This window comes from Canis aureus, chromosome 13 (assembly GCF_053574225.1).
Source record: "Canis aureus isolate CA01 chromosome 13, VMU_Caureus_v.1.0, whole genome shotgun sequence".
Taxonomy (NCBI): Eukaryota; Metazoa; Chordata; class Mammalia; order Carnivora; family Canidae; genus Canis; species Canis aureus.
The window spans coordinates 38,286,265-38,358,353 of record NC_135623.1 but is presented as its reverse complement, the minus strand read 5'-3'; the positions used below and the strand labels follow the sequence as shown (position 1 = coordinate 38,358,353).

Below are 72,089 nucleotides of genomic sequence, written 5' to 3'. Positions count from 1 at the left end.
GTGTATTTCTTAATGTGTAATTGCTTAGTGATTGTTTTGTCATCCATTTGTAGCTTCTTCCTTTGGTCAGAGATTTTATCCCACTGACTTTAGTCCTTGGGATACGTTGAGTCATGCCTTATAGCTCAGCATATCATCAATTTTTATGAACATTCTCTTGGAAAAGTGAAGTGTGTTCTGAAGTTCAAGGGGGCCAAGTGGTGCACTTGCTGACTTGTGTTTGTGGCATATTCTGTGATTAGCTTCAATTCTTTGCCTTTCTTTTCATCTAGATTTTTGCCACTTACGGCAATCTGAAGTAGAGCTGCCTCACTCAAACTCAGATCCAGAAGGATAAATGATATTTTAAGCTGCCAAAGTCTGGAATGTTTTTTTTTTAGTTTGTTTCTTAAGTGAAAACCATAAATGTTTTTCAAAGAAATGTATTCCAAATAGTGAATTTTACTAAAGAAGTGAACTTGTTTTATTTATTTTTTTAAGAAGATTTTATTTATTTATTCATGAGAGACACAGAGAGAGGGAGGCAGAGACACAGGCAGAGGGAGAAGCAGGCTCCATGCGGGAAACCGATGTGGGACTGGATCCCCGGACTCCAGGATGATGCCCTGGGCTGAAGGCAGGTGCCAAACCGCTGAGTCACCCAGGGATCCCCGTGAATTTGTTTTAAATAATAATTTAAAAGACCCTCCTCTCTGAAAGAGCAAAGACTCTTACAGATAACTTATACTGCATTAATGATTTCATTAACACTGTACAAACAAGGGACATAGATTTTATTTTAATTAAGACTGAAAGATCAATATAAGTAGTGATGGTGGGAGGGTAGGGGAATGTTTTATACCCCAAACTCCCATATTCCAGCTCTGCTTCCTATTTTGCTATTATTATTTGTAAAAATCTGTGTGTGTGTGTGTGTGTGTGTGTATGTGTTTAAGATTTTACTTATTTGACAGGGAGCAGGGAAGAGAGCAGGAGCCAGGGGGAGAAGCAGACTCCTCACTGAGCAGAAAGCTGGATGTAGGGCTCCATCCAGGAACCCTGTGATCATGACCTGAGCCGAAGGCAGATGCTTAATTGACTGAGCCACCCAGCATCCCTACTTGTAAAACTTTTAACAACCCAGTGATTTGAGTTTTTGTAACTTCAGTAATGTGCTAGGGAACAATGAGTCTTGGTTTGAAGTAGTTGTAACAAAAAGCCAGAATAGTACTTGGCCATGATGATTAAATATATAAAATGATGCATGATTCTTATTTTTTAGTATCTTATTTTTTAGTTCTAAAGTGGCATCTGGGCCTTTAAACTCCCCTGCAATATGAACCGAACCAGAACAGGTAACTAAAGGCCAGAAGTGCCTAAATAACTACATCTTTTGGCAATGATTGATCTCTTTTAAATCATTTCTTTATTTTCATAATGCAAAGCCCATTTATTTGCATGTACAACACTGAAGATTATGATACTAGGAAAAAAGGAAAGTAGGAGAAGATCAAGACTTTGAGGTATCTGATTCTGGAAACTACCACAGTGGGAAGACTTGCTGTGCTGCCTTCAGCAGCTAAGTCTCTTGACCTGATGCCTCAGCAGGCTTTTCAATAGGCCTTCCTGCTGGAAGGAAGTCAAAAGAGTTTTACATTGAATACTCATATACTCATTACCATGATTCCACAATTAGTACTTACTCTAATCGAATGTATTTGTGGAATATTTATGGAATATTTATCATATATAAATACTTCTAGCCCCCCATCATCCATTTATTATTTGGCACTTCTCAAAATAAATTGCAGCTATCAGTATACTTCTTCCTCAAGACTATATGAATACGTATAGGCTTTCTCTATATTATAGTGGTATATATATTGTATATATATATATAATGGAATATTATTAAATGTTATATAATATCATTAAATGGTATATATAGTGGTATATATTAAGTGATATATATTTTTTATCCATGTATATATAATATTATATACATAATGGAATATTACTAGGCCACAAAAAGAATGAAATCTTGCCATTTGCAACAACATGGATAGAACTAGAGTATAATGCTAAGCAATATAAGTCAGTCAGAGAAAGGCCAATATCATACGATCTCACTCCTGTGTGGAATTTAGGAAACAAAACAAATGAGCAAAGGAAGACAAGAGAGAGAAAAACAAATCAAGAAACAGACTCTTAACTACAGAGAACAAACTGATGGTTACCAGAGGGGTGGGGCATTGGGGAAGTAGGGGATAGGTTTTAAAGAGTACATTTATGATGAAAAAAAAATTACATGAAACAAGAGAAATATGTAAATGTTCAGTGTATATTTGCTGAATTTTAACAAACAAAGACCATTCTTACCAGGATATAGAACATCAGTATCAGTCCAGAAAGTCAACTATTGACCTCACCCTCCTGAAAACATCCACTGTTCTAATTTTTTTCCATTATAGATTCATCTGTCTGCCCTAGATTTTGATATCAAAGAAATCAGAGTATGTATCCTTTGTAGACTATTTCTTTTAATATTACTATGTAGCATTCTTTTTCTTATTAATCTATTTTGGTGACTTTTGCCTTTTTCATTTAGTTTACTAACACTTAATGTAATTATTAATATTCATAGTTAATATGAATGAATACTTATAGTTCTAGATCTGTCGCTTAACAATTTGTTTTCTGTTTATACTGTTTTGACTTCTATTCCCTTTTCCTCTTTTTTAAAAAGTGTTTTTATCGAAATATAATTCACACATAACATTGTGTAAGCTTAAGTTGTACAACATGTTGATTTCATACATTTACATTTTACAAAGTGACTACTGCTGCCATAGAATTAGCTAATACCTGTTCTTTTCATTTAAGCTAGTGATATGCAATATTATATTAGTTTCAGGTATATAACACAATAAGTCGAATTAATACACATTATGAAATTCCCACCACAGTTAGTGTAATAATCTGTTTTTGTTTTTATTACTCTAAAATTATTAAGTATTTTTACCTAATCTTTAAAATTATTAAGCAAGTATACTTAAAAGTATTAAGTATTTTTATGACTTGAGAATCTCTTAGAACTCTAACATATATTTGTTAGTTGTGTATCTCTTTTTGTTATATTTTTAGGGATTAATCTAGGGATTAGAATATGCATGCCGGAGTTTTCTCGGTCTGCTTAAATTTTATATCATAGCTAGTTCCATTCTGACAACCGATGTTTGAATAAAATGATTTTTCCTAACCTAATTATTTGAATGAAGTCTTCCTGAAGGATAGGCCTGTAGCATGTTCCAAGATGGTAAGAAATGTGTTTATGCCCTATGTTGATGTGTGTGAGGACTTTATTAGCTTTTATTTATCCCCAAAATATTGAGGTTAGCAACTGGCAGGCAGCTCCCAAAGGCACGAAGGACCTCTCTCCTGTCTTTGAACTAAACTACAGGGAGGTTGTCTGTGTGATTTTTCCTTCAAACAAGAGCCAGGCCCAAGGAAGCTACTACCCCCACCAGTCCAGGCAGCCTGTTGGCATTTTTGCAAACAAAAAATTGGCTTCTGAGTCTCAGGATTGCAAAGCAGTGTTTATGGACTTTTAATTGAGTTCTGCAACCACAAAGATCCTCTTTCTATACCCTGTTGGTCTTCACTGTTTGGACAATCCTCTCTCCTATTTGATAATTCAGGGTTGCTTGCTGTTATTGCCGAGATTTTATTCGTTTATTTTTATTTATTTTATGATGAACTTTACGTATCTGTTTCTTATCCTCTTTATTGCCTTGGGATGATTGCCAAGAAAAAGAAGGGGATACTGATGATACTTAGCCACAGTGAAATAAAAACTTCACCCTTGCAGTAACTTCCTTTCCTTTTAATCTGTTTTGTTGTCTTTGTAGCATGTGTCATTATTTAAACTGTGTTTTTTTTTCATTTGTCTGACATCCCCACTTGAAAGTAAATTCAATGATGAACTGCCTCAATTATTTCTGCATTTGCAATGCATAGAACAGCTCCTGACATTATAATTGACAAACATTTGTTAAAACAATAAGGGCTCAGAATCTGTTTAAAACCTAGATTTTTGGGGGTGGCTGGTTGGCTCACACAGTTAAGCATCTCTTGATTTTGGCTTAGGTCATGATCTCTGGGATATGAGATGATTGAGCCCCACGTGGACCCTCAGTGGAGAGTCTGCCTGAAATTCCACCTCTCTCCCTGCCCCTCCCCTGACTCACACACCCTCTCATGATACACTTCCAAGTGGTTGTATGAGACGCAGATTTCAGCAGTTTGTTTAGATAGTTTTAAATTTTATTTTTAATGTGATACACAAGACAATAAAGCACTCATGATTTCTGTGAAATTTCTGTGACATTCTGAAATTTTACAGAAATCAGGAGATAATATGGGCCTAAACGTTTAAAGGAATCAAGTTGCATTTGATTTAAAAAAAAAAAACATTAAGGAGTGCAAGGAGTTTGTAAGGATATGATGAAACTCATTAAAGTGGCCTGGTAATGATGGAAGTTTGAAGAATACTGCATTGATTCATATATCTAAACAAGACAATTGATTACCAGGCCATGCCAGCCTGGGACTAGAAATCAAGTGACTTTTCTTTTCTTTCTTTTTTTTTTTTTTAAAGAGATTTTATTTATTTATTCATGAGATACATACAGAGAGAGACAGAGACAGAGGCAGAGGGAGAAGCAGGCTCCCTGGGGGGACCTTGATGCAGGACTTGATCCCAGGACCCTGGGATGATGCCCTCAGCCAAAGGTAGACGCTCAACCACTGAGCTACCCAAGTGCCCTGGGTGACTTTTTGTTAATTATTCAAATTGCAATGACTTCAGTCTCCTACCTGTCCCGGCAGCTTCTTCCCATGGCTCTACAAAGATCCCAGATGAGTCCCTGTCTTGCTGTCGCTTACCCACTGCCCCCCACCAGGAGAATGGGCGCACACAGGGGTTGCTCCTGGGCAGCTCCATGCTGGTGACCTAAAAATGATATGCAGGAGAAAGCTGGCAGGTGTTATGTTTGCTTTAATTGGGTTGAATTTCTTTTTAAAGGAGTGGCAGGGTTAAAAAGGCCGACAGAGCTGACTTGGATTGTGAATGTGTTTCTAATGTTTTTTTTTTTTTTTTCCGGTGCTTTCACTTCAGGCACGATTCTTTCTCCTGATGAGACCTGCTCTCATATACCTCTGCTGAGGACATGCACCTGACACTTCTCACACACTTTATTTCACACCTTCTACCTTTCTCCACAGAGGATATGTTATTTATCTAAATAGTCACATTTTAGGATAATGACTGGAATTACCTAAAAGGCTTAGCAAAGGATTTTGCCTTAAGGTGTCTGAAAGAGGACTGGTTAAAAGTAAAATTGTACTTTTTTTTTTTAACTTCTTGATTTACGTGGTATGTGGAGTGCCCTTAGAAAATCTACTAGGGGGATGCCTGGGTGGCTCAGCAGTTGAGCATCTGCCTTCAGCCCAGGGCGTGATCCTGGAGTCCTAGGATCGAGTCCCACATCAGGCTCTCTGCATGGAGCCTGCTCCTTCCTCTGCCTATGTCTCTGCCTCTCTCTGTGTCTCTCATAAATAAATAAAATCTTAAAAAAAAAAAAAAAAAGAAAAGAAAATCTACTAGGAAGAGGAATAGTAGTCAAGGCAAAATGTCAATCTAGCTAAGTAATCCAGAGAACAACATGAATTCAAATAAAATCATAGTACATTATGAAATAATTATAATAGCTATCAGTATAAACAAAAATTACTATTTACTGAATGCTTCCAGTACATTGGAAATTGTGCTATACACTTTTACATGCAATAGATTATTTAAATATACAGTCCTCAGGTCAATCCCAAAAGGGTATTGTTTTTCTTGTTTTACATGACAATAATCTGAGGTAAAGAAAGAATAAATGAGTTTTTTTTTTAAAGATGTTATTTATTTATTCATGACAGACAGAGAGAGAGAGAGAGAGAGGCAGAGACACAGGCAGAGGGAGAAGCAGGCTCCATGCAGGGAGCCTGACGTGGGACTCAATCCCGGGTCTCCAGGATCACACCCCATGCTGAAGGCGGTGCTAAACCGCTGAGCCACCGGGGCTGCCCAATAAATGAGTTTTTCAAGGGTACATTGCCAGTAAATGTTGAACTTATAGGCCATCTAAGTCCAAAGCCAAGATTCTTCATGCTAGGTTAGGAATGAAATGTTTTGAACCTTTAAGTGTGTATCAGTTATAAGGAGTGTGGTAGTTAATTTTATGTGTCAAGTTGATTAGCCTATGGTGCCCAGTTGTCTGGTCAAACACTAATCTAGACGCTACTGTACAGATATTTTGTAGATGTGATTAATATCTATAGTCAGCTGACTTTAAGTGAAAGAGATTATCCTTGATAATAAGAATGAGGCTCATCCAATCAATTGAAGGTCTCTAGAGGGAAAACTGAGATTTCCAAAAGAAGAAGAAATTAAGCCTCAAGACTGTAATATAGAGATCTCCTATGAGTTTTACCATCCTGCCCTATACATTTCAGACTCAAGGTTACTACATTAACTACCGCCTGAATTTCCAGCTTGATGTCTGGCCCTAGGAATTTTGGACCTACCAGCCCCTACAAGTGTGTGAGCTAATTCTTTAAGATAAATCTCCATGGCATATATACATGTATTCTATTGGTTCTGTTTTTCTGGAGAACCTTGACTAATATTGGGGGTACTGACACCTACCCTAACTTACATCATGCACATATCTAAAAATTCAGGTAAGGTGTTGATCAAAAACTTGCTTAAAATAGACTGCTGAAAAAAAAAAAAAGACTGCTGAAACAGAACCTATATATGGCATCTTCTTATGTTACATGCTGACTCATGCTGACCATTGGAAACCATGCATACTTTCAGAAATCCTAGCTCTGCTGTGAAACTACACACACCTTTAAGATTTCGGGAACTTCAAGGATATCGCCTTACATATCAAAGGATAAATAAACTTCCCCTGGTCTATTGCCACTGCCCCAGGCTCCACACACATGCTCCCAAATGCTTAAGTGAGATGGAATCCGTTGCCTTCAGTGAAACCTCATCAGAATACCCTGTGAGAGGTACCTAAGTTTTGCACATTTTACTTTCCTACCTGACCTGTAAGTTCCCTGCCATTCTAGAGATTCAGAGGTTCTATGAGGAATCTTTGCAATGACTTATTGGAGTTTGAAGAGATCCATTCTTCCTTTTCTGGCTCAAATTTTAAACTAATTAGGATTGACTACAAAATACAAGACATGCTATTAATCCTAATTTTAGGCAAGGAATGAGTAATTTTTTGGTATAAATCTGTCCTAAATATTACATGAGACATACTTGTACCCTAAAAAATTGTCATTCATTGAAATTGAAATTTCACTGTGGTGTTATATATTTTTTAAAGATTTTATTTGTTTATTTGAGAAAGAGAGAGCACAAGAAAGGGTGGGGAGGGGCAGAGCGAGAGAGAGAATCAGACAGATGAGGGAGCCAGGACCATAGGACCATGACCTGGGCAGAAGGCAGATGCTTAACCAACTGAGCTGCTCAGGTGCCCCTGTGTTGCTGTATTTTTATTTCCTAAATCTGACAATACTTATCAGTAATTGAGAGATATAATTACAGAGTAAATCAAACAAAAGAGTAAAATTACACACTTGCTATTGACATAATAATAATATTGATAAAATTATTCATAATTTAGCAATTTTAGTTTAATTTTGATAAGAATTCTATAATAAATTATAATTATAAAAGCTGATTTAAAGAGATTTGGTGTTTCCACGTAGCATAGTTCAAAATGCATCTTACCCTGAGACGGTGAGAGTTGATAAGAGAAAACACTTTTTATCTTAAGAAATAATAATTCTGAAAAATAAAAATTGTCTTAAAAGTAAGGAAAAAGGGTACAAGCTTCCAGTTATAAAATAAATAAGTCACAGGGATGCAATTTACATCACTGGGAATGTAGTTAATAATATTGACCTTTGTATGGTGACAGATGATAGCTAGATTTATCAGGGTGATCACTTTGTAATGTATGTAATTGTAGAATCACTCTATTGTATATGATATTAAGTAGGAGACTAACATGATATTGTATGTCCACCACACTCTAATAAAAAACTAAATAAAAACAAAAAAACTTCCCTGCCTGAAAGAAAAGAAAGGAAATATTGTATTATCTGTAATTTTTAACACAGGTAGTTAAACCTTATCATGATGTATTTCCCTCTGGTAGTGTGTGTGTGTGTGCGTGTGTGCATCGATATGATAAGCAGAGTGGAGAATTGGTGTTATATTCTCTCTGCTGCCTTCTGTCAACCTCTTCAGCTCTGAAGTTTATCATGTTTATTACTTTGTATTCCCTATGCCATGAGTGATGCATATCAGGACTGAATAAAGACTTCCTGAATCTTCATTCATAATTCATTCATTCAGCAGGCTCTTATGAAATGCCAAGTAAGAGAAAAGTTGGGAAAACTCAACTAACAGTTACCCACTGAGTGGCTAGGACTATGTATCAGACAACAGACAACCTGGTGGTCAGTAAGGGATACCAGCTCCAGAGCTGACACAAGGCATACTAAAAAATCGACAATACCAACTACTATTTCCACCAGTAGACACTTTGGTCATGTGAGGCAACAATCATCCCAGTGGTCTTCCTGTATTTACTTGGTTTTAATGTATTTCTAGACTAATTTGACCCAATGAATGGCCTCACAATATAAATTTTAAAACTCGATTTTCTCTATTCAAACATTGATTTGGAGCCTTCTTTTGTTCCAGAGACAGAACTAGATAATGGACATCCAAAGACAGGAAAATAAAATGTGATTTTTGCCCTTCTGGAATTTAGCTTTGTGGAAATTAAATTTGATAATAAATAAGCTCAAAATATTCAATGAGAAAAAATATGGAAAAATAAAACAAGAGGCCATGGGGAAAAATAACAATATGACTTCTAGTTTGCAGGACTCAGGAAGGTCTCTCCGAGACATAGATGATTTGTTGTGGTGTTTTGAGAGGATGAAAGTACATATGAGACAAAAGGAAACCACAGAGGTGAAGAACTTGAAATGGAAAGAAATTGGTACAGTGGGGGCAGTAAAACACTAATGTGACTGAATCTTTCGTGAGTAAAGAACATGACAGGATAAGGTGAGGTTGGAAAGGTGCTAAGCCACAACAGAAAACATATTTCAGCTATGTTATTGATTTTTTATTTAATTCCAAGCATAAGAAGGCATCGGTCATTGCTCTGTTGTCACTATACACAATGTTATCAGAGGATTTTTAAAAATAAGAACAGTATAAAATGATGCATTATAGACAATTTTAAAGAAACGCAGACCATTTCCTTAAATAGAAAGATAAATTCCATAGTCACTTAAATGGAAAAAGTCTCTAGTTGTCATTAACAGATTGTCTATGTTTTCTCTTGTGGAAGAGAAACATCTCTGATTCCTTGAGGCATTTACTTAGTAGTTTAAATAATAATTAAAAAAGACTAGGAAATGCAAATCAAAACTACAATGTGATATCACATCTGTTGAATGGCTAAAATCAATAACACAAGAAACAACAGGTTTTGGGAGAATGTGGAGAGAAAGAAACCCCCTTACATTGTTTGTGGGAATACAACTGGTGCGGTGGTCACTGTGGAACAGTATGGAAGTTCCTCAAAAAGTTAACAATAGGACTACTGTATGATCCAGCAATCTCACTACTGGGTATTTACCCCTAAAATACAAAAACACTAATTCAAAAAGATACGTGCACACCCATGTTTATAGCAGCCTTATTTACAATAGCTTCCAATTATGGAAGCAGCTCAAGTGTCCATCCACTGATGAATGGATAAAGAAGATGTGGTCTGTATACACAATGGAATATTATTCAGCATAAAAAAGAATGAAATCTTGCCATTTGCAATGACATGGATGGAGCTAGAGAGTAAAATGCTAAATAAAGTAAATCAGTCAGAGGAAGACAAATATGATTTCACAAATATGATTTCACTCCTATGTGGAATTAAAAAAAAAACAAAAACAAAAAAACAAATGAGCAGAGGAGGTGGGGGGGAGACAGAGAGGCAAACCAAGAAACAGATTTTTAACTCTAGAGAACAAACTGGTGGTTACCAAAGGGAAGGAGGGGGGATGGGTGAAATGAGTGATGGGGATTAAGGAGTGCACTTGTGATGGGCCCTGGGTGCTGTATGGAAGTGTTAAATCACTCTAATGTGCATCTGAAACTAATATAACACTATATATTAATTATACTGGAATTAAAGTCAGAACTTTACACAAATAATTATAAAAGGCTAAATAGAATTAAATCTTCAGGTTTAGAATCCATATTACCCATTATATCATATAGTTGCTTTTACAAATATTTCACTGGTTATTAATAAACTTATTAAAATTCCATTTTAACTCTTAGGTGTATATTTTTATTTTATCATCTATCGTTTTGTTAATGGCTTTGGCACTGGCATATTAAAAAACCTGGAGTCTAAAATATGATTGTAACTGGGGAAACCTATAAAGAGGGAAAAACAGTAGCAAGTTTTAAAAGCTATATTGAATGCCATCTCAAGCTACACACATGAGAGTCCAATTAATGTTTGAAACATAGAAAGAGTGAAAATTGGATGATGTTCTGGGATGGAAATCAAGTTTGGAGCAAAAAGCCAATTCACCTACACCAGCTGTGAAGGCCAAGATGAAAAAAACATATCATCTTGTAAACAAGTACATGAATTAACTTATTCAGCTCAGGACGAGTGATTTAACCAAGTTAGACAACATAAAGGAACTTCAGCCAGGGGAAGACTAGATGTTAACTGTAACGGAGCCAACAAACATCAGAGTCAGAAAACGAGGGAGCAAAGTGTTAAGACTGTTGGCATTTATATCCATGTGTAGACACAAAGTTAGAAGTGAGGCAATATTCTGTAGTAAGAACACCATAAACATACTGTGGGCTACAGTTCTCAGCTCTGATAAAGGCCTCTTTTGATTAAATGTTTTTCTTTAGAAGAAAATATTTGCTGAAGGAGTAAATTTCTCAAATATATATAATACATATATTATATACACATTTGTATAAAACATATATACACACACTTATATAGACCTGCCCCATATATATATGTGTGTGTGTATATATATGTATTATTCATATTTCTTTTACAGTGTATGTATATGAATAATATAATGTACTCAGTATGTGGGTTATCCCTGCAGATTAATCCAGGGATCCATCTGTAACTAAAGGTAGTAGCAGTAGGAGTGATTGAAGTCATATAATACAAGTCATTTTAAAATATAGTCTATCCTTAACCTAATATGATACTGTATTTTTAGTTTAGGTTCTCACTACATCAGGAGAATTCCATAAAAGTGTATGTGTCAAGTACAGTGCCTGGGATACACAGGTATACCTCATTTTATTGTCCATTGCTTTATTGAACTTCACAGATACTGTCCCCTCCATCCCCAAATTAAAGGTCTGTGGCCACCCTGCATTGAGCAACTCTATTGGCACCATTTTTTCCCACAGCATATTTTCTCGCTTAGTGTCTCTGCGTCACATTTTGGTAGTTCTCACGATATTTCAAGCTTCTTCATTATTGTATTTGTTATGATGATCTGTGATCATCAATGACTAGTCCCTGAAAACTCAGATGATGGTTAGCACTTTTTAGCAATAAAGTGTTTCTTTGATTAAAGTATGTACATTGTTTTTTTAAATATAATGCTACTGCACAACTTAGTAGACCACAGTATAGTGGAAACATAACTTTTACATGCACTGGGAAACAAAAAAAATTTGTTTGGCTTACTCTATTGCAGTGGTCTGGAATCAACTCTGCAATATGTCTGAGGTATGTCTGTAGTAAGTACACCCAAACTAAGGCAAATTCATGAGTAAATTAATGTATTAATCTTTGTGTGTGTGTGTGTGTGTGTGTGTGTGAAATGAAAACGTTAGATTTTTTTAAAATTAATTTTTGAAGAATAGGTTTAGATTTATAGGAAAATTGAGCAGATGGAGCAGAGATTTGTAGATTATCACCTCTTGTGCCCCATATACTTTTCCTTTATTATTAATTTCTTGCATTAGTATGGGGCATTTGTCATAATTAATGAACCAATATTAACTAAAGTCCATGGTTGACATTAAGGTTCACTATTGGTGCTGTAGAGTTCTGTGTGTTTTGACACATGCATAACATCATGTATCAACCATAGTATCATACAGAATGGTTTCCATGCCTAAAAAACTCCCTTTGCTTCACCTACTAACTCCTATAAAAAAAAAAAAAAATCATGTTCTTTAAACACCTGGCACCACTGATTTTTTTTTAACTCTTTTCATAGTTTTGCCTTTTCCAGAATGTCATATGTTTGGAATCATGCAATATGTCTAATTTAAAGATTAGCTTCTTTCATCTAGCAACTATGTATTCAATTTTAATCCATGTTCTCTTATGGCTTGATAACTCATTAAAATTTTTTTTGAATAATATTGCATTCTATAGGGGTACCGCAGTTTATCCACTCACCTTTGAAGGGTATTTTGAATGCTTCCTGTTTTGGGCAAGTATGAATGAAACCCCTATCACCAGAATGTTCCCCAACTCCTTTCTCCCATCCTTTACAACATCACTGTCATTCATTTTACTTGTCCATACACCACATTATCCATTGCCTTTGCAAGTTGTCTACTTTTTCCAATAAAGTCATGAACACATTAAGCATATTTATTTTAAATTCTCTCTCTGATCATTTCAAAATCTATGTCATATCTAAGTCATGTTCTGATACTTGCTTTGTCTCTTCAGACTGTTTTTCTTGTCTTTTAGTATGTCTTGTAATTTTTTATTGAAATCTGGACATGATATATGGAGTGTTAGACACTGAGGTTATTAGACTTTTAGTGTGAGGTTTCATGTTATCTGGCTAAGAGTTGAGTTGTGTTCAGTGTTTGCCACAGATGTAGGTGCCAGAAGGTATAGTTTTCTCTAGTTTCCTTGCTGGATGTCTCCCCCAGTCTCTGTTGCCTTTGGGTTTCCCTTAAGAACTCTTTCTTCAGCAGAGTCTGTGTCTTGAAGCTTTCTCAGGTCTAATCTGTTGTTTTTATGTTGAAGCCCTGTTGATGTGCTGATAAAGTGTTGGGGAGGATAAGCATTATGTATTTTTATAGTTAAATCTCAGATTTTTAGTAGACCTTAGTCCCTGGGAAATATGCCTTAGTGCTCTTTCTCTCTCTTACTTTATTGAGACAAAGAGGCTATTGGGAGCTGGAGTTGGCTGATGGCCTTTCCATCAAGTCAGAGGGGCCTCTGGTAGGGTAGCTTCCCACGAAGAAAAAGCCTCTGTTAATATTCCCTTGGGCATATTTCAAAATATTTACTAAAAACAATAGAAGAAAAAATAAAAACAATAAAAACAATAGAAGAGTAGCCAGTTTAAGGACATATACAGGAAAGAGAAAAATAATAACATTGACTAGAGTGAAAAGAGATGGCAATAGAAAAAAAAAAACAAAATGAGTTTCAATATGATGTAATTGTTATTTCCGAAAAAAAAAGATTACAATGAACTAAACAGAAATCAAAATTCAAAGGTAAGCTAGAAGAGATTTGTGCTGAAATGAAGAATAGTAACTGATCTCAAGTGAAAAGGCACATTCTTCTCTTGGAAAGATTGATACAGAACCATAAATGTCAAGCCATCACTTAGTGATGTTACCAAGGTTCAAGGTGTAGAAAACATAAGCCTCCAGAGGAGAAAAGAAAATGACCAAAACAGTGGAAAATAATTAGGCTGGTTTCAGACTTTTCCACTGCAACCTTTAGAGCCAAAAGACAATGAAGCAATGTCTCAATGTCCTAAGAAAAATGTGACCTAAGAATATCCTACCAAACAATTTGTCCTCAGAGTAAAAAATTCAGACATTTTCAAACATGCAAGACCTCAGGGAATTTGGCACATATGAAATGTTTTTGGAAAAAACAAAATCTGGAAGCAAATACAGCTAAAAGCATTGTTGTCTGTAGATACACAGAGATAACAACATTTTGGGTGGTGAGCATTCAGATGATTTATTTTCCCTTTTTCTCAAAACGTAGTCTTGGAATTTTTATAATGACGGAAACGTATAATTTATACCAAAATGATAAACTTCTTAAAAAGACGCAACATAAAACAGGCAAATAAAATGTAATAATTCAAAGACTAAGTGATGATTAAACAGAACTAACAGTGTCTATAATTGTTATTATAATTACTATTGATTAAGCATGAGTAATGTGAAAATGATACGGAAAACACAGTATTCCATAAACTCTGCATGAAGCAGAGATCAAGTGGCACTACTCTAACATCTTATTCATTGATACCTGATGTCTATTCTTTGGGAAGACAGATAAAAATAATAAATTTTACGGAAAACCACTCAGTTCACACAAAACAGTTTTCAGAAAATCTATGTGCTAAAGCTCAAAGACGTTTGCAACTCATGATTCATTTGCTCTTCTTTTACTAGTGCCTGCTGGAAACCACTCCTTTCTCAGTTCACTGCAGGCTCAGGGGTAAAGCATTCAGCCAGAGACCTAAGTTGGTTCATCAACATATTCAACAAATATTTATTGACTGCTTACTGTGTGCTTACAGAAAAGAAATGCAACAATAAACAAAGGAGATATATCACATTTTTGTGAATATCACATTTTGGCGAAGAAAATAAAGTAGGTGGGGTGCCTGGGTGGCTCAGTGGTTGAGCATCTGCCTTTGCTTCAGGTCATGATCCCGAGGTCCTGGGATTGAGTCCTGCATCAGGATCCCTTCAGGGACCCTGCTTCTCTCTCTACCCATGTCTCTGACTCTCTCTCTCTCTGTGTCTCATGAATAAATAAAATCTTAAAAAGACAAAAACCAGAAAGATGCAATTCCAAAAAAAAAGGAAATGGAAAGAAAGGCCAAAAACCACTTCTCATGAATGCAAGTAATCCTATATATTTTAGAGTAGCCCAAACAAATCATATTAGTTATTTAAGTATTTAGTAATAAATATTTATTACTTTGAATTGCTATGCATTTGATTTAAGTCATCATTATTTGATTGATTCATTTAAATAACATTGGGCATGAATCTTGGGCCAAGGACTATTTTAGACGCTATTTTAGACTGTGAATATGACCAGTAAATGTTATGCATCATGGTGTTTATATACACCTGGGGGAGATATATAAAAGACAGAAAAATAGAATAACAGATTGCAGCAAGTGACATGAAAAAACCCCACAACTGTAGTGCAGTCATTAGTGTGATGCAAAGGAAGAGGGTCTACTCTGATGGAGAGGGGGCTAAGCAGGAAAGCTCCTTCGAGGTGGTATTTATGTAAAAACATGAACAGTTTCAAAAGCTAGCCAGTCATTCTAACATAAGGGGTAACAACGTTAAGTGCAACACTGAGGAAGCCGGATCGGGCATGATTCAAGAACAGAAAGGTCATTCGTATACCTGTAGCAAGTGACAGAGGGCATGGTGCTTGATCTAAGCCTGGAGAAGTAAGTAAGCTGTAGCTGATGGGGAGCTTTTTGGGACATGGCATAAGAGTTAATTTTATCTGAAGAGAAATAGGAAGCTACTGAATGTCTCAATGAAAAACCGAGGAGTTTCATATATTCACATTTTAGATGACCTCTGGCTGGGGTTTGGAAAATGAATGATAGAAGCACAGAAGAGGAAGAAGGAGACCTGGTAACAGGCTTTTTTGATAGTCCAGATGAGAGAGGATGGTGCAATGAAATACACAGGAAATAGAGCCAACATCATTTTGGTGGATTAGATGGGGGGAAGTAGGGAAATGGAAGAAATCTACAATACTTTTATGGCTTCAGATTGTAGCCATCTGAGAGGGATGTGATATTGTTTAATTGAGCACAAAGAGCAAAAGAACAAAATTTAAGATGGGTCCAGAGTCATTATCTCAGGCACACCGTGATGGCCCAATGACCGATGAACTAAATGACGATGTCACGTTCAATGTAGTCAACAGCACTGAAGAATCTGCAGCTCAGAATGAATGGTGAGGGCTGGGATGGGAGGTAAAGCTAGAAGATTTCAACATAAAGTGGTGGTTTAGTGTTGTGGTTAAGAAGTTGGACTTCGCTGCCAGACTGCTTCAGCTTTGATTTTGGCTCTGCCTCTTACTGGTTGAAGTCACTTAACCTCCCTGGACCTTAGCAAGTGAGGATAATAAACAATTCCAGGTGTAGAGTGAGCATTCAAAATGTTAGTTAGTATTGACATTATTCTTGTTTTGTTGTAATTATAGCATGGAAATAGTTGAAGGCACTCCAGAGAAAAGGATAAATGGAAAAAAGATGACTCACTGGACTAAAAACCAGAGGCTCTCCAGGATGTAAAGGCCGGGTAGAGAAAGAGGTGGCTGACAAAAGAACGGAAAAGGTATAGCCAGTGGGGTAAGAGGAAAACCACAGGGAAACCAAAGTTGGCTGCTAGGACAGCAGTTAAGACAAAGCCAGAAAATTACCCCAAAAGAGCCCAAACTACAGGGTAATGGAGACTGAACAGGAACAGAGCAAAGGGAAACAGCCAATGAACACCATTTGTCTGGGAATTTTTTTTTTCTGTAAAAGGGGTCATAAAAACAGGATTGTAGTAAGATGAAAATGTATTTTATAAAGTTGAGACATAATTTCAGATGTAGAGTGAATCAAGTCTGCAGAAATAGCTTTGGACTCAGCAGTGTTTGAAAATAATTTGACTTTTTCATGTCTTTGGACTTACACATGTGTTCTCAATGATATTGCTGAAGCCACCATCTTTGACCTTCATTCAGTTCACTTGTGTCAGAGGGAATTCCTGCCTCAGTTTTGTCCAGAGCATATGTGTCTATGCAGAGAACTGACCTAGCAGAAAGGGAGATGCTGGGAGGGAGGACATAATTAGAGAAACAGATCTTAAAAAAGAGGAAAGGGACTAAGATCCTGGTCATCCTTTAAGGAATTTACTTTAACGTCTTACTCGGTCACAGAAGGAGAAAGCAGAGAGGATGCATATAGGTGCAGGTGGTTTGGATGGCAAAAGTGTAGAGAGTATATTTGTGATGACTTCGACCATCACTCTAATGACTTTCTGCGAAGAGAAAAGGAATAGGGAAGGTTTGATAAGAGAAGAAATGTTATAAAACAGCCATCTTAAAATAGTCTGTTGGCCAGGGTTGAAGATCAGTTTAAAGAATTTAGAGTGACACCAATCATTGTTGTGTATGATTTTCACTAGTAAAATACAGCTGCTCAGATACAGGGGAGAAGAAAGTTGGGAGCTGTATTCACCTAAAGTTGAGGTTTTTCCAGGTGAGTAGGGTGGAAGGAGAAAGAACAAAAAAGAGCAGAAAGTGCTTGAAAAGGTATAAATATATGATAACGGCACATCAAATCCAAAGGTAAGGAGAAAGGTCAAGATGGAAGATGTAACGAATTGTGGAAAAGTGATGGAGGCTATGGCAAGAAGGTCTCATTAGGCAGAGGGAAAAATGATACTAGTGGCCCATTAGTAGGGTTATGTAAGACCTGGTGATGGTGAGTTAGAAGGTGTGACAGTGATGGTGAGTGGCTGGCTCGGAATGCTGTGACTTTACTATACATGTGAAGATAAAGGAGTCACCGTGATAGATGGATCATGCACATGGAGGTTGGAATCCCTGAAATGATGACAGGGCATGAGTGGAGGGCATGAGCGAGCCACGAGCCACAGTCATCAACAACAACAACAGGTTTGGCTGGGAGACCAACCAGTTGATGACTGGGGAGAGGTTAGAGAGAGTTAAACCAAATGCCATGAGTTTCAGAATGAGCAAGGTTTTTTCTTGAAAGATAAAGATGACAAATCATTTGGAAGGGAAAATATAGAACAAGAGAAAATGCTCCATCTTTGAGTTATATGAGTGAAGTAGAAAAAAAAAAACACAAAAACCCATCACTGTAAAGGACAGTAGGACAAAACTTGGTCAGGGGACAGCCAGATTCTTTTAAGATAAAAGAAGCAAAGGGAAATGTTCCAAAAAGAAACTGAGGGCAAAGGAGAGTTTGCAGATTGCAGGTCAGCCTTGCAAGATGCTGGAGGAGGTGATGAGATCAGAGTAGGGGGTACAGGTATGCATGCATTTACGGTCTGAAACTGCAGGACTTGCACTGATGAGCATAGAGTCCCTAAGGCAACATAGGGGTTCTTTGTAAGAAGGTAGCTAATCATTTCAGGTAATGGTTTTCTTCCTTATAAGCAGTGGGGTAGGATGTTGACACCCACCTGTAGCTCCCACCGATGTGGCTTTTGGGGGCTGAGGACAAGGACGGGCAGCCGTGTGCGGTCCTCAGAGTGCTCCTCTCTGATCACCACTGCCACAGAACCAAGAGAATCATTAAGAGAAGACCTTAAAATTAATTCCACTTAAGCAAGCAGGCTGACATTGAGTTAATTGTGTTAAGAATCGTAGCCAAAAGGATTTGCAAAATGTTTGGGGGCTTACAGAGAGAAAGCCAGAAAGCCTCAGTTGCTAGATAATGCAAGATCCCCAGAGGGTTTCTAATAACCAAGCTCAGGCTCTATTAAGAAAATTATCATGAAGCTAAAAGATATTTACTAAGGATAAGAAAGACTGGAAGTGGTAATTAATCCTTCCACTATTAAATAGAGATTAGGTCCTCATGAGATTGTTACAAATTTGAGCTCCCACAGTTCAAAATAGATCTTGAAATATTGGAGAGAGTCCAAGTAAGACCAAGAGAAGTGACTGAAAAATTATCCATATTTTATAAGTAAAAGTGAAAGATTTACCTAATTTGGAAAAAAGAGCAGACTCGGGAATGATCATTTCTGCTATCAATCCTATATTAGGACAAGTAATTTAGTTATTAAATTGTCACGAAACAACTACATTAGTGGACAGTGTTCTGAAGCTGAAGAACAATGACACTTAAACGAACAGGTCACTAAAGGATAGTGTGAAAATGTTATTTTTGGAAATAGAGTCTTAGAGGTTTAGCCAGAGAGCCTTTCAGAAAAGAAGGGACTACCTAGATGCCATCTTTTTCACTTGACAATGTGGGCAGAGTATTAGATTAAATAATAGAGGAAGAAGAAGAAATATCAGGTATTTTCATGGATATTCTATTCATCTAGTTTTATCCTCAAACACCTAAAAAAGCCTAACACCCAGGGACAGGTAAACAGCCTTAGAATCTAAGATGAGAGACACCCTGCCTTTTTACCTTTACCTGCATCCCTCAGATGGTCTCAGTAACATCTGGGAACCTGACTCAATTTGATTTTCTCCTTGTTTGCATCACACATGACACTGGATAATTTAATGCTTGTGTGTCACCCATCTGATTGAAAATGTGTTGAGAGTTAACAATATCTAAACTCATCTAACCGGTGAACTCATATCCAGTCCTCTTTCCAGAAGTGCTTCTGGAAGTAGCCTCCATAGGATGTGAAACTTCAAGGAGGCAGGAAGGGAGTCCCCACCCCCAGAATGGCCTCTCTGCTGTTGGAGAGGTCTTGGTAGGTTCTGGACTTCACCCAGAATCAGTGCTTCCATTACAAATAAAACTGGTCCTCAGAAAAATAAGGCACACGGAGAGCAAATCATGTAGAAGTGTGGAAGCAGGTGTGGGTGATGAGGAGGATGGCTGGCAGCGCCCTGAATCCATATAAGCAAAGAAGTTGGGGTGGGGGGGATGGCTGGGAAGGTGGAAGGAGGAGTGAGAGTCCTGAAGACAGATATTCTCCTCCGTCAGTTTGCCCTAACGCACTTGCAAACTTCAACACAGCTATTCCCTTCTGGTCAAGGAACAAGGATTCCTGATGCACAATTTAGAACCAGACTCCGGGACTTATGTAAAGCCTGCCAACGTACATGACACAAGTTCCGTCTTCCTCTAGAATTTTGCAGTGTGAGTGGAGGTGAAAATGGAAGTTAACACAAATGTGTTTTCTCTCCAAACCTATCATAATTCTGAGTTTCACAAACCATGTCAGGTAGCAGGAGCCTACAACAAATCTTGTATTCTGTGGGAAAATGTTTTTATGTAATTTGATTTGTTTGGCTCTGATAGATAAAAGAGAGAAAAAGGAGCCTCTTTTTCAAACCACTCAGATCATATTTATGCATTGTTTCAGGACAACTTTTTTTTTTTTTTTTGTACATGGGCATGCAGAGGGTTTATTGTTTCATTGCTCTCAGAGCATTCTAAGCAATCAAAATAATTTGGATTTTTTTTCTTGTTACTTATCCAACATTAAAACAGGTAAGGCTTTTGCAACATTACTGAATTTCTTCTAACATTAATGAAAAGTGAAGAAAATAATTCAAGACATGCAAGGAAAACTATTTCTTATTAGAATAATTCTAACATATTCATCTATAGTATCACTGTATACATTAACTTTTCCTTAATTGGTGAAGTTTTTATAGATGAAATATATTAAAACCAACTTTTTCCATTTAAAATATTGAAGGTGGCACATTGGCAATTATAACTCCTTTAATATAATTTCAAGAGCTCTATACACTATGTCATTTGGATTCTATTGCTTATTTTGAGTGACTATAAAGTAATTTGGGGGTTTTAAAGACTGAGAAGCATTTCTCAAGGTTAGCTTTTCCAAACAGAAAATTGAGTGTTATAAATTCCACCTCCCACAGACCAGAATTCACAACCATTGGTCAGGGGCAAATACTACTGGCTCTGCGTCTTCAGTCACTTCATGCCATTTCACCAAGTGGGAGCCAAAGGTAAGTTTTTACACTTGCTTTCTTCTTAGGTTTAGAGACTTTTTTTTTTCTACTATAGTAACCTTTTAAAAAATAATTCAACTTGCTTTAATATCTCATGGTGAATTTGATTCAATGGACTAGGCTTAACTTCGCTATTTGATATTTTTATTATTCTTGGAAAATCCAAAATTTGAATTAGCTCAGGAATTAATAACATACAGTAAAACAGTTGATCTTAATAGTCAGGATAGATGCCAATAAAATTATAGTAGTTTCCAATATATTCCTTAAATCGAGTGCCCTGACATAGACCATGTTTCTTGACAGTATAGACCGGCACTATTGATTAGTATTGATTGAAATATTATGCAAAAGAAGAAAAAGGGGAGAGTTCAGGTGTTTTAAAAATATACTAATGATCACATGGGAATTATGCATTTGACCTGTCTTATTAAGATATATGTTTTAAAGTTTTATATAAGCATAATTTTCAAAATATGACATGGAGTGAAGTGCACACCAAATTCAAAGTTTCAACAAACACACTTATTAAATGTTAGGATAGTTACTTGAAGAAGAAAAATCCTTTTTAAACTACACATACATAGGGGTTCTTCATAGTTTTAGAGTTTGCACAGACTTTCTTACTGCTGATAGCTCTAAGGGATGATCACAATGCAAATAAACTCTAAGAATGTAGACACTTATAATCAGATACAGAGCATGAAGTGAGAAAAATAATCAGCAAGTGCATAATTACTTTGAACAATGAAAGTTGCCAGAAATGGAGAAGGAAAATATTTTTTCTAGGTTAGTGGTGGCCACTGTGAATGCCTCCCACTTGAAAATGGAAGAATGGTTCCTAGAAGATTTGTAAATCACATGTTTGATTAAGTAGGACTTTTTGTTGTTGACTGGTCACAGCAGTTCCAAATCTGCAGTCCTGCAGAGAGCCCTGCAAAGGCAGGTAAAATAGAAGCCTAGTTTACCCAGTGTGAATGAAAAAAATGATTTAAAGAAAGCATAGGAGGGAAGAAAAAGGAGCTCCTTGTACTGTGTCTTATTCTCAGAGGGATTTCATATCCTTCTGCCTAAACCTGCTTCATAAAGACTTTCTTTCAAGTAACTGAAGGTCAGTTTGTCTGCCGGTGCATTCAAGTTTAAAAGTAATATTTATCATGAATTCCCTTTTACATGTGTGCATAGGTACCAAGACCGTAGTTACTGTTCTTGAAGTAAGCCTAAGAAGTGTTTCCAAAATACAAAACCTTTAAAATTAGACATGCTTGTTAAAAACTTTTACAAATGCTTTGCTTCCTCAATAAATGATCACCAGGTAACATTTTTGATGGGCCCAACTTAGATGTTTAAAATTAAACATGAGAGACTTCTTTTTCTAAACGAAACTGTATTCAAAGGAGTACATGGAGAACTAAAATAATTAAAATTACAAATATTATTATACATATATACATGTATATGTATAACATATTATATATACTATAAATAAAATTATAAGATTTTGATTGAATCTCTCCCAAAACCAGGATTATAATCATGGAAAATAAGAATTAGAAATCAAAAGACTTTTTAATCCAAGTGTGTAGAAATCCTCCTGTAAGGAAATCTTACCAAATAGTGTCTTTTAGACATGGATTCCTATTGATTCTGAGTTCAAAGCTCAGATGGCTATTAAGAATTGAAATAAAACACTGAGCACTAAAGGAAAAATAATTGTCTTTTCTGCTCCATTTAGCTAAGAATAAGTTTTGAAAAATATTGCATGAAATATTGATTTATACATACATTAAATTATATATACATTAATGATACCCAGAGACAACAAGGAAGTAATAGGAAAAAAAAAACTTTCATTATTTTGTCTGTAAAAAGCCATTGGCTTGAATGTACAAAAAAACAGTTGAGTCCAGTTAGATCACTAGCCAAACCTGTTTTGGTTTCCTCATCTGTAAAATGGAGTGACAGTTCCAGTCTTCCTTCTCCTTCTCCTTCCTACATCCCAGAGTTGATGAAAGAAACTTAATGTTTAGTAAAAGGTAAAACTCTAATGAATGCAAAGTTTTTGTCAATAAGTGTATCACAATATTTCCACATCCCATTTTCTCTGTGTTTCTCTATGAAATAAACTTAATTTCACTGTAATTACAGTATCTACTATAAAAACGTAGATAGGTTTCTGAATTAATTTGAGCATCGGTATCAATAATCTTCAGAATCTACACAATTTCATGTGTTATGCTTATAAATGATCCGTGTAAGCTTGAGCTCTAAGCACTCATATTGATTTATCATTCCTGTTTAGTGAAAAGTCTTCATGAGTTACTATCAATTAAATATTTATACATTTTAGTATTTTTTGATTAGGAAAGCTTGAAAAATGAAAATGCTAGCAAGGCTCATTCTGGGACTTGTCATCTTTGATGCTGCTGTGACTGCTCCAACTCTGGAACCCATCAACTATGACTCAGAAACGTATGATGCCACTTTGGAAGACCTGGATAATTTGTACAACTATGAAAACATACCTATTGGTCAAGCTGAGGTAACTGATTGGTCCCACTCTTGAGACTTAAAAGCATGCATATGGGGAATTACTGAGTTTGTTCCTTTCAAATAGATTTTTATTTGTAAATAGAGATGTTCTAGCTTAATAATTTCATATGAATCTTTTCTCCAGAATCTGTTCAATCTGTTGTTGAAAGTTAACATTGGGACACTCTTTTGCTTTCTCAAGGTTCACTTCATTTCCTTTACATCTTCTTGTAAAATTAAAACAACAACAACAAAAGAGTTTCTAGCAAGTTAGAAGAGAAAATTAGAAGAAAATGCAGTCAATAAGGAAGAGTGGAGTTAATATACATGCAATGATGAGAAAGTTGGGGAAGTTTGGAGCAAAGGAAAAAGATGTGAGATTAAAATAAATTAAGAGAAAATAAAAAGAATGCAAAGAAAGGATGATGATTTGGAACTCCACTGCATTCCAAGAGTGAATGTGCTTTCTGAAATGACTGATTATCTCTCAGCAGTAATGTAGGCATTGGCAAGGTTACAGCCCATTACATAAATCTGATATGACATATTTCTAATTAAATGTTAGACTTTTTACATAACTAAAGGATACAGACTAATTTTTTCTGAATCAGAAAACAAACAGACCTTGAAATGTTAGAGTGTAATTAATGTACAACATTGACAAAAACTAATTAAGTAGAAATCAACCAAAAGGGAAATTACATCACCTTTACAGGATCATAACATATTTTGGGCAGTCATTCAAGTGTAAATCTTCCTAGAATATTACTTTTGATAACTAGGGAAATAAAATATTTAGACAAAAGCATATATTCAAATGGAACTTAGTTCTATATTAAGAGGATAAACCTTCTTGTTGCTTATGTTGCTTGATGAAATTCAAGAATCAAATTTTCACAATACGATAGTTTTCACATCTTCTCCCAGACTCCATTTTCCTTTCCATCTTCCTCTATTTTGTCTTCACTCTCCCCTGCCTGGCCTCCACTCCTTCTTTGTCTCCCTTTTTCTCGTTCTGTCTTGTTAGTAAAGTCTTAGGTTTATCAGAAGACCATTTTTTTTTCTGCCATGTTGTGATTCTATTTTTCAGGTCTTTTTTCACTGTTTGATTCATTATGCTGTACATCTTCTGTTACGTTAATGGCATGTTCTGTTGAGTGTATGCTCATTAATACCAGACTTGCTGTACGTGACCTCCATACCTTCAACCTAATGCATCAGCGGAGAATATAAGGAGAAACTTTTTCAGGGCTGAACTCATCTGCCCTGCTCCTTTTCCCATTGAATAAATATTTTTTTAAAAAAGACCAAGTATGTATCTGCAGTTATCTACAGAACTAAATATTGTAGTTTAAATTTACTTGTCATTTCTTCAAAAGATATTTCATAGGATCAAGAGGCTTGGCAAGTACGGTAAGTGAATCTTCTGTTTTGGGTAGGCCTGGGAGTGGATGCTAGGAAGTGCTCAAGGCTGCCCCAGATAAATTGTGAAAGCGACCAGCTTTATCTGAAGACTTCTTTAAAGCTGTTGCTTGCTGTCAGAAGCCCTTTTTTAATTGGAGTTTGATTTGCCAACATATAGTATAACACCCAGTGCTCATCCCATCAAGTGCCCCCCTCAGTGCCCATCACCCAGTCACCCCATCCCCCTGCCCACCTCCCCTTCCACTAACCCTTGTTTGTTTCCCAGAGTTAGGAGTCATGTTTTGTCACCCTCTCTGATCTTTCCCACTCATCTTCTCTCCTTTATCCTATAATCCCTTTCACTATTTTTTATATATACCCCGTATGAATGAAACCCCTTGATTGTCCTTCTCCGATTGACTTACTTCACTCAGCATAATACCCTCCAGTTCCATCCCTGTCGAAGCAAATGATAGGTATTCGTGGTTTCTAATGGCTGAGTAATATTCTGTTGTACATATAGACCACATCTTTATCCATTCATCTTTTGATGGATACCAAAGCTCCTTCCACAGTTTGGCTATTGTGGACACTGCTGCTATGAACATTGGGGTGCAGGTGTCCTGGCATTTCACTGCATCAGTATCTTTGGGGTAAATCCCCAGTAGTGCAACTGCTGAGTCATACGGTAGCTCTATTTTTAACTCTTTGAGGAACCTCCACACAGTTTTCCTTTTTGATGAACAGATATTCTCATGAGATTGTGAAGTTCTTTCTGCCATCAAGAAATTTAAGCTAGTAAGTGTATAGAGAGAAATATAATTTAGTATTATATTTAGTATTTCCTCAGTATTTGCTTATTCTGATAGCAAACTTCTTGCAAGGTACCAAATACGTGGCATTGTACCCACTTACCTCATTCAGGCTTCCTTAATTTTCACACTGGCCTAGCCAAACCCAGTATTCTTAACAACTGAGAGGTCCAGGGAGCTACTAAATAATCTCTTGTTGCTAATGGAAATACGTAAGTTATCCCGGGTTTCATAATCTTTTGTGATGAAGTCAACATCAGAAAACCAGTGTATAGATACATGATACACATATATATATATATACCCGTGCTATAATGAAAACATAGTACATTTAAAAACTATGCATATTTTTAACCAAACTGGCACAGTAGCAAAATTCAATTAGCCAACCTACTCACCCACCACCTATAAAAAAAAGAGATAAAAACAATATGATATAATAAATAAAATAACATGAGGAACAAAATTCAGAACATCATCTCAGATCTTAACAAATCATTAATGTGAATTCCTTTATAAACAAAGAACTAATAAACAATTCCTTATGGAAAAATGTAAAATAAAGCCAATGAATCCAGCCATGTGAATGGACTCTAGAATGCAATTACTTATGATATGAATTTCTTGAATTTAGTCCTGGAAATTCAGATTCTGATAACTCCTGATAACCTTATTTATCTCACCTTTAGAAATTAAGAGCAAGTGTTTAATACATTCTCGATCTTAAGTGATACTTTTTGCATGAACACTGGTAACATATTGGTGTGGTTGATGAAAAAATTCATGGTAAACAAAGCACATGGAGAGTACTGAAACTAGGCTCCTTTATTTTTTGTTCTCAAAGCCAAGAGTATGGTTCTGCCTATCTTAGCCTAGAGTTTATCATCTATAGAAAAGACAGCTTTAATAGTTTAAAATTACAAATTTATAGAAAAATTGAACAATGCTTCTAAAATATATGACAGTCTCTTTCTTCTATATTTTAAGGCTTGGCATTGTAGGCCAATATAGTAGACCCTCTAGACTAAATAATTAATCCTTAAGGTCTCTGACATATGAGGTAGGCAGAATTTTAAGATGTACCTGAAATGTCCCATCCCCTAGTATGTCCACACCCTCTATAATCCTTAACAACATGGATATATTGGGATATCACTCCTATAATTAGGTTATTTTATATGGCACAACTGAAATTTAAAAAGGGAAGTTCTCTTGCTTGGCTTGACCTATATTTATGCTCCCTTTCTGTTTTAAATTCTTTTTAAATTTGAATTCAGTTAGCCAACATATAGTACATCATTAATTTCAGATGGAGTGTTCCATAACCCCCCCAGCTGCATATAACACCCAGTGTTTATCACATCCTGTGCATTCCTTCATGCCCATCACCCAGTTACCCCATTCCCTGACCCACTTCTCTTCCAGCAACCCTTAATTTGTTTACTATAGTGGGTCTCTCATGGTTTGTCTCCCTCTCTGATGACTTCCCATTCAGTTTTCCCTCCCTTTCTCTATGATCCTCTGCATTGTTTCTTATATTCCACATATAAGTCAAACCATATGATAATTGTCTTTCTCTGATTGACTTATTTCGCTCAGCATAATACCCTCCAGTTCTATCCATGTTGATGTAAATGGTAAGTATTCATCCTTTCTGATGGCTGAGGAATATTCCATTGTATACTCATGCCCCCTTTAAAATGGTGTCTTGAGGTCAGGGTCAAGTTTTGCAGCATGAGAGAAATTCAAGGCGAGGGAAATTATCTGTTGCTGGCTTTGAAGATGGATGGGTCCGCATAGCAAGGAGTGCAGGAAGTCTCTAAATTTTGAGAGAAGCAACAGCCAGTGAGCACATGAAAACCACATACTATAGATCCAAGGAACACAGAGCACCACATGAGCTCACAGCCCTGGCCATTACCTTGATTTTGGCCTTGTGAGAGCCTGAGTAGAGAACCTAGTCAGGCCATCTCTGGACTTCTGACCCACAGAAACTGTTAAAAAAATGAATATAGTTTAAAGCTGCTAAATGTATGGCAATTTGTCAGGCAGCCATAGCAAACTAATACAATATGCCATAATTATGTTTTTTTCCTGAAAACCAAATTTGAATTACACTGCTGCAAGGCTTGCATTTATGAATCCAGTGATTTATTTAACAATGAGCCAAATTACTACCCCCCCCCCCCACCAGCCCTGGAGTTAGAATCGCAACAGAGCTTTGTTGATTTCTACTGCTGATAGGATATTCATTACCTCCTTAGTGATTGGAAAGGGTCATGAAAGAATTTCTGGGTTTGAAAATCTTATGTAATAATAGTACTCCAGATTGCTGACTTAAACAATGATTTCTGGTGATTTAGAATATCCAAGCTCTGCTAGATTTGATGTTAAGAGCAGATCTTAGGCCCAGCAATTCCATCATGATACTCTATGTTACCCAGTGAATAATGGATAAATTTGCTGGTATAACATAAAATTTCTGAGTTTTTTTACTTAGCTTTTATTTTACTTTAATGATATAAGAAGGAATGGATATAACCCATAAGACCAAAATAGGAACTTTTTGCTTTCTGATGAATATTAGTTGAGCATGTATTATATGCCAAATATTATTCTAGGCTTTCATGTGCATTATTTCATTTCTGACAACAAAACTAGGAAATGCTATTGTCATTTTCATTGAATAGATGAGAATATTGAGGTAAAGAGAAAGTAAGTGACTAAGATTATAGTTACTAATGACATATAATTATAGTGAAACTATCTTCTCATATCAGAAAATAATTTCCAGCAGATGAATAAAAAATTCTATTATCTCCCCTCCATTCTCTACCAGGTTCCAAATTGTTCTTTTAACTTGGCATCTGTTTTAGTTGAACTGAACCCTGGTGCTCCCACACTACTAAAGGAGAAAGAAAGCATTGTTCTATGGGTGAATAATGTAAACTGGAAGTAACCTTTATAGATAGACTTACCTAATTACTGTAATACAGAATGGCTTAAGACTAACTACTTCAAAGAATAAATGTAGATAGTCATTCTCCAACATAGTATATGTATGTCATGGGCTATCTATCTAATCTGTATATAGATTTATAAAAATCATACTTATTGGGTGGTTTGGAATGCAGGGAAACATTTCGCTATTTTCCTTGAAGATTTCATAAGTTCAAAATTTGGTATCCTTTGAGTGACTTAAATTGAGACTGTGTCTTGAATAAGGTAGGTATTTGGTGTTTTCAGTTTCATAGTAGTTTTGGGGTTATTGATTTTTCATTTCTCTGAAATCTAAGAGAAACACCTCCTGCCCATGAGTTATTTCTTTTCCCCAGAAAAGTGACCATATTAATATTTATGGAGGATATGAACCTACCATTCCTGCAGGAAATTCTCCTTTGCTCCACCCAGTCAGACTTATCCTGTCCTACACTATCTTACTTATATGTAGTTAATTTTACTTACTTGAATCTGCAGTGTCCCTGCATCTTCAATAGACAACATGAATAGTTTTACTTCAGAACCCTGTGGAACACTTGTTTGTATTTAATGTAGGACAGTGTGAAGGGCATTTGCAATGATCCCATACAATGCTCTTCAAGAGGATATGGATTAGGAATTGTCCAAATGGGTTGCAAGTTTTAAGAAAGTTGCTTATTTTCTGGGCCCTACATCTTGGAACTAATTGTGCTAGTCATTTTGCTCAGAAATCTGGAGCCAGAATTTTTGTCTTATTCTTTCTTCTTTCTTTCTTTTCTTTCCTTCTTCTTTCTTTTCTTTTTCCCTTTCTTTCTTTCTTTCTTTCTTTCTTTCTTTCTTTCTTTTTCTTTTTCTTTCTGTCTTTTTTCTTTCAAGTTGTATTTATTATGTAGAGAGAGTAAGTGTGAGTAGAGAAAAGGGGGGAGGGAGAGAATCTTCAAGCAGTCTCCTTGCTGACCAAGAAACCCCAGGCAGGGTTTTATCTCAGGACCCATGAGACCATGACCTGAGCTGAACCAAGAGTTGGATGCTTAACTGAGCCACCCAGGAGCCTCTCCTCATTTTATATTACTTCCCTATCATCCTAATGTCCTTGTATAGACTGAAGCATTACCACAAATGCTTTTAAAAATGCCTTATAAATTTCTGGAATGAGGTGGGGTATACATTCATAAATAAACAGCAATAACAACTGAAAAGGGATATCAATAATAATTGACCAACAGGAAATTTTTTGAAGAGACATGCTTTCCTTGCTATTACTCTCCATTGATCTTAAAATTAGCCTGTTTTTTTCTCTTTCATAAAGAGAATAAGTAGCTAAATTGTTTAAAATCATCCTTATAAAGAAAACTGCCATGGAAACAAATTAATTAAACTTAAAAAATAGCTTTCAGAGATGAAGAACCGGATTCATTAAAGGAATGAAAATTAAATTTAGTGGAGTTGTAGAAATGGACAAAAACTCAGTGAAGGCAGTTGTATTCAGTAACTGTTGAACTTTGGTTTCTTTTCAGTTGTCATCATGGTAATATGGTGCCATGCAAATAATTTTAGAATAAATGTTGATGCCTCTAACACTAGAAATTGCTTAAGTAGAATCAAATTAATTTTGGGTGACTTATAGAAATAATGTTCACTTTGGAAATGATACGTAAAGATATTTTTAATTAGGTTACCTAAATGTAATAGATTGGTAATGCTAACAGGTAGCTTATTTCAAAAACCATCTCTGTAGTTTCTAAACAAAAAGTAATTAAATTAGTAATATTTCTACTATTTATTTCCTCTGATGATGAAGGCATGGAATAATTTTATCCTTATATTTGAAATGATGTCTCTCTTTGGCCAGTTTATACAATACATTTTAAGGTTTCAAACTTATGGTTTGCATATAAAACACTTTTTATTGGAAGAAGTAACTTAGGCTCAACCTGAATTAAATGTTCTTTTCAGAATTTGGCAACAAATAAAAGCTAATCTTCTTCATGGAAGACACTCTGGAGGAAGGGAGGGAAGAATTTTGCTGATGAGCTTTTAATATGGCTGTCTGATTAACTTTCCATATGCTCCTCTCAAAACAGTGTTACACTATTTGAATATTATTTTAAAACTATTAGAAAACTTGAAAAAAATGTAGCAACAAACATACAATCATATAGGCTCATCATATGCAACCATATAGGCTCATATAGGAAATGAAAGAACATTGATGGTCTTTGTCAGTGACTTGTTTGTGTTTGAATTATACCTCATTTATGAGACCACAAACACAAGTTAATTCTCATAACTGTCCCTTGAAATGAGAAATTATTCTATTATTATTATTATTATTATTATTATTATTATTATTAAGAACAACTGAGGATCAGAATTTTGCCCAAGGTTATTCAGCTAGTAAATTTCAGAGTAAAATTTAAACCAGATTGTTTTAATGCCAAACCAGAGAGACTTTGGCATTAAAAACTCCCATTATTTTCCTTCTTCTCTTTAATCTTTACTTCTTTTAGCTGTGTCCAATATTGAGGTTTCTTTCCTCTGAAATTAAGTAATTTGATTGTTAGGAATCAGAAAAGCAAGAAATTTCAAGTGATTATAATGAACACAATATCTAAGCATCTGTGTTAGCTGTCAAAGTATTTAAGGGATCGAGAGGTAACACAATACTGAACTGAAAGCTGCTTTGTGAGAAATGTGGGGATTGAGCAGTCTTTGCCAAGCACATTTCTTCCTTTTCCATTTTCAAGATAAAATAGAAAATAAGATAGAGCTTTCATTGCCAGTCTTCATGGTCGCATTCTTTTAGATAATTAATATGGATCACTTAAATCAGTTTGAGCACCAGGCTCATGTTCAGAGAAAAATTCCATTGCACTTTAAGATAACCACACACCATCCTATGAAATCCTTAAGAATACATCTTTAGTAACCCAGGCTGAATGTCTCACTCCTTTTAAAACCTTCAGAAGCCAATTGTTGACATAATCATAATGACAAGCAATAGCTTCAAGATTTATTATCAACTGTGTGGGACAATTTTGGAAAAAGATAAATGTAAAATTCCATTCTGTTTAACAAAAACTTTAGTCTGTGCTAGAGTGAAAATCCAAATAACATTCTGGATTTCCATTTTCTTTTTTTAATGAGAAGCAGACCTATAATTTAAATATTATCTTTTGAAGGCCTGGCCTTATTGGTTCAGAACTGACTGGCACAGTGAGGATCCTAATTGAAGTGAATATATCGATGAGGACATTTGTTTACCTAACTTGAATTTGCCTGGCATTTAAACAATCAACCCACACACTGCAAAGAATAATGAAAGAAACCACTGGCTTTGGGTGTTTCTCATGTGTACATTTGTTTCATCCTTAAGAAGCACTTTGTCATGGTGTTGATTGACGTGGGTTTTGGATCCAGACTTACTGTGTGTGACTCCTAGGTCTGTACACCAACTGTACAGCCTTGGAAGATCATACAATCCTTCTGAGCTTCAGCTTCCTGCTTATAAGCTACCTTATGATGATTAGGTAAGATAATGCTTGTTAACTGCCTAACTTAGAGCTTGGCACATGGTAAATGTTTAATAAATGTTAGCTTTATCATCAAATCACTCATTCAGTCAATAGCCACTGAAGCTTGGGCACTGTGGTCATGGAAACCTTCAGGAAAGGGATGGAATTTCAGCTATAATTCAGGTTGACTGCATCGGGCATGAGTTCACTTTACATCTGACATCCCATCTTCTCTTGAGAGCCAAGGATATTGGGGCAGGGAAATCATACCTGTTCTTCTCTGACCCTCAGTACCTACTTATCTACTCATCTTATAAATTTGCATCTTCAACACAATACAGAAAGTGAAATACACACACACACACACACACACACACATATATCTGTAGTTACCTGTGAGACATAAGGCTTCTATGAATTCTGTTACAAAATATATATGCTGAGAAATTGTCCCCAAATATGTCCTCAGTTGAGAATCTCAGACATGTTATTTTAGTTGTGTGTTTATCCATCACAGTATTTAAGGCTACTTACATGAATAAGTATAATAAGCTATAATGTGTACAGCAACAGATAAAGATATATACAGTGAATATTACTATAGAGATAAAATACCCGTTTACATCAACATCTCACAAAAGAATTTCTAAAATTACATAATATAGTCTATATTATAGACTGTAGATATAGTCTGTAGATATCTACAATATCACATCTTATACTATATTTGATTGATTATGTATTCTTTTACATTATGACACAAAAAATATGAATTAGGAAAGTAAGGTAAAGAGAAAACAAGAGTTAGGAACATAATATGAAGCCAAGAGTCAGGTACATATATAAAATGCATATTATTTTGTATTATAATACATATAGATACATAAAATACTGATTTTTTTCTGGACAATAAGTGTTAGGTTTTAAGGGACCCCATATAAGCTCCTCCTATTGCACTACCTAACTTCAGACCTAGTAGAGTAACAGGAATGAGATTCAGACAAATGAAGTCCAAAATATCTCCTTTACTACCAATAAAGGCTGGGTTGAAATGTATGACTTAGGTATGAAGCAATTATGAGCATCCTAATATAAAATTCCAGAAGTAGATATGCCATCAGTTTTCAGCAACAGTGGTTAACCACCATCCTCAGATTAGTGCCTGATCCAGTAAATCTTAGTGCAGGAAGGGACAAAACAATCTATGCTCTTGACAGGCAGGAAATTCCCCCGAAAAGAGAGGGTGAACACTCAGCCCTAGTATTTTCTCCCACCCACCAATTAGCCTAGTCATTCTTCCTCAGGAAGAGTGAGTAAAGAGGCCAACAGGGGATGTATCCACCCCACCCCCACCCCCGCCCCAAGGATGGTGGCCTTCCAGCCATTAGGCTTAACTACTAAATTCAATATAGCTCTTCCCTTCAACAGAAAAACCCCGATTTTTAGGACAATTGTGGTCCTGCCTTTATGAGACCTACCACCATGCCAACAATCACTCTTAGGTGGCTTCTGGCAGAATGTAGATTTTGATCCCAGAAGCTCTAAAATCGATCCAAGAGCATCAATGAATTTATCTCAAAAGCCTTCCTGTACCTGAAATTGAAATTTCACTCTCACTTCTATGTTCTACCTCAAATTGTATCAAAGCCACCTTAATAATAGAGCTTAGAAAAGACTCTGAAATGAAATTAAATGCTAAGTAAATACACTCCAATAAAACAATACCAGAAACATAAACGTAACACAAATATGTATGTATTTCCTCCACTTCTATGAAGTTTTGGAGGAAAAATAGAAACTATAGATTAACCTCTCCTGCAAATTAAGTCTGAACTTGTTTAAATCCAAAATGATTATAGTATAAAATCAGAGTTGCTTGACTTTGATTTAAAAATCCAAAAAATTTAAATCTAAATAGTCCTTCTCCTAATTCCTTTTGCTTTATCTTCATCTTACCTGGGTCAAGCTGGACTCTTCCAGTAATGACAACATAAGTGAATTCTTCTAGATACAGGTGTAGTTCCTTCAAGAAGATCCTTTGTTATTAGTTCATTACCAAGTCTCCCATGGCCTTAATATGAAAAAGAATGAGGGATTAAGTGCACATACAGTATTATCACAAAACTAACTCTATTTTAAAGACAAGTTGATCCTGAGTCTCCAAAATAATTAATCTGAGCAAAAGCAGATTCCCCAGAACCAATACATGGTATGGGCAGACCCATACCAAGAAAAGACATGGGGTACCTAAGAAAAATTAGGAGGTGGAAAAAAATCTTGGTTTAGCCTCACCCAGATGTTGGTCAGTTCATGTTTAGTGTCCCTAGTTTGCAAATTTTGAGCTCAAACACTTGGAGAAATCTTCCATCAGGAGTTAAATTATTGCACTGTTTTATTGTTCTTAGAGTAGCTGTTCTTAGAATGTAGTTCCTGAACTGACAATATCAGCATCGCCTGGGAGTTGGTCAGGAATGCACATTTTCAGGTCCCACCACAGACCTAACGAATCAGAAGCCCCAGAGGGCTAGTGATCAGGGACATCACTCCTCCCCGTCATTCTGATAGACCTGTCATTTGAGCAGCACTGAGCCAGGAAACATCCCCTAGTATAATGGCTCTTTTCTCAGAGTAGCATTTGAGATAGTTCTGTTTTCCAGAATGTTTTTAAAACATATGATGGCGGCCAGCCCAGCCACCAGGTCAATCAGAAGTTTCTTCCTCTTTTTGCATGCTCAACTCAAAGTCTTTGAATGCCTATTTTTCTGCTAAGCCCTGGGTTTCTGGCTCCTGATGCTGCTTTATTTATTCTCTCAGGTGACAGATGATCTTGTGAGCAAGAATTTTCAGCTGGTGGGGTTCTCCAGCCTGAAAGCTCTGCCAGTGGCTTCTCCTTGGCTTCCTGCTCCAAAATTCAAGAAATCCAACTCCCAGAGAGCTTTCCGCTCTTCCCCATCTTTTTTTTTTTTTTTTTTTTTTCCTGAAGAATCAACCTCAGCAGATTCTTGAACTGAGGCTGTTGTGAATGTTTGTAAAGCCTCTGGCCCCCGGAGCACAGTGTAAAACAATCCTTCTATCACATTCTCATCAAGACTTTACTAACCTTTCAAAATTCTGGGACTTAATTAGCATTTCTGTCTTCTACATACTATTCAGTGGAGTAGATTTCCCCTCTAGTGTGGTCAACTTTGACTACATATTTGATTCATCTGTAGAGCTTTCAGAAATCCTAATGCCTAGGCCACACCTCCGACTTTTGAAATCAGAATCTCTTGGGATGGGTCAGATCAAGTGTTTGACTTCCCTCGGCTCCTCTTATAGTGTGAGTCAGTTGGTGTTTATTTTTCTTCCTGAATTATTATAATCTGCATTGAATTTGGTCCCCATACTGCCCTAGGACTGTGTGCTACCTGTGTGCCTTCTCTTTTTTTTTCTCATCCAGACTTTTGTTTTTCTAACATAGTCCTATTGATTTTGTCTTGTGGCATCTAACATAGGGAAAGATTAAAAGAAATAGGGGCACGTGGGTGGCTCAGTCAGGTAAGTGGCTGATTCATGATTTTGGCTCAGGTCATGATCTCATGGGTCATGAGATCAAGCCCCCAGTTGGCTCAGTAGGGAGTCTGCTTAAGATTCTCTCCCTCAGCTCCTCCCCCCACTCACCCTCACACTCTCTCAGGTAATAAATAAATATATATTTTTTTAATGGAAATTAAAGGGACCTGGGTGGCTCAGTCTGCTAAGCATCCAACTCTTAATTTTGCCTCAGATCATGATCTCAGGTTCTGTACTCGGCATGGAGTCTGCTTGGATCCTTGTTACCCCCTCTCCCTCTATGCCTCCCCACTCTCTAAAATAAATAAATAAATAAACAAACAAACTCTTAAAAAACATTTAAGAAGATTCTTGAATTATAAATCTTCTAGAAGTAACACTGTTCAAAAAATTTTTTGGAACCTTTCATATTTTCAAGTTGGGTAATCCTACCCTGGACATTTTCTCCCATCATACTAATATCTCACTAAAGACTGAAACTGACCTGTTATTGTCCTGCCTCTCTTTTAATATGCCTAATTTTCACTAAATCTTTCCCAATTCCACAGATTCATCCTTTTAATACTCCTAAGACAAGTTATGGCTAACCTTGTCTTGAATCTTCCAGGAATAGACAAGCTTACCCTGTATTTATTAAGATACACACACACACACACACACACACACACACACACAAAGATCCACACAGACAAGATGGAAATAGTGCAAGAATTATTGGTTGGTAATGTTGTCACCCATCAGTTTGCATACTCACTGGCTTTTGATGTCAATGAGGCCAATATGAGAAGCAGATAGGTGAGCTCTAAAGGATAATCACAGTGACATCATGCTAGTCTTTCTGCTCACATTTAATGTGGGCTTTAAAGAAGTAAAAATATACTCCATTTCTTAACATATACAAGAAGAATAAAGAAAATATGTATAAAAGATATTAAGGCTGGATCAAATTTTCTCATAAGTGTTTTCTTTGGAATTATGATATCAAAACTCTGCTTGAAGACATAAATATGAAAGAAATCAAATCCAGGGCATTTAAGAGAAAAATCCTTCTACTAAAACTATATTGAATCTGTAACATATATGAAGACATAAAGGAGGTTGAAGGGAAATGATATATTTTGGTACTAAGAGAAAAAAAATCATAAAATCAAATATTTTCAAAGCCAATTAACTACTATTCAGCAGTCTTTTACTGGCAGGGTGATTCAATCATAGTAATAATAGCAAAAACCTATGGTCATCAACAAATTTAAAGATTCTGATCCCTTGAAAACAGCTCTTTCTTTACCTTATGGTATTATAGAACTGACTTGCCTAGAGTCCTTTGTTCTGTTCTATGGTCACCAACAATCTTTTGATCATAATTAGCTTCCCAAGTGAGACTACAAAGGCTACAGAGACTATATTGGTGGCAGTAGAAGAATTTAAGTTAGCTTTCTGGGTTAGTACATCTTTTGAATTTGCTTAAAGTAATTCTGACCCTAAAAGATAGTCAGGTTTCTAAATTTGTAAAATTTTTTAAGGCTTTACTACCGAAATTGGATAGTAGAAACAAATTAATTTACTAATTATCCTTTTAAAGGCAATTGGCTATTCACTGATCCTCCCTGGGACATCCTCTATAAATGCATGTATTTTCCTATTCAAAATGTCAATTGTTACCCACTGATAATATATACATCATCATCATCATCATCCTCATTGTCATCATCATCAACATGACTGAATAGCAATTTTATACAGAGAAGTTCTACTTATTAAAAGCCATGGCTCATTATGCTTTCTGAATCAATAAAGTCTGTGTTAGAAGGAACAATTTGCTTTGTGTTAGGATAGGAAAGACTGAAACTTAAAAAAAATTCTAAATTACTCCATCATAAAAAAGAAGGACACAAAAAAAACTAGAGTTTATAAAGTTCCAAATCTCTTGGTTTTCAGTCCAACTTCTTGTTTTCAATTACTGTGATTGACTCTCCCCCAACCCCTATCCTCATGAGATTACTGATTTCAGCCTACACTAAATTGTCCTCCTGGCATCCTTACTTGGGGAACAAGGGCAGTAAGGGGGGAAGGAATGTGAACTGACTTTGTTATTAGATAATGTTTCTAAAGCCTTTGCCAAAGTTATCTACCAATATTATTTGGAGACATTCAATTAGAACTAGATGATACATTTTGTGAGAACTAGGATATTGAAAGTCTATTAAGTTTCTGGAGCCTAGCAGGATGATGGTGAATGGAGACCTTAATAAACTAGGATAAAACCGAAGTAGAATTATTTTCTGGCAACTAAAAATGGAATATTGCCACTTTCTGACAAAAAGGAAAGGAAATGAGAAAATAAACATGTGAACAACAAAATGCTGTAGTCCCAGAAGAGACACAGACTAGAGAGGGTGTGATTAAATGAGACTTTCAAATCATCAGCTCTCTTTGCTTTTGCATTAAAATTTTCACTTAAACATTGCATTAAATACAAAAAAGCATTACCATTTAGAGTTATGAATTTATGATGAATCATAATTTATTAGGATAGATTTTTTAAAAACATGAAAGAATTCACATTTTCATAACTACATCCTAGCAAGTCAATATCAAATATTGTGATATTATGATTTTTGAAGTAAATAAAAAGCTGTTAACTAATTTTGATATAGGACTTGTAGATAGTTATATAAATTTATTAACTCTTACTTAATCCAGCTAATAAAATACTAAGTTTTGTAAATAAATAAATTGAAATAACGGTGAATTCATTCAAATGTGGTAGTATACTATTTCAGTAAGTAGTCCACCAAATAAGCAAGCTCAAAGGACAGTTATTTGTAAAAAAGAAATCAGAAAGGAAAGAGTGACAAAAAAATATGCATTTACTTTTTTTCTAATGTCAGTGATGTGCTAGGTAAATCAATCCATAAACGTATTAAAAATTATTCCCTCAGTATGGTTAAGAAATGGATAAGAAAAATTGAAAAAATGTATTTTAGGGCAAGTTACATTAGCAGCAGTAACCATTCCAAAATCCCAATGGCTTTACACAACAAAAATTTATATCTTGCTGACATGACTGTCCAATACAAGTCAATAGATTTTCTGTCCTCCAAGTAGCTACTCAGGTATTCAAACTTCTTTCTTGCTAGAACTTCACCATCTTCACCTTGAGACTTCGAGGTCATAATGGTATCTTCCTTTGACAGATTGAGCAAGTATCCTTGTGCTTCATTAATTTGGGCCAGATGTGCTGCATTACTTCCCTTCTCATTCAATTGGCTAAAGCTCGCCACATGACCCAATCTAGATTCAAAGAAAGTAGAAAATGTAGTTTAGCTGAATGCCCCGGAGGAAAATGAAACTGTGGTAAATACACGGAATTGTCTTAGCCATCATGTTTAACCAGACTAAAGTTTATTCTGACACAATACTTTATTTCTCACAAAGATGAGAATTATGGGGATCCCTGGGTGGCCCAGTGGTTTAGCATCTGCCTTCGGCCTAGGGTGTGATCCTGGAGTCCGGGGATGGAGTCCCACATCAGGCTCCCTGCATGGAGCCTGCTTCTCCCTCTGCCTGTGTCTCTGCCTCTCTTTCTCTGTGTGTGTGTGTCTGTCATGAATAAATAAATAAAATCTTTATTAAAAAAATGAGAAATATAATAAATGCTACTTGAATTTTATAATCCATCTACACCAATGCTATGTGATATTTTTTGTACTTGTCATTCAGGGGAAGACTGAATGGCTGTCAACTGCTCCCATAGGGCAACATGGCCTTGGTGTGATCTTTAGCCTTCAGGATTAGCAACTGACTAACATAATCAGTGATGATCAAATAAGATTTTTGGTTGATGAGTTATTCCATGCAAAAATTATGTGAGGCTTAAAATGTGTACAAGAAGGTTCATTTATGAATCCTTAAAATGATAAGCCTCATTTCCCCAGTCTAGAACCCCTCTTTCTCAGAATGCAGGTTCCTAAGAAACCAGGTTACTCAGCAGACATTTATTTGGCTGAGTGCAGAATCAAAATTAAGTATAGCAAGCAGTCTGAGGCAGCACTAATTAGATGCAAATCTTGGCCTAACTACTTAGAAATTCTGTGACCTCTAGCAATTTATTTGGTCCTCCCGCCTCCTGTCCTCAGTTTACAAATCTATTATATGTGCACGATTATTGCACCTTCTACAGATTTCTTCTGATAATTACACATGAATCAATGGAAAGAACGTAACAGTTTCTCACATAGTGATTATTCAATCCATGCCAGTTAATTTTCATCTGGTCCCTGATGAGATCCAGTAAAACTTCTTTTCATATCAGAGATGATCTCTTTAGTGACTTTGGTATATATTCAACAAATTTAATATTTCTTTGCTCCAAACAATGCTGGTAACAATAATAAACCATTCTTTCCTGAACTTGATTTTTTTTAGCCTGCCACTCTCTTCACTTTTTTTTTTTTCTTTAGCTGTACTAATATCACTAGTAAGTCAAGAGTCAGGAAGCTGCTCCCAAACGCTTGGGAGGAATGCTCTTTTCTTGTGCTTTTTTTTTTTTTTTTTAAGATTTTATTTATTTATTCAGAGACAGAGAGAGGCAGAGACATAGGCAGAGGGAGAAGCAGGATCCCTGAAGGGAGATTGATGAGGAACTCGATCCCAGGACCCTGGGATCACGATCTGAGCCAAAGGCAGATGCTCAACCAGTGTGGCAGCCAGGTGCCCCTTCTTGTGCATTTTTAAGGTCAGTTTTATATCATGAGAACAACCTAAAGTAACTTCAATTTCTTGGAATGGAAACCTCACTGTGACTCTATCCTAGACCCTATTCATATCTACAATTAAAACTGCATTATTTTTTCTATTCTAATAGAAACAATGATCTCTTCATCCTTAAGTGAAAATCAATGAGTCAACAAGAATCTCAGTGTATACATACTTTTACTTTCTTTTTCTACATGGATTTACTGAACTGTCAATAAAGCTGTTAAAAAATAAAATAAGAATGGGGAAAAAATGAGGAGTGTTGGGAATTCCAAGTAGAGCAACTAGTACATGCAAATGTCTTATAGAACAAGGAGCATAAGAAATTACAGATAATCAGTGCAGCAGAAGAGCCCAGTTGGTATGAAATGGAGGATGAGGACGCTAGAAGGGTCAAGCCATGCAGGACTTTGTAAGTCAAAGAGTTTTGAATTTATTTTATTTTTTTAAAAGATTAAAAAAAAATAAAAAAATAAAAGATTTTATTTATTTATTCATGAGAGACACAGAGAGAGAGAGAGAGGCACAGACACAGGCATAGGGAGGAGCAGGCTCCATGCAGGGAGCCTGATGAGGGACTCATCCCAGGTCTCTAGGATCACACCCTGGACTGAAGGTGGCGCTAAACCACTGAGCCACTGGGGCTGCCCAAATTTATTTTAATAATAATAGCAAACATAAAATAAAAATAGCAAAAAAGAAAATAGCAAATAATAATAGTAAATTTCCATGGCGCTTAACTATGTGTAGTAACATTTTCATCCTAACACAGCTGTACTATATACTATATATACCAGGATTTTACAGATGGAGAAACTGAGGTCCAGGAGGTAAAGTAACTCACCCAAAGCCTCAGAGGTAGGCTAAAGTCATGCTCATGTTATCAGAATCCTTCCTCTTAACCAATAATGTTTCTGTGCTTCTGCAAGGCCACTGTTCTTGTGTATTAAGAACAATAAAAAAGCCATTTGAATATTTTAAGCAGAGGTTGACATAATCAGCTTTGTCTTTTTAAGAGCTTATTCTCATTATTGAGTGAATGTATAATGGAAGAAGTGCCAACTTCCTGTAAGTAGACTACTGTATTCCCAGCAAGACAGGGTAGTGACTTAGATTATGGTGATGGTGTTGGACACAGAAAAAAAAAGAAAAAAAGAAAAAAAAGGTTCTGGATTGCTTACATGGAGTCAAGGCTGCGTGGGGTGCAGAGGCTGAAGCAGGTCTGATGATTCTTCTTGGCACTATTATCACTCCAATCTGACATTTGCTGATACTTCGCTCTACAGGTCGTTCTATGGGCCAAGCATTTGTCATCTCTGGAATAGACATACTCTTTCAGGGGCATGGAGTACACTCCTAAACACAGTCTACCATGACATAAACTATCTATAGTTCTAAAGCCTGGTAAAAAGGTGAAAGAAATAGACAACTTATTACAAATAAGTCAACTCAGAGATATGCCCTGATGGTCCTATGTTGAGAAGATATGCAAGCACAGTGGTGGCCAAGTCCAAGGCCATATGCAGGAGTGATCCTTTGTATTTATTGTGTTTGTAAAATTCAAGTAAATATAATAAGTATTGGCTTAAAACAATTCAGTAGGAGTCAGATCAGAGTAAAACAAGGAGGTAAAAGGAAAAATAATGGAGGGGAATTTGGGAAGGATGGATATCTATATCAGAGTCCTCGTTATATCTGCATTTGAGTGTTGCCAGTTGTAGCTTGAGAAAAAGGGGCTGGGATGTTTTCTGGCCATTTGTGTTTATTCCCAAATTTAGGCTTCTGTAGCATAAGCATAAAAGTCAGCCACATGGAGAGCCAGGTGGTCATACTTCCTTGGCTTCATTTCTTTGCTTGCATTGCCTTACAGCTTCATAACACAGTATGAAAATTGTTAAAAGAAAAAGAAAAAAAAAAAAGACAGAAGCCTAAATCATTTCTATTCAATAGTGAGAATAAATGCATCTGTGATTCGAAAAGCTTACCAGGAACAGCATTTTGAGTTTACAGTTTTGGGATTTCGCTGAACTGAAAAAGCATTCTTTCTCCTTGGTCTTCAAAATTGTTCAACGTTCACATTTTATTAGCAAGTAAGCATGAACAAAACAGGTTCTGATAAACACAAAAGCTGGTTTTGCTTCATTATATCAGATGACAAGTGAGATCTTACAGCTTCACATCAGATCAGTGGAAAAACAATTATCTGTAGAAAGTATGTGCAAACATTTTCCCTACAAAGCTGAAGATTCAAGGCGACGTGTCTGGAATGTGTTTCTCCCTTTAGGCTGCCTCCATTCCATGAAACATCTGTCTCAATTTCCGCCCTTCCTGGAGCCTCCTTTTGGTCTCTGCAGATCTATTCCTTCTAAATCTGCTTCATTCTGATCCTGCAGATGGAAACCGTATGTCTCCCTGTTTAAGGAAGTATGCCCAATCTTCGCAAGTGGAGATTTCTGGCCAAGGTTTACAATATCTTTATGTATGGCTTCCTAATGCACCGAATACAATATGAGCTGCTTCTGCTTGGATTTCATGCTTTAAGTGCATCAAAGTGAGCGTGAACACATTCATGATTCTTATCAGTAGAATTTCTGAAATTAAATATAAGGCTGTGAATTAGATACATTTTGGACAAGCAATTTTAAAATTATATTTAATAAGTACTTGTTGATCACCTCTTATGCTACAGCCTTGAGTTACAAAGCTAAAACATGTAACTCGGAGTGTACCATCTAGTGGGCTTGGATAGGCACGAACCGATGGAGCCCTCACAATACAGTGCAGAAAGGGCAGAAATGAGGAGAGTCTACAGAAACATAGAGAAACAATTCAAAAGTGTGACCTGACCAGAGAGCTTAGTGTTCCTTTAAAAGGATAATTTTTCATTTGTGAAGCAATGTATTCAAATTTATAAAAAAAATAATACTAAATAATAAATGTATCTTTAAAAATGTTGTGATGAAATAGAACATCTATCTAAAATACTCAGGGAATATCTGGCCTAATCATGTACTTATTTTACACACAAAAATAATATTGCACGTGTCATTTTGACATTAAATAAGGTAGAAGGTAATTTGTGTGTTATTTTGCTTGGTTAATAAGTGCAAATAAAGAAGGGTGGGAAGGATCAAGCAGCCCAGTCAGGGTGATAAAAGGGGAAGCTGGGATTCCTGGGGAAGCCATAAGAAAAGTGTGCCCCCAAAAGTGGGTGCTGCATATTACTAGCAAACCGTCTTGAACAGATTTCCTGCCTAAGGTGACAATATTGTCAGGGAGGTACACATTTTTTAAGTAATACAGGAGAATTGTCTCATTGAGGCATGGGAAGGGATTTGAGAGAAGGATTTATTCTAAATGCAAACAGTGTTCTTAAGGGCAGTTCCTCATTACCTAAAATATGCAAGAAGAGAAAACCAAGTAGAATATAAACTATAATCCCTGAGAAAATATTTGAGTATTTTTTCAATTTTAATAAATGCCCTCTGTTGTAAAAGCTCTCAAAAAGGTCAATTTTAACAAACCCAAATGTTGTTGGTAATGCTTGTTACTCAAAATAATATTGAAAGCATATGAGAAATGGCACAGCATAATCGAACCATATAGTTTTCATATCTCCATATATACTTTTCTTTTAGGAGAAAGGATATTTTACAGTAAAACAACTGGAAGAAGTGTAAGTTGTTAAAAAACAAACAAGCAAACCAGATTATCTGAACCTAGGAAACCAAGATTAAAAGGACTAGAATATACACTTTCATTTATTAACGGTTTTTATCTTCCAAGGGAATGGTCAGGACTTCAGGGTTAAAAGGACTTTGGGATTTTATTCTGCACGCTTCTGGATTAATTTGAATCTTCCACCACAATAATGCATTCTTGCAATGCTATGTATTTAGAAAACAATAAATGAGGGTTTTTAAAAAATGAATAAACATGTAAGAATGTTTGAAAAAGCAAAAGCCTAAACCCACAAACCCAAAACCATGGGCATTGGAAATTATTACTAAGATTTGAGAAGCAAAATTTATTAAAACCAACAATAATAGTAACTAGAACCACATGTACCCCTCCAGGGGAGCAGGCCCTGCGGTGTCCAACTTCAGAACAGCAGTGACCTCTTGTGGCCAAAATGGATACACTCAAAATTTGTGTTCCTGCCTCACAGGGGGAGAGAGAAGGTTGCCTGATGAAATTTTGTTTCTTTTTCAGATTGAAATAGTCACAGTGATGCCTTCTGGGAATAGAGAGCTCCTTACCCCACCCCCACAGCCAGAGGAGGCTGAAGAGGAGGAGGAGGAGTCGACCCCCAGACTCATCGATGGCTCTTCTCCACAGGAGCCTGAATTCACCGGGGTTCTGGGCCCACACACCAATGAAGGTCAGGCCCATCAAGGCTGATTTGAATTAAGTCCACTTGGTTATACCTCAGAAGTGCCAAGCCCCAATGCCACAGGCCATCCGCACCACCCACAGAGAAAGTTGTGCCATAGGCTGGGTTAGAAGCAGGAGATACCCATGTATTTTGTAACAACTATAAAGCGGTTTTAATAATTCAGCTTTGGCATGATGGAAATGATCAAATATCCAAAGATTTGGGACGAAAGTATTTATCTAGCATCATACATAACTCAAAACCCTTGGGGTGGGATCCATCTCTAGAACAAAGAATACACTACACTACCAGTGAGATGAAAATTTATGCCTGACAGTGCAGGCCACAGCGGCTCAGGGTGAGAAGGTAAGGATGGCTGATTATGATGATGGTGATGGTAATAATATTTTACATTGATTGAACACATGCTATGTGTCACAATGTCACATGCTCAGCACCTCACATTCTCTCATTTAATGACTACAACCACCATGTAAAGGCCTTAGGCCTTTGTTACAAAGGAAACTAGCTCAAAAAGAGTAGAAACTTGTCAGAGATCACATAGCTGCTAGTTTCACACACTGGGTTTAAAGCCAGCCTGTCCTGATTCTTGTCTGTGTATTTATTGGAACATGGGCTGCTTCTCTCTCAGTCCTGGGGAACAGCAGAGTGGAAGGTGTTCCCTAACACTGGACTCCCTCTTGTACAGCCTGAAGGTGATCTAAACCAGGGCCTTTTCGTTAATGAGAAAAAGCTCCCGGTGTTCAACGTGATTCTATGATCTGTCTATGTTTCTTGTTAGAATTTGTCAGTGCATCCCTTGGGGGTACTCAGATGGACTCACACCAGGATACTTTCCCATACAGAGAATGGCATAGCAAGGGGGTGTGGGAAAATGAGTAGAGTTCCCACTGCAAAGGTTCATTAGCACAGCATTGGAGTGTCTCTGTACTGTAAGTTCTGGAGATAACAAAACTTATCTTAAAATGATGACTGTTCTCATGGATAGTTTTATCTAGTACAGGGAGACAGACATGCAAACAGATGAGGAGGCAATAATGTGTTGTGGGTAATATGACAGTATTGTGTGCAGAACATACTGAGAGAACAAAAGAGAGGGAGGGCATTCAAATCCCAGCTTTGGGACTTGCTGGTTACACATTCTGGAGCAAGCCATTCACCAGTGTTGCCTTAGCTTCCTCATCTAAAATACGGGATCATAAATAACAGATCTTCAAAGCATTATCATAAGGATTAAATGAATGGATTTAGTGCCTGACTCATAATAAACATAATAAATGTCAGTTATTCTCGTTACTCTATTATTGATAACAGTTTATTTTTTGCTCTTAACAAATGTTTCAGTGTGCAACACGGTTTCATTAACTCTAGGCACTATACCGTACAGCCGATCTCCAGAACTTACTCATTTTGCATCACTGAAACTTTGTGTGTGTTGCCCAATAAACCCTCATCACTCCCCACCCGGTCCCTGGTAACCACCAATCGACTCTCCGCACCTACCAGATTTTAACTGTTCACCAATAAGTGGTGTAACAAGTTGTCTTTTGTAAAATGTGGTGTCTACGCAAACCAGTACAGTGTTTCAGGTATATTAATTCTTTGAAGAGTCTGAATGATACTGTGTGCTAGGTATTATTATTTCCACTTTACAAGTAGGAAAGCTAAAACCCCAACATAGAGTAGAAGTTGTCCAAGATGATGGAGGTGGTTCACAGCAGTGCTGAAATTCGAAGAGAGACCACTAAATCCTAAGCCAGTACCTCTCGTGAGTACACCATAGTCCTTCCACATAGTTAGCATTCTGCGGAGTAGGAGAGCACTCGACAAATAAAACCAAAGAGATACACCTACAATAGAAGGAAATTTAAGTACCCAGAAGAAAGTTTCCAAAAAGGCAATTAAATTTATCTGGAACATTACTCACTCTTAAGTAATTTCGGGTCTGTCAAAAGTTGACTAATTACCTATACTCAGATCTTTCAGCTGAGCCAAGCACAACAAAAAACATGATGCCCAATCTTTTCAAAAGCTTTAGTTAAAATTATGGCTTAATAATGTCAGCTTTGAAACCATATAAAAAAAACCTATGACTTTAGGGGAAATAAAAGTTATTTCCAAAGTAGTCTGAAGGTGAGTAATGAAGTTAAAATTCAATTCACATTTTAATTTCCATGGATGAAGCATTGCCAGAAATTCTAAACCTTAAGATGAAATTTAAATCTTAAATGTTCATCAAAGTTAAATGGCTTAGAAAGAAATATTTAGAGCATTAGTAATCAAAATATTGTATTTTTTACTATTCATATACCAATTTCTCAAAACAGTGTTCTGAAGCAATATAAAGTAGACTTGGGTTATGAGTGGAAAAAAGAGAATTAAGTTATAACTGGTGTGAATATATATAAATTACCCTAAGCAATTATTAATAAATTAGCAAAGACATGAATACATTGAAGAATCAAATGCCTTACTTTTTAAAACATTTTATGAGTGGAAAATATTAATTTATAATGATCTGAAAAATTGGTGTTAAATATTTTACAACTTCCCCTTAAATTGTCTTTCCTAGATTTCCAGTCGTAAAATAGTTTTCATTCCCAAAACTATTATTATGAATAACTCCTACTTAATGACAGTAAGAAGACCCAGTAGGTGCATAACTAGTTCTTGATCACAAACCACAAATGGATCCTTCAACTCAGGCAGCCAAGTGTCCTGGTTCGCCTAAGAGTGAGATTGGTCCCACGGTGGGAGAGTTCAAAGCTAAAACCAGGAAAGTGAGGGACTCCTGGGTGGCTCAGAGGTTGAGCATCTGTCTTCTGGTCAGGCCTTGATCCCAGGGTAATGGGATCTAGTCCCACATTAGGCTCCCTGCGAGGAGCCTGCTTGTCCCTCTGCCTTTGTCTCTGCCTCTCTCTCTGTGTCTCTTGTGAATAAGTAAATAAAATCTTTAAAAAAACAAACCAAAACAAAACAGGAAAGTGACCTGGTTGATGAACTGACCACTGAGCAATCACAAGAAAGTTCTTGCATCTTCCATGTAGTCTTCATGGCTGTTTTACATCCTCTGTTCATTTCACATCTTACCACCCTTCTCTTCCTCCCTTTACTCCTCAAGCTGAGCCTCCTACTCCACAGAGTAAAATGCAATCTCCTGGGTAGCGGCCTTTCAATCTTCTGTTTTCAGATGTAATCTTTACAAGCACCTGCAGACACCTTATCTCCCTCTCCTATTACAACAGACCAACTGTCTGTCCTCTCACAGGTAGGATGCAATCCTTTCCACTGTGCTTTGGTCCCACTTCCTCCTGCCCTCTCAGCATCCTTTTAATAGTCAAATTCTCCTACTTTGGACCTTTTTCTTTAAATTACCCCTGCTTCGGTCAATTTACATGCTGCAAATATATCTGCTGAAACCTATCACCATCTCTCTCCTCCTTCACTGTCAAATTCTCAATAGCATTGTCTACATTTGCTGTCACTATTTCTGCACCCCCAAGTCCCTCCTCAAATGACTGTTCTTCTGGCTCCCGGCCCCATGACTCCTCAACTCTTGCTGAAGCAGCCTGTAATCACCACAATGACTAATCCAACAGATATCTTCAGTCCTTAACTTCCTGAGCACCTCAGCAGCTTTTGAATGCTTTCTATTACCTTGTCCTTCAGACTCTCTCTCTCTCCACTGGCCTCCATAACATCTCCCCCATTCTGTCTTCCTTCTTTCCATCTGGTCATCGCTTTTCTCTCTTCCCTAGAAGCTCACTGTCCTCTACTGGACCAGGAAACAGGGAGTGTAGGAGGCGTGTACGCAGGTGCACGTGCATGGTAGAGACAGACCAATGTGTGGAGATATAATCCAGCCTCATAAATATCATTTGGACCTGTTGCCTTTCCAACACCTCACCATGATCCCAGCCAAGTAACCATCATCTTTTATCTAGACAACAGCTCAACTTCAATCTGTCCACTTGCCCTCCCTCAGTCTCCTAGTACACCTTCAAGTAGAGTGATTTCTTAAGATGCAAATTTGATTATGCAATACCCTGCCCATCCTTAGGATAAGAAATGACACCTGTAATAACACAGCCACTAAGGTCTCTGTGTGGTCTGTCCATACACTTCAATGCTCTCTGTAATCTCTCCAAAGTGAAGGGCCTTGGCGCATGCTGCTTCCTCCGCCGTATACTCTTCACTCCCACCTGCATGGTCAACTCCTTCCATTCTTGCAGACCTCAACTCCGGTTTCACCTCCTCAGAGAACCATGACTGTCAGACTGAGTCAAATTCCCCTATTTTATGCTCCTATATTCATAACATTTTCCACAGTCATCATTTTATTCGTGTTATTCACATGTATCTGCCATAGAAGATCATAAATAGAATTGTATCTGTTTGTGCTCCTCACTGTTTCACCAGCTAGCACAGTGTCATTTACCTAGAAAGGATTCAATAATTAGAGATTGAGTCAATTAATATTAATGATGATTACCCTATCTTTTTTCTTGAAGCAGATTTTGTTTCAGTGTGGTCTTTAAATATGGAACCAAAGACCTAATAAAAAATAGTATGCGTGACATTTTAACTTTACAGAAACCGTAGTCTTAATATTTACATTGGAAAAGAGAATTTCTAATAAGTATAAAAGCAACAACCACACTCTGGAATTTAAAATAAAATGTAAGACATTACAAAGAATATACTAATTGTTGTGGCTGCTTTGGTTGGTACACTGGACTTTAATTTCCACTTACAGAAAAACCATGTGAGAAAATATGAAATATACCAGGATGGTCTGTATGAGACTAAACTTATTTAGCAAACATCTAATCACATTATTTCTTAGAAATTGCTTTTGTTACTTACATATAATTATTTGCCTCTACCTTTTAGACTTTCCAACCTGTCTTCTATGTACATGTATAAGCACCACTGTATACTGTGATGATCATGAACTTGATGCTATTCCTCCACTGCCCAAGAACACCGCTTATTTCTATTCCCGCTTCAACAGAATTAAAAAGATCAACAAAAATGATTTTGCAAGCCTAGGTATGTATGATAACACTAATATCTTTGTCTTCCTTACAGACTTTCCTAAACTTTAGCACTATAAAATGTTGGTACAAAAAATGAAATTTGAATATGAAAATATGGCTCATAAATCAACTTTTTTTCTTACATAAATATTTGAAGGTTTGTTTTAATTATATGATGAAGAGTTAAAGGTCATGATGAAACTACATAGTTGATATTTTCAAATAAAATATTTTTAAGAGGGACGCCTGGGTGGCTCAGCGGTTGAGCATCTGCCTTCAGCCCAGGGTGTGATCCTGGATACCCAGGATTGAGTCCCACATCGGGCTCCCTGTGTGGAGCCTGCTTCTTCCTCTGCCTGTGTCTCTGCCTGCTTCTCTCTCTGTCTCTCATGAATAAATAAATAAAACCTTTAAATTTTTTTTAAGAAATAGAACCATAAATATGTATATTTTATAGGCTAGAACCCATTATCATGTTAAGGCATTGAGTAAAACGTCATGGTCATATATTTACTAGAATTTGGATTGTTTGAATAGACTTCCATTAAAGCACAATTGCTTTATGATTGATGCATACAAGCCTACATTCTGACTTTATAATTGCTGCCAACTTAGAAGAACTTTAATACTTGTCTTTATAAAGTGTTTTAATCATTTGAAAATTTCTTTTTAATGCCTTTGTATTTTAATGCTAATATATCTGTTACTATTAGAAACTATAGCAATCTGTCATCACTGAGGAAAACCTTTTAAATAGTAAAAATCTAGACAAAGCTTATGAAGAATATAGGGAAATGACCAATTATTTTAAATATAATGTATCAATTCCTTGTTGAAATTAATCTTTCTTACAAGTACGTAAATAAGTATAGTATCGGGTGAAAACAATTGAATTTTTATATAAAGTAGTTATACATAATTATTTCTTTAATTGTTCATTCCTAATTAACTTCGTATTTATCTTCACTTATATGTGAGAAAATTTTTCTTCATATTTTTATGCAAGCAAAACATATTCATACGTATCTAACTACTTCCTTCATTTTTCCTTCTAGATGATTTAAGAAGGATTGATCTGACCTCAAATCTAATATCTGAGATTGATGAGGATGCATTCAGAAAGCTACCTCACCTCCGGGAGCTCGTCCTGCGTGACAATAAAATAAGGCAGCTCCCAGAACTGCCAAACACTTTGACATTTATTGATATCAGCAACAATAGGCTGGGAAGGAAAGGAATAAAACAAGAAGCATTTAAAGTGAGTTTTAAATTTGGATATGGAAGACTTTCATCCTTCCATCCCATTTTGATGTCAATGACTAGCGTTTTTATTTCCATAAGGAGATTCAATGTGATGAGACCTTTACCTCCTAAAGTAAACTATACAATCCTATTTATCAAGCTTTGGGGAAATATTGTGCTTTGGTAAGTTCTGAGGCTGGTTAAACAGCAAGAACAGAGAACAGAACTGGAATAAAGAGTGAGTAACTACCTGGAACACGAATCTATAGGGAGCACTTGAAAATGGTACAAGCCAGACAAATTGTATTTTCCAAGAACTCCATTCAAGGCGAATATTTTATGTGGCTTTAAGGGTAACTACTTGTGCAGGGTGTGGGTGGTGCCTTGACATTCAAATCTTTTCATTACCTTGTAAAAAAAGGATGGATTCAGTTCATCTTAGAAATTGTGTTTTCAAAAAGAGAGAGAGAGAGAGAGAGAAATTGTATTTTCTGAGTGAAGAAAGCAAGTTTGGGGCGAGATGGTCTTACTTAGAATAACAGCATAGAGTAAGGGAACACCCACCAACCAGCTTTCTTACCCACTCTTACTGTATCCAAACTGTCCTTCTCAATCTCTGTTAAAAGAGCAAATTTAAAATACTGTTTGAAAGGACACAGGGAGCGTTCAGGGGGCTGTGTGGACCCATTAGGACTGAGCAATGGCGAAAGTCCTGTTTCTCCATTAGCTCTCCTGGGACACTACCCTGGTAGGCAAGGGAGCTGGGCCACCTCATTGGAGCCTGCCAAGGGTCAAAGTTCAGTCTCTCCATTCAGCAGCTTTTGTTGGCATGGGCAGTGGTGAGTCACACTTTGTTCTGTGGTGTCTGGCTAGAGAGTAGACCTGTTGTTGTCTAAATATTTATTGTCTTAGCAAGACAATATCTCTTAGCAGGTGACTCTTTTCCTGGTACTTTTATGAGAGAGAAGAGGATTTTGTTGGAGAGAAATTCTCTTTTCTCCATCCCTGTAACATGAAGGACATTCCTCCTACGTCTTACCCAAATCCTCAAAATCCTCTGCAGAGTGTCTTCCCTGGAAAAACACTGCCTTGCTTAAACTAAGTAATTTAGAACAAAGCAAGGTTCTTTGTAGAGATTGAGAAACACTTTGCATTTTCATCAAGAAATATTTGCTTACAGTTAATTCTTTCCAAACTCACTTGAATTGTCTAGTAACCTGAAAAAAACTAATCTGCTTCACCTTTGCAAAACCAGACCTCGACAGGCACGTGCTATTTTACAAATAGTTGTATGAACAGGGAATGGAAAATACAACTGTGGCTCTACTAATTTCCACTAAGTCCCTACATTTGGAATATTTACAGGATATGTATGATCTCCATCATCTCTACCTCACTGATAACAATTTGGACCACATCCCTCTGCCACTCCCAGAAAACCTACGGGCTCTTCACCTCCAGGTAGGCTTCTACTGGTAAGGTATGCCCAACAGCTCCATGAAAAACAAAAGCAAAGAGGAGGAAGTTGAGACACAAAGACTGTTTATAATGGCCTGTTGACGCACTGTCACCAATTTTCTTCTTTTTCTCCTCTCATTCTCTCTCTCTCCATCTGAGTGCAAGGTCTTCATGCCTCTGTCTATACTGATTGATTACTGATAATCTTAGTATTTAGAGGTTTTCAGTCTTTGTTAAATCATAATGCATCTTTCAGGCACCCAAAACTACTTTTGAAAAAAAAAAAGAAAACTTCATCTTCTGAAGAAATGTATAAGAATTAGAAATGGAAGAGAAAATGGGAGAAAGAAAAACCTAATTTGATTTCTAGCTTTCAGGAGAAAAAAGTATCAATTTTAGCTTTTAATTTTAGATTTTATGTATTGAATTAAATTCAATCCTAGGGCATTCCTATCTGCTGAGAGATGACAGATATTCATCTCTCTGGATTAAGAAAATCTGTTTCCAATGTGTTTTCTAATTCTGAGTTAAATTTTATTACAATTGTCTGTGATAATATTGACCCTAGAAAGTAACAGCATCTCTGATGTTTATTCAAACACAATGGGCTTGTGTATATGTGACATTAAAAAAGTAATTGGCTTCATATTCTCTATTCTAAGGTTTAAAAAGGCATTCAATGAACTCTTTTTAAAACAATCTCTTCTAATGACCACCTCACCAATATTGAGTATATAGCTGTTTTTAATTTACATTGTTTTCAATTTATATTTTAATGCTTATATAAAAATCCCTAATTTTGGTTCCTTTCAAAATGTTTGCCAAAACATAGTATAGTAATTAAGAATGAAGGCTCTGGCAAAAACAGATTCCTTGGGCTGAAATTCTAACTTCCAATACTATCTAAAGATTAGACAAAATATGTGAGCCTCCCTGCACCACAGTTTTAATTTATAAAGCAAATAGTAATTACTGGAACATGATAAGTACTTACATGTAAGGCACAATTGCTATTAACAGCAGGTACCTATTACCTATCAAAGGGAGTAGTACAGCACATAGGCACTAAAACTTTTATCCCTTATGGACATTATGCAATGAGAAGAGGGTCAATCCATTAGAAAGAATTAATGCTTATAAGCATATATACATCTAACAATATATTATATTGTTATATATATAATATATTATATATTATATATAATATATAACACACTCACATTGAATAATGATTATAAACAATATGCCTCAAAAATGTATAAAGAATAAACTGTCAGAACTGAAGGGAGAAATAGATAATTCAACAATAAGTTGGAATGTTAATACTTCACTTTCAATAATGGATAGAACAACTAGCCTTAAGATCAACTGTGAAATAGTTCAAGAACTCCTTAGCAACACTAAAAATCAACTAGACTTAACAGTCATCTATGGAACACTTCATCCAACAATAGCAAAATGTACATTATTGTCAAGTGCTTAATGAACATTTCCTAGGGTAGGTCATATACTAGGCCACAGAACTGGCCACAATAGATTGAACAGAACTGAAACCTATCAAAGTACTTGTCTGATTATGATGGAATTAAAATAGAAATCAACAAAAAGGAAATTTGGAAAATTCACAAACATATGGATATTAAGCAACACTTTCCTTAATAAACAATGAGTCTAAGAAGAAATCTAAGAAGTGATTTAAGCAATGTAGTAGGTAATAAAATCAATATACCAATATTAATTATATATGTATACTCTAGAAATGAACAATTTGAAAAGGAAATTAAGGAAATAATTCTATTTATACTAATCACAAAATAATAAATCATCTAAGAACAATTTTAACAAGAAAAGTACAAGATTTGTAGACTGAAAGCTACATGTTGTTGAAAGACTTCTGCAGAGCAAAAGGAACAATCAATAGAGAGAAGAGATAATCTGTAGAATGGAAGAAAAGATCTACAAACCAAACATTTGATAAGGTGTTAATATCAAGAATATGTACCAAACTCAAACAACTCAATGAAAATTGATTAAATTATTGGCAAAGGGCCAAAATAGATATTTCTTAAAACATACAAATAGCCAACAGGTATATGAAAAGATGCCCAACATCACTAATCATAAGGGAAATGCACATCAAAACCACAATGAGATGTCACCTCACTGAAGAGCTATTATCAAAAAGACCAAAGATAACAAGGTTGATAAAGTTGTGGGAAAAAAGGGAACCCTTGTGTACTATTTGTGGGAATGTAGGGGGTACAGTCCTTATAGGAAATGATAGGAGGTTCTTCAAATAATTAAACAGAACTACCATATGATCCAGCAATCCCACTCCTGGGTATATATCCAAGAGAAATGAAATCACTGTCTCAGAGAGACTCTCATGTTCACAATTGCTAAGACATGGAAGCAACCTATGTGTCTACCAATGGGTGAGTGGATAAAGAAATTGTATATGTATGTATGTATATGTATACAATGGGATATTATTCAAACTTTAAAAATTTTCAAAAAAAAAGAAAAAATTCGGGGATCCCTGGGTGGCGCAACGGTTTGGCGCCTGCCTTTGGCCCAGGGCGCGATCCTGGAGACCCGGGATCGAATCCCATGTCCGGCTCCCGGTGCATGGAGCCTGCTTCTCCCTCTGCCTGTGTCTCTGCCTCTCTCTCTCTCTGTGACTATCATAAAATAAAAAAATAAAAATTAAAAAAAAAAAAAAGAAAAAATTCTATTTGCAACAACATGAGAATATTATGCTAAATGAAATAAACCAAACACAGATAAATACATATTTTAAGATCTCGCTTATATGTGGAATCTAAAAAAGTTTAACTCAAAGAAGCAGAGAGTAAAATGGTGATTGCCAGGACTTGGGGACTAGGGGATATGGGAACATATTAGTCAAAGGACATAAAATACTAGTTATTCAGAATGAATAGGTTCTGGAGATACAACGTAATACAGCATGAGGACTATAGTTAAGAGTACCCTACTACGTACTTGAAATTTTTTGAGAGGTCTTAAGTGTTCTTCCCGGAAACACATACAAAAGGTAACTGCGGGAGGTGATGAAAATTTTAATTAGCTTGATTGTGGTAATCGTTCCATAATGTATACATATATCAAAACATTCTACAGTACTCCTTAAACATACATAATTTTATCTGGAGAGAAAGAGATCTAAATAAAGCAAAGGTAGTCCATAGTCATGGTTTGGAAGATTTGTTATTACGATGGAAATACTCCCCAAACTGAAAGTCATAAGTAATCCAGCAAACCTTCTGAATTATTAAATGAGTTCAGCAATGTGGCAGTTTATAAAATCAATATAAGGGATCCCTGGGTGGCGCAGCGGTTTGGCACCTGCCTTTGGCCCAGGGCACGATCCTGGAGACCCGGGATCGAATCCCACGTCGGGCTCCCGGTGCATGGAGCCTGCTTCTCCCTCTGCCTGTGTCTCTGCCTCTCTCTCTCTCTGTGACTATCATAAATAAATAAAAATTTTAAAAAAATTTAAAAAAAATAAAAAATAAATAAAATCAATATAATATACCAATTGTATTCACTACAGTAGCCATGAATGAAACCACAATGAGATACCACTTCAAGTCCACCTGGTCAGCTAAAATAAAAAAGACAGACATAATTTCAAGTGCTGGTTAGGATGCAGAGAAAATCGGAACACATACATTGTTGGTAGGAATCTAAAATGGTGCAGCTACTTCGGAAAAACTCGACACTTCCTGGAAAAAGAAATCAACAAAAACGAAATTTGGAAAATTCTAAATCCAAATTTCTATTAACTGATGAATGGATAAAAATGTGGTATATCTACACAATGGAATATTATCACGCAATAAAGCACAAGTATTGATACATGGTACAAAATATAAGCCTTGAAAATGCAGTTCTCAGCGAAAGAATCCAGTCACAGAAGATGATATATATGATTCTATTTACATAACATATCCAAAATAAGAAAATCCATAAAAAAAACAGAAAGTACATTAGAAGTCCCCATGGGCTGGAGATAGGGGATGGAGGTGAGGAGAGTAATTGCTAATATCTACAGGGCTTTTGGAGGATGTTTAAGATGTTCTAAAATCAAATTATGATAAAAATATTAATTAAAAATAAATTATGGTGATGGTTGTACAATTCTGGGACTATCTTAAAAACCACTAAGCCATATACTTAAAATGAATGAATTTTATGGTATGTGAAATATACTCAATAAAGCTATTTTTAAATATGTATTTCTGGGCCCTGTTTATCTTCCTGACAGTTGCTCCCTTTCTCCCTCATTTTACTTCAGCCATGTTTTTTTTTTTTTAATTATTTTTAGACTTTGTTTATTTATTCATGAGAGACACACAGAGAGAGAGAGAGAGAGAGAGAGAGAAAGGCAGAGACACAGGCAGAGGGAGAAGCAGGCTCCATTCACAGAGCCTGACGCAGGACTCTAACCCGGGTCTCCAGGATCACACCCTGGGCTGAAGGCAGGCACTAAGCTATTGAGCCACCCAGGGATCCCTACTTCAGCCATGTTGACTTTTTTTCCCATTCTTGAAATTCCACTGTAATTACTCAAAATGAACTTGGTGTTCTCTCTCCCTGCAATATTCCTACCTTGGCTCTTTCCAGGCCTGTGTGTTGTTATTCCATTCTCAGCTCCATCACTATAATTCTTTCAGATAACTTTCCACAGTTACCATTCTTCCTTTGCAGTACTCATCAGTTTTAGAAATAACTTTTTCTTTAAATTAGTTTTCTCATCTCCCTTTCATTTCTATTACTGAAGTGCAAGCCCATTTCTACTTTGTGCTCCAGTCACTTAATTCCTCCTGCCTAGAAGTTGCCCAATGATGCGTAATGATCCCATAACATGCATTTTTTTGGATAAGAGAAGGAACAAAAGAATAAAAATGGGGATGAGGCAAAATGAACTATGTTATTAAACAATACTAAGTGTATGCTATATTTTGCCTTATTACTTATTGTCATCTCTTTTAGAATAACAACATTTTGGAGATGCATGAAGATACCTTCTGCAATGTTAAAAATTTGACTTATATTCGTAAGGCGCTAGAGGATATTCGATTGGATGGAAACCCTATCAATCTCAGCAAAACTCCTCAAGCGTACATGTGCCTACCTCGCTTGCCCATTGGAAGCCTTGTCTAATTTCAGATAATGGTTAGCATTACGATGCCCACTACAATAGAACAATTCTTACTGCTCTCTTCAAAAACAGAAGCTCAGAATGATACTTTCAAATTGTATTCTGAAAAATGGTGTACACCTAAAAGTTTTGAGCTAAGATGACAATTTAGTAATTTAAGCAAACACCAGGTAAGTCAGGAATAAAACCAAATGATGTACAGTAAGAGCAAAACTAAATGCTAAAAAATATTTCACAGATATTCTTGTAAATCACATGTAACTTGCAAGTTTTGAGGATTTATATCCCATACAATTTCAAGTTAAGCATATAATAAAGAAAAATACAAAATCAACACTTTAGGTGTATTGCCAAGATTTAGATGTTTTTTAGCTTTCCTATTCTTTTTTTTTTTTCACTAAAGCATGTTTCTATTTCCAAATCTATTAAAGAAAATGAAGGTGAGAATAAAAGTATTTTAAATTTACAATGGAGCTGTGGGAAAATATTCATTATAATCGTAACACACAAATAATCATATGCAACAATAAAACACGCGGCTTCAGTTTTTGCATAATAATATTTTATCACCTTAGAGATATGACTACTCATTTTAGACCCTTGGTTAAATGGCAATTTATTGGTAGATCTCGTGAGATGATGGTGTTACAGGAGGACCTGACCCTGGTCTCGTCCCTCAAACACAACCAGACAGCTATCAAATCCTTCTATAGGTATGTTTCTGTGCCTTTGAATAAAGTAAAATTTAGAAAATGGAAAATAGATGATGATATGATCACCGCACTAGGGAAGAAGCTAAGGCACGCCTGCTAAGGGAAGTTGATCTTTCTGAAATGTATGATCAAAATACCAGCACATAGTCATAAACTGAAAGATTGACCAAATGAAAGATGATTTTCCTCCCAGTTGCAAATTCCAAGTTCTACTCCTGAGAAATAACTAGGAAATGGTTTCTTGAATGCTTTTGTGAAAGTTTCCATGAGAAATAAAAACTTCTACATAAGCAATTTCCCTTTTCTTTTTTTAAGATTTATTTATTTGAGACAGAGAGAGATGTGTGCGTGGGAGTGTGGGCAGGGGGAGGAGTAGAGGGGGTGGAGGAAAGAGGGGAAAGAATGTCTAGGGGACTCTGTGCTGAGCATGCACTGGGCTCTGCGGGGCTCAACGTGGGACCCCATGCAGGGCTCCATCTCACGACGCTGAGATCATGACCCTGAGATTGTGATCTGAGCCGAAAATCAAGAGTCAGACCCTTAACCAACTGAGCCATCCGGGTGCTCCAAGCAATTTCCCTTTTTTTTTTTTTTCTTCTTTTTTTGCAATTTCCCTTTCTTATACAAATATACATGTGCAGGTCCTACACACACATACACATCACCATTATTATGTGTATAAACATGGATTTTTAAGTACAAGAGATAATCATTATTCTAAATCTTGCTTCTCTCGCTAAAAAGATTTCTTGATGATTTTTCCATATAAGCACATACAGCTCTACTGATTCTGAAAAGCATCTATCAGCCCATGACATGAATGTTCATTTTATTTTATTTTTTGTAGTTACAATTAAATTACAAAACTGGCCTTGTGTAAACATAAATAGCTCTGTGGACATATGAGAGTACATCTATGGATAAATTCATAGAAGTGGAATTCTGGGTCAAGGAGCATATATATCATTTTAAATTTTAATAAATATTACTAGATTGGCCTTCAAAGATGTTATACCCATTTACACTTTCACCGACAGTGTGGGAGAGTGCATGATTCTCTTCTACTTCTCAAAAATGGTTAAATGTCAAACTTTTTCATCATTGCGTAATCTATTCCTGAATTAACCTATTAAAGTAAAAAAAGAGACAATTGGCCATAGTACACCCCTAACATTTAAAAATATACAATCTATATTTTTATTTTCAACTCTTTCAGGCAAATATATTTCTTCATCTATAATATCTGAATTTTTCTCATTAGTCTCTATCACCCATCGGATGCCATTATTTGTAGACACGATAGCTAAATTCCGAATTTCTGTAGTGCAGCAATTGAAGAGAATTGTTCTCATGGTTCTCCACAGTAGGTGCATAAGAATCTCCTTGTTTCAATTTAAAGTACAAACATTGATACGTCTGTAATATTGAAAAATATCCATCAATTTTCTTGAGACTATCAATTTTCTTGGGGAAAACTAATCATGCACTCACTTAATCATAATTTGTATACCCAAAGTTATAAAACTTAAAAAAGCATAACCATCAATCCATCATTATAAACCAGTGATATTTAGAAATGGAATTTTCATTTGGACTTAAAAATTTTTTTTTTAAGATTTTATTTTTTTTAGTTGAGAGAGAGAAGGAGCAAGCAAGAGCGGCGGGAGGGGCAGAGAGGAAGAGGGAGGGGGAGAAACAGGCTCCCCACTAAGGAGAGAGCCTGAGGAAGTACCGGGTTCCGCTCTAACCCTGGATCCCAGGACCCCAGGGTCATGACCTGAACCAAAGGCAGAGACTTAACTGATTGAGCCACCCAGATGCCCCTCATTTTGACTTTTTAGATATACTGCCTTTAAATACATTATCCTGAATCAGGCTAAAAGTAGAATTCTAATATTGCAACTCTGTTTTCTATCACTGCCTTTAAAAAACTGTCTCAAAAGGGGATCCCTGGGTGGCGCAGCGGTTTAGCCCCTGCCTTTGGCCCAGGGCGCGATCCTGGAGACCCTGGATCAAATCCCACATCGGGCTTCTCGGTGCATGGAGCCTGCTTCTCCCTCTGCCTGTGTCTCTGCCTCTCTCTCTCTCTCTCCCTGTGTGACTATCATAAATAAATAAAAATTAAAAAAAAATAAATCGTTAAAAAAAAATTGTCTCAAAATTAGCAGTTTATTATCTCTCAATTCATGTAGGTAAAAAAATCTTCTGTGACTCAACGGAGTTCTCAGTTTAGGATTCCGCAGGTGCCAAGGGCCAATAATGATGTTAGAGACCCATGAAAAATGTCTTCATTTCTTTTAACATAAAAGAAAGCAAGATAACGACAATAATGATGACGATGATAACAAACATGGAGTAATGAATCTAATCTGGCTTATATTTATCTTTACTGCAACAAGTCATAAATTAGAAATTTTATTTTAATTTTCTTATGGAGGAAGGGGCTCGTGAAAAAGTCATAATGAGGCTTTGCCCACAGGAATCTTACTGATGATCTTAGATCTCCCCACAAATGATCTAAAAACCTCTGTCCTCATAGCCTCCCCTGAATACTGTTACTACAAAATTGGGGTGGGCAGCTGTCACAAAAAGTGAAATGAAATAAAATACAAGGATGAGAGGGGCATTATTGTGGGAACACAGAGACAAATGACATGTTCCCAGCCATTGTGGCTTCCTACTCACAAGGCTACCCTGCAGATTTAATTTACCAGGAATTCTATAAGGACAAGGTGCTACAATAGCCCTGAAAATGTGATGATAGCATTTTAGTATTCGTTCTAAATGCATCCTATTTCAGGGGCCATTTCCAGCGCTTCACATTCTTAATTGAAAGCTCTCATTCTAAAACTGACCCCTGATTAAATGCTGTATTTTTTAATAATTTTTTTCCTTTATTCAATTGTTACACGTATTTATTTTTCTCAAAATTAACAGGTCATTTTTCACTGGGGGAAGGCACTTCCTTCTATTGCCCCATAATATAGCATACTTTAAAATTATTTATAAACACACATTTCCATGCTAATAATAATTCCTAATTGATCATTACTGCCTACACATGTTTTTCAGATGTTCCAAATTCAATATGTTGGGTTAATTCTCTGCAAATCCTGAGTTATTAAAAAGATTAAGAATATTTTCAAAGGGTGATAGTAAATAATACCTACACATAGTTCTATTGTGCATGCAAAATTCCCATCCTTACTTCTTATATCTGGAGAAACTGTCCTTGTAGTTACCTCTTTACAAAGTTAAGTTTCTCTTCATAATGTATTTGAATGACATGAAGATTTATAAATGGGGAAGTTCCACCATGTTACTCCCTGATGCACAACATGCCTCACCAATTTTCTAACTAACCCCACAACTTCCCAAATTATCAAGAGGAAACACGAAGTTAATCTCATCTCACTTTTTGAAAAGCTCTAAAGGCTTAATACCTTGTATTTAGCTTCTATGACCAACAGATGGCGCCTACCTTTTTGGTTTCAAATAACTGTACATGGATATCTTCGCAGTTGCAAAAGGCGAGTTTTTGAGAGTGTATAAAATGCATTCCATTTATTTTTTCAATATCCCATAGGACTTAATAGGTTCCAAATATGGATCTAAAAATATTTGTTGAATTTTATTTATATGACCAACTATATCAGGTATATCCAACTTATCTCTAAAAATTTTTATTTATAGGTTTAATTAGCTGAGGCTTGCTTTCTAAAAGCCAACTGAAAAATGATGAAATCTAATAAACATACCCAATTACGCTGCACCAGAATAAAGGGTAATTAACGTTGGCAACCTGGAAGAATTTAAATATGATATTCGTGATAAAGATAAATGAAGTACCTATCTTCTTCTCTCTGTTTTGAGCTCTCACTGACTGAATCTTGAATGAGTTACTACTGCCATCAAGTGTTAGAATTCATCCTAGTCAATTCATACAAATGCACAAAAAATAACACCAAGAGAGCAGTGTGTTTTCCAACTGGCCATGTAATGGCCTGTGTAACATAAAGCATAGCATAACCTATGCTGTCATGTAGCCTTTAATGGAACTTCAAAATGCTGAATGTCATTAAAATATCCCAAATAAAGTCATAACCAGTTAAAGTGAAGGACATATTTAACTAAATTTACTTGGTCTATGTGGTGAATGGACTTTAAGGTAATCTCCCCCAGTGAACTTCCCATCTCTTGGTATTCAAGCCTTTGGGTAACCTTCTCCACTTGAATGCCGGTAAGACCTGGGTCTTGTTTCTAACCCATAGAATATGACAAAGAAGGTGGATGTCTCAAATGCTAATGTCAAGCCCAGAGTACGATTCATATGCGTGTGTGTGTGTGTGTGTGTGTGTGTGTGTGTGTGTTCGTTGTGCTAGGAAGCACTAGGGAGATCTGCTTTGAGTTTCTGGAATGAGCAGCCCTACTGAGGAAGCCCATGACAAGGAAGTGAGAACGGTCTCCAGGAATGGCTGCTGACCCCTAGGACCTGTTGGTGGCCTCCAAACCTGCATGTGTCCTCCAGCCAACGGACAGCTAAAAGGCAGGGCCCTCGCATAGACAGCCTCAAGGGAATAAATTCTGCAATAACATTTTCCCAAATGGAGCCCCCAGATGAGAACCCAAGCCAGCCAAGCACCTTGACCATAGCCTGGCGAGATCCTGAGCTACTAAGCTAAGCTACTCTTGGGCTCCTAACACCAGAAAACTCTGAGACAACAAATGTTATGTCGTTCTAAGTAAGTTTGTGGGAATTTGTTACACAGCCATAGAAAACTAATACTACATGTTCAAGCACAGTAAGTGTGTTATATGTTAATGTTGAAGTAGAACACTTCATCTTACAGTCTTTAAAGAATACGGGCCAATTAAATGGTGTCCTAAGGAATTCTTTAATTGCATTTTTGAAAGTTGTGTTTAACACACTCTGGTGGTAATTTTCTCAGGTGATTTACCAGTCATGAACAATTTGAATTACCGTGCTAATCTACTAGGGAAAAAAAAACCCTAAAAATCATAAATCATAATTTTCTGCTTCTCTTAAAAAGACGAAGGATGGAGCAAGAACAATACCACGTCAGTGTTCTTTAGTAAGGAGAATTAATATGAACTGTGCGGGTCATCATGGAAAAATTGTACAAAACCAATGTCCTTAATTATCTGTGAGTTCATCTTTTTTATTTTTTTAATTTTATTTTTAATTTTTTAAAGATTTATTCATTCACAAGAGACACAGAGAGAGGCAGAGACATAGGTAGAGGGAGAAGCAGGCTCTCCATGGAGCCCGATGCAGGACTCTATCCCAGGACCCCAGGATCACGCCCTGAGCCAAAGGCAGATGCTCAACCACTGAGCCACCCAGGCGCCCCAACCTTTTTTTAACACAAAGAAGAAATTCATGAGAATTCTACTACAGTAACACGGTCAATTTCTAAAGTTCCCAATTAAAGCCCAATATGTATACTACTTATGTCCTCAGAAAAATAAATCTGGAGTATCAGCATTCCAATCTGAATTAAGCAGAATAAGGGTATAGTAACTGCCAACTGTGTGATTCTACATCCAGGAAGGGACACTGGGGGCTAAAAGTGTCAGCATTCTGCACTTGGAGTCAAGCAGCAAACCACAGAGCAAACAAAATTGAATGAAGCCTGTGGAGTCTCCAGGTTTCACAACAAGGGTTGAAGTCCTGATCCAAAAAACCCCACATTGTTCTCAATTTTCAACCAGGAAGGCGCAAATGACCTTTGTAGGCTTCAGGGCTTCCCCACATTTCTTTCTCTGTCATATACTGGAGGCTTGTATAGACTCAGGATCCCAGTGGGCAATGTTCCAGTTTCCACTATTCCACTCACCCCAGGAAAGCAATAAAGGGATATACTCTGGGATGGTTTTCTCTAAGATCAAGCTTGGTAGCATTTTCACGATGTTTCTAAAAGGTGGGCCAAGAAAAGGGCATGGCATCACTCACAGGGTTAGTTATCTTTACATACACTATATCAACTTCTTTAAAGGTCCTAAAGTATTGAAGTGTGACAATGGCCATAGCTAACAGCCACTGTGCGCTCATGGGTACCTGCACCAGCTGCTATAATGAAGTACCTTACGGAACCTTTAACACAACTATGGAATAGGTATCATAACCATAGTCTCCGTTCGGGTTAGGAACACAAGGTTTACAGAGGTTAATCATTGCTGAATTGAACTTGAAGCACATTCTCTTGAACAGATTTCATTTTTTTTGGAGCAGTTTTAGGTTCACATTAAAATTGAGTAGAGTAGCCATATCCAGTCCCATATTTGGGATTTCCCATATACTCTCTCGTCCCACTCATGGAGGGCTTCTTCCCTTGTGGATAACCCCTACCAGGAAGGTACTGTCCTTTCAACTGATGAACTTCCATTGACTCATCATCATCACCCAAAGTCTACAGCTCACATTAGGGTTCAGTCTCGATATTGTACATTCTATGGATTGAGATGGAAGCATAATGACATATGTCCACCACTATTATGGTATCATTCAGAGTAGGTTCATGCTAATGTAAATCAAAGCCCATATTCTTCACCGCAATGTTATAAAGGCTCCCAGAGTATGTGCCATCTGGTAGACAAAGGGACATCCGAAAAGAGGCCATTGGCATATTTGTATTCCCAAGAATAACCACCACCACCCTCAGACATCCTGGGATGATTTATTTAAGCAGTGGACATTTGCATGCCATAGCGTAATTACTAAAGTGTTTTCCCATAGGATTTCGTGTCCGCATCCCAAAAGTCCTATTTAAGGGTGAATGGGCAGTCCAGCGCAGCCATATGGTTAAGAATTTGGGGTTGGGGGCCAAACTGCCTGAGGTTTAAATACTGGCCCCAGGGCACCTGGGTGGCTCAGTGGTGGAGCATCTGCCTTTGGCTCAGGGGTGGTCCGGGGATCCTGGGATCCAGTCCCCCATTGGGTTCCCCATGCGGAGCCTGCTTCTCTCTCTGCCTATGTCTCTGCCTTTCTCTGTGTGTCTCTCATGAATAAATAAATAAAATCTTTAATAAATGAGTGAATGAATGAATACTGGCCGCAAAGCTCCTCATCCCGACCACCTCGGGTAAACTAACTTCTGGATTCCCTGAGCTGGGGGACGCGGTGGCGATGCCAAGCAGACAGAGCCCGCGGGCCTAAGGACTGTGTGCCCGGGGCCCCCCGGGGAGCCAGCACGGCTAGCAGGGTGTGCGCTCGCGTTTCACGAACGAGGTGCTGCAACTGCCAGGCGCTAGGGGAGTGTGCACGGCCCCCAAGGTACGAGTGGGGCCCAGTTTCCTGACACCAGGCACTTTCCCCTCTAGCCCTTCCACCTCCCCAAGTGTAGGATGCATGTTTTGCAATGTACAAGGTAGGTCCCCCACCCCGAACCCCACACCCCGCTGCCAAGAGGTTCAACTCTAGGCCCAGGTGCCTCATCCCCGCACCCCCAGGTGGTGCGCAGGTTTCACATGAACCGGCCCCGAGCGTCCTCCGAGTTGGGGAGCACTGCCCCCAGCCTCGGGCCCGTCGCCCCCTTTCAAAGCCTGCGTCACAAGCCCCCTGCGAACCCTCGCGCGGCACCTGGTTCCACCCGAACCGCCCCCCGTCGCCCAAGGAGAACGACCTGGACCCCGATTGGCTGTCGCCCCGGGCAACCAAGGACGCGGTGGGCACGCGGGGCCTCCGGCCACTATTTAAAGGCCGCGCAGCCCGCGCCCGCTCAGTCCCGCCGGGTCCCGGGCCCGACGGGGAAGCGCCTGGGTGGGGAGGGAGCCGCCAGGTACACGCACCCCGGCCTGCCCGGCTCCCAGGGGGCCCCGGGAGCGGGTGTCCCCGTGCGTCGCCCACCACCACCTTCGTCCCCCCCTCCCTCCCCAGCCTTACCCAGCCCCAGCCCACCTGGGCCGGACCGCTCGGGGGCGCAGGACGAGAGACTGCGGAGCAAGCGGGAGCGAGCGAGCGAGCGGAGCGGACGGAGACCGGCACGTGCTGCCGCCGCGCAGGCGGACGAGGCTCTGCACACCCGAGGCTCTGCACACCCTCGGCTCGGGCCAAACGACCGCAGCTTCCGGGGCGCTTCCGCTTCCACCTCCCCGAGCTCCGTGAGCGATGACCCAGACCCTCTACACACGGGAGGAGCCTCGTAACCTGGGCGGCGGCTGGGCGCCCCCCGCCCCGTTGCGCACCTGGTCCACCTGCCACCGAAGGCGCAGGGGCGCCCCGATTTACAAGCGGCGCCGCCGCTACGGCCCCAAGTCTGAGTATGAGCCCCCCTGGAAACAGCCGAAGCAGCAGCACGGCCCGGGCCCGTGGTTCCAGCCACCCCGACGGCCCTACTGGGCCGTGTCCCCTAACGGGGGGCGCCGCGGGGGGGCCTGGCGCCCGCCCCCCGGGGGCTTCTGGCGGCGGCCCGGCCGCGTGCAAGTGATCCGGGTGTACGGCCTGCACCCCGTCTGCCTGTGCTGCTGCTCGTGCTGGCGCGGGCCCTGGAAGCGCGGCTGGGCGCGGCCCCCGGGCAGGAGGAAGCGCTGGGGCCGCCGGGGTCGAGGCCCGCGCCGCCCGCCTCGCCGCCCCTCCCCGCCGCGCCCGCCCGCCGCGCTGAGCACCCTGCTCCGGCCCGTCAACCTGTACGGGTGGCGCGCGCCGGGCATGCGGGCGCCGCGCAACACCACGCAGTTCATCATGAACCAGATCTACGAGGACATGCGGCAGGAGGAGCTGGAGCGCCAGCAGGAGGCGCTGCGGAGGCAGCAGGCCGCCCCCGGGGGCTCCTCCCAGAGCGACGAGGCCCCCCGCGGCGAGGAGGGGGAGGGGGAGGAGGAGGACCGGAGGAGGAGGAGGAGGAGGAGGAGGAGGAGGAGGAGGAGGACGCCGGCCCGTGGGGCGCTCCGTACGGCGGCGTGCAGGACCCGTCGCTCGTCTTCAGTCCCGACCCCGACCGGGAGCTCGGGTCTCCCGCCGCACCGCTGGGGCAGGAGGAGCAGGGGGAGGAGTGCGAGTGCGAGTGTGACAACGAGGAGTGTGATGGGAAGGAGGAGGAGAGCCAGGAGGAGGAGGAGGAGGAAGAGGCCTCAGATGATGAAGAGGAGGAGGTCGAAGAGGCTGACTGTGTGGAGGAGGGGGAGGAGGAGCAGGAGGAGGAGGAGGGGGAGGAGGGGGAGGAGGACCAGGAGGAGGAGGAGGAGGATCAGGAGGAGGAGGAGGAGACAGAAGAGGAGGCCGTGGAGGAGGAGGAGCCGAGAGAGGAAGAGGACCATTTACCTCTGCAAATGCCTTTGTCGTTCCTAGTGGGGCCCGAGGAAGAGAGAGAGAACTTTCTAAACTGTGCTTATTTAAGCCCCAAGCAGATCATTCCTAGAGTGGCCCAGGAAGCCCTCCTCGTGGTTGAGACATTAACTGTTAGCAGGAAAGGGATTGAGGATGGGATGGAACTGATGTGAGGCTAAAATGGAATAGCCACTTATTGAAAACCAGTTCCAAAAAAAAAAAAAAAAAAGAGTTCCATTAATAAACATACCAATGGAAACCCCTTCTTTGGCCATCATAAAATGTTCAGAAACTGGTGTGTTTGTGTATGAGTATGGGTGGGGGAGGGGCAGCTTTCAAATATAATTTAATCGGAAATGATTAAAGGCCAAATATTTTATTACTGCAGTTTGAATGGTTTCATTTGGTGTTTTCCTCTCTAGACACGAGATTTTTTTTTCAATTCTGGCAAATTTTTTTTTTTTTTTTTAAGTTCTGGCAATGCTGGAAGGTTTTTCTAGGGTGCTTTTTTGTTTTGGTTTTGGTTTTGGTTTTTCGGTAACAGATTTATTCAACTGTCAAGTAGACAGTTGAGCTTGGAATCAACAGGTTTTTTGGCGGTTACATGCTTCAGGAGCCCACGCGGTAGCTACTGAATGTCTGTCAGTGCTCTTAACATCATAGTGACACCATGTAAGAATGTCTATATTTCAAAAAAATATTTTTCCTCGTAGATTCTCCACCTTCAGAGTTCGTTTTTGAGGGTTGTAATTTGCTAACCCCACTTGTCTCTCGTGGCATCACTCATTTATATTCCTTGTGCCGCAGTCTGTAGATCTTCCTCAGAACACAAAGTTGCTTCTGTGGAACTGGGTTTTGCCATGGCCTCAACAATCCATAAATCCATGCATGGAGAGGATTCCCCATGGTCAGAAGTCAACTTGTACATCTAGTTAAAATCCAAGGTAACTACAAACAATGGAACATAGCTTAGATTTTGAAGCCTTGTTCCTGGATATATTCCTTGTCATGAGTTCACGGGAACCATAAAAATAGTTTTTGCAGAATGGATTTTTTAAAGGATTGTTGGCCTTTTGGGGGTGGAATATCTTCTTTCCCAGTTGGTCTTCCTTTCAAAGAAGAGTAAACCAAAGATGTGTTCAGTGCAAGCCTGTGTGAGCTAGTTTCTAATATCTAAACAATTACCTACAGAGAATACATTATTCAAAGTAATAGTTCTTATTCAAACATTTTTAGGAAGTCAATACATTTCCTCCTGGGCACTTAATTCTCAAAACTTAATAAAAGTTTCCATCCATAGCATATTTCCAGAACATCCCTTGATGTGAAGACTTCGAACCTTTCACAAAAATTACATTTTTTTTTTAACAAACTGTGCTAAGTATAGTTTGAATCACAATTCAATATTTGGTGAAGAGCAGACTGTATGGTGATATCTCACCTGGATATTGATTTTTACTCATATATCCCAGCGTACTGCAGCTTTTGGGGGGATAAGCTTAAGCTCTTAAAAAATGATTATAGCGTTAAATGAAAGCACTCTGCTTTTCACTATTATTTAAATATCAGAAATCTAATTAGCAATACTTCAGGGGTCAACAGGATGAACAGAAGCAACAACTAACACATGGCGGGAATTTTCAAATGACACTGAACATTCCAAACTGTCGCAATGGATAACCAAACATTTAATAATACTCTAAAAGATCATGACTTTCTCCAGGATGCAATTTCTGAGTGACCTATAATTGTAGTTTAAGACTAGCTCCATTCTAATGTATATATGTAGGGGGGAAACGAAGAGTCCTGCTCCTGATACTGGTCCACAGATCCTTGCAAACCATAGCTCATACATACTTTATCCAAGACATTCAAATATTCACTATATCATAAGTATGTTTTCATTAAGGACTTAGGATTTCATTTAGGGCTTCTTCATAATCACATCCGGACAATTCCCAGCTCATTATTACAAAAGATTCTACTTTCACATTAAAAAAAAAAAAAAAAAAACACATTAACCACCTTTACAGGCACAAAGCATTCTTCACTAGCCATTGTAGAGGATGTAGGCATGAGCAGTCCCTCAGGAATTTCCTCGACTTCCCCAACCATTATTCAACAAATACTATTAGGGGCCAACCAAGGTGAATTTTAATAAGGATACAATGGTGAAAAAAAAAATCCCTACTCTTATGTTGCTGATAGTTTAGTAGGAAAGACACATTAAATGAGGTAGACAAATTAGTCACGGCAAGCAATGCCAAGGAGATGCATCGCTGTGAAAATCCAGATCACGAGGAAACCCAAGAGTAGAGCTAGGGATGTTAACTGTGTGCAGAGGGAACCATGCGTGAGTCTAAAGGCCAAGAGCTGAGAGGAGCTCAGTGCCTTCAAGGAACTGAGGACGGAAATAGGAGTGTCCTGAAGGAGCAGCCACTGAAGAGTTTCAGAAGTAGACAGAAGCTCTATTATCTATTCACTTCTGTACAACCTATATCTTCTGAAATAGGCACCAGCAAAAATTAATGGAGGAAGAAAATGATTAGTCACTGATGATTCTCTACCTGAACACTCTGTTTTATCAGCCAGATAATTGTGATGGCCCTATCACCAATCCTAAAGGCCCATTAAAATGAAGAAAATAATGCTGGGGTTTGCGGGGGAGGACAGGCATCCCAGTGCACCCATCATGACACTTTTCAGACACCTCCCTACCCACTCTCAGGTAATGACAGGGCCCTAGGGATTGTTGCTTAGCATGCTTGGAGCACTCCTATGGAGAACCTCTGCACGGCGTGTTCAGGACAACTTGATGATTCAGCATCGGTACAAACTCAGAATAAACCTAGTCGTTAGTTTTAGAGTTAAGTGTACACTTGACGAAAACACAAGTTTTCCAAAGTAAACTCATTTTTCTTCAAATCATCTCAAACTGTATGAGTGAACACAGTGATAAAGAGGTGCCACTGGGGCTCCTGGGGGCTCAGTGGTTGAGCGCCTGCCTTCAGCTCAGATCATGATCCCGGGGTCCTGGGATCGAGCCCCACATCAGGCTCCCCGCAGGAAGCCTGCTTCTCCCTCTGTCCATGTCAATGCCTCTCTCTGTGTGTGTCTCATGAATTTAAAAAAAAAAAAAAAAAAAAAGGAGGAGCCACTCAGCCATTTCTGTCAAGAATCGAGGTACTATTTCCTTTGTCAATGAGAAGAAAAAAATAACATTATAAATCACAAATGTGTTTGGAAGGCCTAGGCTTGATAAGAATCTTTGCTGTCTATTCTCAAGTGTTTTTAAATATAGAGATTCTGGTAATTTTCCTTTCCTGCTGACTGACAGCGTTTCTTGATTTATCTTCATTACTTTGTCTCCACAGTAACTCAGAGGGATTTTTTTTTTCCTGTGAAAATACTAGTCTTCTAAGGATGCAAAGACATCTGACATTTAGAGATCAACTCTGAGTATAGTTTCATAAAATTTTTAACATCTGCATGGGAAAGAAGTAATTGCAACATATTTAATTCCATTAAAATAAACAGAAGAGGTGAAATAACCAGTTTCCTGCCAGCTACACCAAACCAAGAGGGTCTGGGGAAAAAATGGTACAAATGTCATCTCAGAGGTGGTCTGGGGGCGAAGGAGTGAATAGGACTAAGAAAACATCTTTAATTTTGATTTTAACAGCACAAAAAGCTTATATATGCAGCTATGTTGATTTCGATAGATTCATATTAATGGAATAATAATAGAAAATTACTCTTAATATTAATGCTTCCCTTCAGCTTTGGTAATCTGTGTATTTAAAGCAATACCGGAATGTGGCTCCATCTTACCTGTTTTAGTACAGTCATTGTTCTGCGTCTTTTTCCTTTTTATTTATTTATTTATTTATTTTTATTTTTTTTTCCTTTTTATTTATTTTTGCACCTATTTACTTTTAATCAGTTAATGGAACATAACCAGACATAAAGGTCAGCGATGGAAGAGAAGAGTTTGGGCATCTGTGTGTGGTCACTGCTGCATAAGACCCATGGAGTAGCCACTTACCTTGGGTCTGCTTCCTCAAATGTACTTGTCTTACTCCATTACCGCTCAGACCTACCATGAAGATCAAATAACCCAGTATTTAAGAAGTGCAGTAGACACTATACATCACTGTTCATCATTATATGCTAAATTAATCTTATAATCATGCCAATTTGTGAACATTAGACCAGTGTAGGTTCATTAACAAGGCTCAGAAAGCGTCATCTCATTGCGGTTCCATTGGACTGAAATACCTAGATATTTTCGTTGTCACCACTAAACTAAGAGTGAACTAACTTGCTCTAGAAATTCAGTTTTGGC

The 72,089-nt window shown here is 37.7% G+C and overlaps 2 protein-coding genes and 1 long non-coding RNA gene across 4 annotated transcripts; 2 read left to right on the top strand and 1 right to left on the bottom strand.

The window, feature by feature from the left end:
- Positions 1–20,341: 20,341 nt before the first annotated feature.
- On the top strand, positions 20,342–58,748 carry EPYC (epiphycan). 2 transcript variants are annotated; one of them, XM_077845775.1, is made up of 8 exons: positions 20,342–20,382; positions 20,781–20,870; positions 23,238–23,415; positions 44,638–44,806; positions 49,715–49,873; positions 50,916–51,118; positions 52,468–52,563; positions 57,577–58,748. In XM_077845775.1, exons 3-8 carry the CDS (start codon positions 23,251–23,253, stop codon positions 57,745–57,747), a joined length of 963 nt encoding a protein of 320 aa, XP_077701901.1. In that variant the 5' UTR covers positions 20,342–20,382; positions 20,781–20,870; positions 23,238–23,250; the 3' UTR covers positions 57,748–58,748. The 2 variants fall into 2 exon arrangements, with proteins under 2 accessions (XP_077701901.1, XP_077701902.1); XM_077845776.1 differs by having other exon boundaries at positions 20,367–20,382; positions 23,224–23,415.
- Positions 38,297–42,999, bottom strand: LOC144281628 (uncharacterized). The gene is made up of 3 exons (XR_013350059.1): positions 42,411–42,999; positions 41,607–41,741; positions 38,297–38,961 (listed from the first exon to the last, which is right to left on the bottom strand). It is a non-coding gene; the product is annotated as an uncharacterized LOC144281628 (long non-coding RNA).
- A 7,377-nt stretch (positions 58,749–66,125) lies between the features above and the next one.
- On the top strand, positions 66,126–68,123 carry CCER1 (coiled-coil glutamate rich protein 1). Its single transcript, XM_077845774.1, has 3 exons — positions 66,126–66,257; positions 66,356–67,307; positions 67,367–68,123. The coding sequence occupies exons 2-3, from the start codon at positions 66,587–66,589 to the stop codon at positions 67,915–67,917; spliced, it is 1,272 nt and encodes a 423-aa protein (XP_077701900.1). The 5' UTR covers positions 66,126–66,257; positions 66,356–66,586; the 3' UTR covers positions 67,918–68,123.
- Positions 68,124–72,089: the final 3,966 nt, after the last annotated feature.

Bases quoted from the DNA above. Each gene is read 5' to 3' on its own strand.
- EPYC (XM_077845775.1), top strand. From the start codon at position 23,251: ATGAAAATGCTAGCAAGGCTCATTCTGGGACTTGTCATCTTTGATGCT. The intron at 44,807-49,714 runs GTCAGGCCCATC...TCTACCTTTTAG, and splicing joins GGGCCCACACACCAATGAAG to ACTTTCCAACCTGTCTTCTA. The intron at 51,119-52,467 runs GTGAGTTTTAAA...GAATATTTACAG, and splicing joins TAAAACAAGAAGCATTTAAA to GATATGTATGATCTCCATCA.
- CCER1 (XM_077845774.1), top strand. From the start codon at position 66,587: ATGACCCAGACCCTCTACACACGGGAGGAGCCTCGTAACCTGGGCGGC. The intron at 67,308-67,366 runs GGAGGAGGAGGA...CGTGGGGCGCTC, and splicing joins GGGGGAGGAGGAGGACCGGA to CGTACGGCGGCGTGCAGGAC.